This window comes from Melopsittacus undulatus, chromosome 3, assembly GCF_012275295.1.
Source record: "Melopsittacus undulatus isolate bMelUnd1 chromosome 3, bMelUnd1.mat.Z, whole genome shotgun sequence".
Lineage (NCBI taxonomy): Eukaryota > Metazoa > Chordata > Aves > Psittaciformes > Psittaculidae > Melopsittacus > Melopsittacus undulatus.
This window is the reverse complement of record NC_047529.1, coordinates 11,966,803-12,038,590: the sequence shown is the minus strand read 5'-3', so window position 1 is coordinate 12,038,590 and position 71,788 is coordinate 11,966,803. Positions and strand designations below refer to the sequence as shown.

The following is a 71,788-nucleotide window of genomic DNA, read 5'->3' as shown; positions in this document are numbered from 1 at the left end:
CTCTGCAGCTGCCAGTGCCCACCTCTGCGGAGACTTGAGGTTTCTCTCCCACAGATGCCAAACAAATCATTCCAAATGTGAGAGCTGTCTCTTTGGTGTTGTCAGAAGAGGAACTTCTCCCCAGGGACTAACAGGCAAAGATGGTGGAGAGAATGTGGAGCAACTCAGGGTGAGACTGTGTAGAAGTGGAAGATGAAGCTCACTTTAAGTACGACACATTTCAGTTGCTCACCCATTCTTCGACGCTGCAAGCACCAAGACATGTCTGTTCAGGATTCCTTATGGTGATATCAGCAGAGGATTAGGAACAACACATTCTGAGTCCTCACCTTGTCTCCTGTTACCTCCCATGATACTGTGTGACTGTTATTTTCGCAGCTCAACCCAGCCCTGAGCCTGCTTCAGCAACAGAGGGAGAAGTCACACCAGTGGTGTTCCCGCTCCAGTGTGCACCCAGCATTCCTCCCAATACCAACTCCTGCCAGTTCCCAAGCATTATCTATCTTCCTTCCTGGATTTCACAGTTGCTTTCAGTTTCATGACTTGCTGCATATCTGCTTTATTGACTTCCTGCTCTGCTGTTTTGTCTGGTGCTTCCACAAATTCACTCTCCTACAAACAAGTATCAAGTTTCCTTTGCAAATCTCTATAGGGCTGGAAAGGTTACTTATTGTCACTGAAAAAGGCAGCTCTTCAATAAATACAAGAGGGTCAGAGACAGTAAAATTAGTGCATGAACCCAGCTGACCTGCAGAAACCTGTATAAAATTATGACCCTAAAGACTGCTCCTCTCTGCCCTGTGTTTCATGCCTGGAGGAAAATGTCTGTGAGCCATAGGCAGAGCAGAAGAAACAAGACCTCTACATTGGGCCTGAGGGACGAGAACAACTTGTCGCTTTGTGAAGCTCTGTGCTCTTTGTCAGTCCATGAGTGTCATGGAAATCCAAGCCTTGAGCTTGTATGGCTGGAAGGATTAAGGTTGGTGGACTGGGGGCAGTCCATGCTTCTCTTGTTTTTATTCTGTGTTTATTGCAGGAGGCTGTTGTCTGCTGTAGTAACAGAATTGGAAGAAAGCAGAAAAGTCAGATGAAGAGGTCCAGTTTGCCCCAGCATCACTCTGAGGGATGCCAGAGATTGCCCATGACACTGTACTGCATTCAGAACAGCCACTTCAGCCTTTTTGCTCTCCCTTGTGGAAGACATCTGATGGTTAAGTTGGGTTATATCGCTCCACTGATGGAATGGTTTGTCAATAGAAAGGTAGTTTGCTCTGCTCAAAGCTTTGGTGATCCCATAACAGTACTCCTACTGTACTGAGGTGAGATTCCTCACCTAGTATCATGACTTACCTTTTTATAAGGGGCACAGTGCAATGCCCGAAGGTGTTCCTTTCCAAGGCAGCCAAGTACCTTATCCCCTTGCTTGGCAGTTTTCTTGCCTTGATGTTGCTGCTTCTTTTTCCTCTAGTTCCACTTTAAGCAGTTTCTCCCACCTCTCAGGGTTGCACTGGATTTACTCTGCACTAACTGCACGGTAAAAAAACAAAGAAGCAGCTCACAGGAACCTGACTGGTACCCCAGTGTATTTTGCAATGCCTTAAAATATCCAATCCCATATGTACAAAATAAACATTTAAAAACAATGTCCAGTGTCTGACTTGACACAGCTTAAACACGAGCCTAAGTGGCCTTGGAAAAGAGGACCTCAGTATTGCCTGGCTGTCGTGGTTTAAACCAAGTCCCCCAACTCCCGGAGAGTTAGGAAGGAGAATCCAAAGAATGTAGCCCCCACGGGTTGAGATAAGAACGGTTTAATAGCTAAGGCATAACACAGAATCACTACCGCCATTTATTACTAGAAATAATAATGATACAGCCAATAACAAGCGAAAAGAATACAACACCCCACCAGCCACCGACTCATAACTCACTCCACCCTGCCCAGCCGAGCACCACATGCTCCCTCCTCCATTTTCCTCCAGAGCTCTACCCCTCCAGCCCTCTCTTTTCCAGTATGCATTCTGGGCATCACATGCTATGGTATGGAATACCTCACTGGCTAGCCTGGGTCAGGTGTCCTGTCTCTCCTTCCTCCCGGACTCCCCTCTTCCACCTGGCTGGAAAAAACCTTGAACAAAAACACCCTCAAAACATGCTCAAACCATGACACTGGCTTATTTATGCCAAGAGAAGACCTCTTATTTACAACCACTATAGTATTTATTGCTAGGCAGGCAAAAGCAGCATGGAGCAGGCTACAGATAAACAGAAGGTATGAACCGTGATGGTGCCACATGCAGAAATTCAGTGCTGCCCCTGCTTGGGGCACCAACAAGAACACCAACAAGAGTTTGTCTTATAACAGCAAAATAAGCTTTGCAGAAAAGTCCACCTTTGTGACCGTGCTAACACACAACTTAGTGTAATACATGTATTGAAGGTGGACACGCTGAGCACGTCTGACAGCTTTTTTGGCACTGTATGTGTTGTGTCCCCAGTTGGGGTGTCTGTTGTGAGCTTAGGAGCCTTGTGTTTTGCATGTCGCTGCTGGCTTACACTGCCCTGTAAGGTGCACGGCAACTCTGTCTGTCCCTGTCCCTGGCTCTTCTCCTATCCATGTGGCTAATGAGGGACACATTCTCATCCTTTATGTCCTTCCAGGTTAGTTCTACTCTGACAAAGACTTGGATGGCCTCAGTTTTTGGTGTTTTGGTTTTGGGTTTTTTTTTTATTCTCCAGTTTGTATCTCCTTTTTTTTTTTTTAAGACAAGTAAAATATGGCTGTTATGGGGATAAGCTGTGCCCAGAAGGCTACATGCTTCAATAGAGAAAAATGGGAGAGAAAAATACTGCTCTCTTTTGCCTGGCAGTAGCCAGGAAGAGCTGCAATTCTCCTGGGAAGTCTTGTTACTAAAGATCAAAGAGGCTCAGAGAAGCCTTGCCTGCTTTGGAAATATTCTCCAAAAAGCTCTTAGCTCCATCCACAAGCTGTTTTCCATCCCCTAACGCAGCCAGCAAAATATTTTGTGAGCCTTCACTAAAGCAGTGAACTAAAAAGTGCAGACTGTGAAGTGGGATTTTATGGCCCCACATATATTTCCAAAATATGTTTATACTCCTTATGGAGGCTCAGCATGGAATTTTAATGCAGAGAGTGGATGATAGGAAAGGCAAGGTGGGGACACTTGTGGCTTGGATGGGAACCGCTGAACTCACTCTGTACTCCCTGCTTTTGAGAAGAAAGCTGGTGCTGAGCAGGTTGCAATTCTGGGGCCAGGGCTCTTGCAGGGCAGAGGAAAAGGCATTCAGTGAAGAAATGTGTCTGGCTGCAAGCATCGACATTCAGAGCATTTACTCATAGATGAACTATAGAAACCTGAGCAGACAGTCATAAACCAGAACTATCTCATAACAGGAATGTTTATCACGAGATGGAGCCAATAGGCCTGGCCACTGTTGCTGAGCAAGTCAGGATTTCGCTAGCACACAGGTGCTTTATTTCTTTTTCAGCAAAATTCTTGCAATAAAAGCTCTTTTCCCTCTAGGCATTAGTGGCAGATGGCAGGCCATAAGTGTAATTGCATAGCGAAGACATGGCTTTTGCTGCAGCTAATGGTTTCTTTCAATAAATGATATAGGCAAGAATGTTTGTACTTGGTCCTTCTCAAGGATCCTGAAAATCAGAAAAGACTACAACATTTACTGAGCTCAAAATAGAATAATGAATTCACGATTTGTATTCAAAGCATTGGTACTTTATTCTGAATAGGTAACAAACAGCAGGCAGACCAAGCATCCATCAGCCTGATCATGTGCTCAGCACAAAGTGTTTTTGACTGCATTTGTAATGCATGGCAATCACTACATCGCCCCAGACAAAATATTTGGCTTTGTTTATAGATGTGGAAAACGTCTCTGAAACCTCTCTTCCCAAGTGACTGCCTTTCTTCTAAGCAAAGATAAACAAATGCTTCTCAAGGTATTCTCAAATCTCTAAGCATTTCAGGTTGTCTCAACTTATGATACAGAAAGTCACTCTGATGCAGCAGGAGACTCCTGGGGCAAGATCTCAGAGAAATACTGTCAGTATGTTGCCCTTCTGACTACTGGGCCCAAAAATCAAGACAGTCTCAACCATAAGGAGGTACAGGACTGAGACTTGAGACCGTCTCTAGGACTTAAGTCACCCAACTCATGCTCTGGTGGCTGAGGATTGTCTGAACATCTGTGTAGGTATATCATAGGTGTGCCAGTGCAACACTTGGGGCACTCCAAATCTGTACAGGGGTGAAGCTATGCATACAGCATGATGAGAGAGGCTCTTGTACTTTCCCTGTTAAATCAGCACCGGGTGTCTGTCTCAAGTGCCTGAATGTGAATATAACATGGGGAGCCAACAGGAAGCACTTAGGAAGTAATATTGTGTCTAATAATCAAAAGGAGTGTGACCAGCAGGCCGAAGGAGGTGATCCTGCCCCTCTACTCTGCTCTCGTGAGACCTCACTTGGAGTATTGTGTGCAGTTCTGGTGTCCTCAACATAAAAATGACATGGTACTGTTAGAACAAGTCCAGAGGAGGCCACAAGGACAACTGGGGGACTGGAGCACCTCCTGTATGAAGATAGGTTGAGAAAATTGGGGCTGTTCAGCCTGGAGAAGAGAAGGCTGCGTGGAGACCTCATAGCAGCCTTCCAGTATCTGAAGGGGGCCTACAGGGATGCTGGTGAGGGACTCTTCATTAGGGACTGTAGTGACAGGACAAGGGGTAATTGGTTGAAACTTAAACAGGGGAAGTTTAGATTGGATATAAGGAAGTTCTCTACTGTTAGGGTGGTGAGGCACCAGAATGGGTTGCCCAGGGAGGTTGTGAATGCTCCATCCCTGGCAGTGTTCAAGGCCAGGTTGGATGAAGCCTTGGGTGACACGGTTTAGTGTGAGGTGTCTCTGCCCATGGCAGGGGGGTTGTAACTTTATGACCTTAAGGTCCTTTCCAACCCTAACTGTTCTATGATTCTATAATAAGAATATGTTCTTGCCACAGCAGAGGAGCATGGCCCAGAAGGACCAGCACACGAGAGATACTGGGGTGCCTATGGTCAGCAGGTGCCACTTTAAAGGAAGCAGCAATAATCTCTTTTGTGAGCATTTTGAGGTTAATAGCCTGCCTCTGCACTGCTCATTTCCCCATTTCCTGAGACTATATAGAAGGTGCAGATTGGTTAGGGAACAACACTGAAGCTAGGATGAGATAATCATCATATGACCAGTTCATACAAAGCTGGTATGACCTTCTATACTGCAAAGAATATTCGTTGGGTCTACTAGACTAGTTTAACATCCAGCCTGATGGATCCTGGCTTATGGTAGGACTTCTGAGAAGCCAGCCTGGGTTTTATTCTGAAATAAGTAGATTTTTCTGGTTCATAACTTTCATTTGTGTCTAATTCTTTTTCCTCAAACTGTAAGAGCAGAAGTACAAGGCAGCAGCTCCAGAAGCATACTCTTGACTCCTAAGTGAAGGGCAGTACTTGGGTAGAGTTATAGGCAAGCCTGACCTTGGCTGAAGAGAGCTACTGAAGTGACCTGAGCCACAGTCGATCACAAGTAACTGCTGTCATGGAGAAGGCATGCCTCATATTGGAATGTACCACAGGCAGATGTCCTTACATGTGCATATTCAACTGGGTTTTCCTATTTGCTATGGCTTAGCCATGGCAGGAAGAGCTGTGTCTGAGCTGGAGCACTCATCATGGAAGGGATGTAGGATGCTGAAGAGAATCACAGGGAAAGTGTCAGGTGGTTTTGAGGTCTGAGCCCTAGGAAATGGGCACTATGACAGAAAGTAAAAGGAAGCAGGAGTTGGCTTTATTTAACCTATCCTGGAATTGCCTTCTCTGTCACCAGCATGACTGGCCTTGCAGTCTGCTGTGGAGGCTGCACAGTAGTGATAAGCATAAATGTTTTAACACTTCATATTAATGAAATTGACTGTCATGTGCCCTAAAGATAATAGGCGTCGAGCTGTCACTCAGAATATTTTAGGTGCAAACAGATGCATTTTCCCCTGCAGCAGTTTTCCTCTGTGAGAATAGTGATATTATTAAAGTTTGCCAAGAAAGCATTTCACTAGCTCATTAAACACAGCTGTGTATTTTGTGTAGCATTAAAGCAATTCACTTAGTAATTAACTAAATGTATGATAAGACTTTTTAACTAATATTGATTTTCTCATGTGAGTGGCTTTCATTCATCTCAATCTAATGTCCTCCTAGCTGACAGCATGGCAGGGGAGGATCAACTGCCATTCAGGGTGGAGGAAGTCTATGAAACAATGCATGGCCCTGACAGGCTTTTCATCTGAGCATGTCAGGTCCTCCTCCAAAGCAACCATCCACCTCTGCACTGGACTTGCCAGCCTTATACCTCTTGTCTCCATCCGATTCCTTCCAAATAGTAACCTTGATATTTCTCCAGATTTTGCTGTCCTCTTTTGGACTTGTGTTTCTCCTCCTGTGTCCATAGGTACATGCAGTTTCTCTCTTCCTGCTGCTGCTGCTTGTGTCTTCATCAAGGGCTGTTTGGGTAGTTTTACAGCCCTACGGGTTGACCCATGTCCCACAGTGGCTCTTCCAGGTGCCTCTGCTCCTTGGGGCTGTTGGGTGGCAGAACCAGAGCTGCTTTCTGCTGTGCAGTGGCCTCAGGCCCAAAGGAGTTTTGCTGAGCCAGATCCCCTGCATAGTGGCAGCCTGGGACATGTTGGTCCTCTTAGCTTAAAGGGATGTATTTGTCATTCCTTGCCCTGCTCCACTGCTGTGCTCAGCAACTTGAATCTCCAGCATTGCAACTGCAGTTGTAACAGCCCAGCCATCACATACATGCACATGCATGGCATAGCAATGCATCTTCAGTTTCCAGCTTACTGTGCCTGCTGCAGGTGATCACCAAGATCTCCATCAAGAAAAGAAATAGTCAAAAAGTCTCCTGCTACATAGTCTTGTGTTTTCTGCCCTTATGATTGAGCAGGTCTGTTCTGAAGTGTTTCTAGGGCTGGCATGGGGTCAGAGAGTCCCAGTTTGGGTCCATCATTGGAATCTTTGCAGGTCTTGCTTAGCTCTTGTAAGGTTTTTGTGAAGCTTGGATCCTGTCATCCAGGGCCAGGAAGGAGGTCCTGTGTGCTGAGGGAATGCTCTTGTGCCACCCTTCCTCTCTGAGCCAGCATCTGTCCAGATGAGCATTGTAGTGGCTTCTTCTTCTGGGGCAGCTATGGCTGCTTCCGAGGCAGGGTGATCCTAGAGACACTTCAGGCAGATCCTGGTGGAGGGCAGCAATGTGGTGCTGCAGTTCTTACGGCAATGGGGAGCAGCAGGTCTGCTGCAAGGAGGAATCTCTGGGATAGTCCAATGCTAGGTCAGCAACTTGCTGACCCATCAGGACGCAAAGCCATTCCTGCAGTTAGGTTTTTGCTATGCAGCCAAATCTCAGCTGACCTCTTTGCTCAGCACATGGGAAAATGTGTGACAGATCCAGGGAAATGTTTTATATGCAGAGTTTGCATCCTTGACCTAGATGAAAAAAAAAAGTATTCAGAATTATCTGCAGAGAAGCCACCATGTATCAAAGTCATAATTCAATCTCTTCTATTCATAATGGTGACAGGATTTTGGTTTTCCTAACAAGTAATATGACAAAAGGTATCCACTGAAAAAAATGGAGTACTTTGTTACACCACAATGTCCAACATTCCTAAAGATAGCTGGGATACTCTCCAAATTTAAAATGAACACTCCCAACCTCAAGACAGAACTGAGTATAAAAATATGAGTATTGCTTTTAGCAGCTTCCCTGTATGTTGAATTGTAACCAGAGAATGAAAATTAATTGGTGTAAATCTTATTTTGGAATATTTTGGCCTCATCCCAGAGTCATTCAGAAAGGTTTCTTTTGTTCACTTCCACCAATATAGAGCATGTGTGACGTTTCTAGGGGAGATGGAAAACTCCTGGATCATCCCACTTTTCCTCACAAGGTAGGATGTAGTAAGTAAGCTAGTAAGTTTTCTTACTATCTTGCCATAGACTGGCATCCCTTTCCCGTGTTAGTACAATGTAGCCTGCAAAGATCTGTGATACAAAGAAAACAGCAAGTTGAGGAGCTTGCCTCACATCCTGACCATTTAATGTAACTTGGCTGCTAAACTTCTCTCACTGGACTGTGAAATGGTGTTTTGTGTGTTGGTGATAGGCTGTAATGGAATCCCACAAAATGTTCCCATGTCACTGCTTAATGCGCTGCCGAGCAGAAATCCGGGAAAATGCTGACTGTTATCTTTTTAGGCACTTGCAGCACCAGACCAACATTGAAGCACTGTTGATAAAAACATCTCTGAAATACCTCGAGTCAAAGTCTGACACACACAAATGAACACGGCATTGAAGGGATTATTACTAGTAGCCTTCATCTGCTGCACAGCTTACTGAATTTCAATATTGTAATATGAATATCAGTAAACTTCCCCCACACCCCCTCCAGTCCCCAAGGTATTATTTTTCTTTCTAGTTTAATGTAAGGAAGGTGTTGTGTACCTATGAAAACCTTCAAACTCACTTCACCCAAGTTCGGGAAGAAGGAGGCAGGGGCAGAGGAAATGAAGAGGTGCTTTTTTCTTTGGCAGATTTCTCACAACTCCCAGATCCCACAAAACAAAATATGGGTTATTTAAGAGGAAGGCAATTTAATAATAATTTGAACACAGTCAAATTCTCTGCTTTAGTCTTTATGTCCTGGATCCTTCCACCCATCTGGCTGAGCCTGGGGTTTTGGTGCCTGGATGCTGCACAACTTACCACCCATGCAGGAAGGAAACAGTGGGAAAATCATCAGGAGAATCAGAAGCATGGGGAAATGTAGAGGCTTCTACAGCTTCGCTGCTGGACTCACAGCAGGAGCAGAAACAGGAATTGGTTCATTACTCTCTCAGCCAATACATCCATTTATTCATTCTTGCTTTCATTTCAAGGATAGAGATTTTGGTCTTGCCCTTCCCTGTGAGAGTGTGAGTAGTGGAGACTGTCCAGCCCTTGCCTGCTCTTCAGGCAAAGGGGATGGTGGGAGAAGATGAAGACACTGACAGCTAGGCAGGGTAAGCAGCACTTCAGCCCAAAGGCAGGATAAATTTGCCCTGCAGCACTATACATGAGAAAAAGCTTCCTTTGGTTCAGGAGACAAATACAGACAGTGTTGGTGAGATCAGAAGTAGAATATCCTGAAAGTACAACTGCAGAAACTGAAAGTGAGTAAAGGCAAAGGCGATGCTGTTTTGTACTTCCTTTCTCAGCTGTATCAGCAATTGGGGTGGAAGTTAGTGCAGGCCCAGGACCCTCATATTAACCCCTGGTTATGATCCTAAGATCATAAGAGCAAAGATTATTACAGCCAGGTTATGATCAAATAGTAGCTCTCACACAGGCAATTGCACAGTATACTATTTGGCACACTGGTACCCCAGCTGTGGCTTTGAAAACTTTAGCTCAAACTCTCCTGCTTAGGTGGAATATGAAGGCATAAATAAAATAAAATCATAAACTGCATAAAAATTTGGTCAGCTTTCTAGGCTGGGAGCACACACTGCTGCCACATGTCCAGCTTTTCATCCACCAGTACCCTCATGTCTGTCTCCTCAGGGCTGCTATTAATCCCTTCATTCCCCAGCCTGTATTAATACTGGTGGTTGCCTTGACCCAGCTGCAGGACTTTGCACTTGGCCTTCCTGAACCTCATAAGGTTCATATGGGCCTTATATGAACCTCATATGGGCCCACTTCTAAAGCTTGTCCAGTACCTTCTGGATGGCATCCCTCCCCTCACGTTTGTCAGCTGCACCACACAGCTCTGTGTCATCTGCAAACTTACTGAAGGTGCACTTGACCCCACTGCCTATATCATAAAGACATTATATAATAAATAATACAGGGCTTATTAAGTCCCTAAAAGTGTGGGCACTTGACTGGTGTGGGTGGCCAAGTCCCAAAGCCACACAGAGAGCTGCTGTTCCTGTTAGCACTTTCCCTGAGTGCTCCCAGGAGCAGGGGACAGAAAACGTTTTTGCCTGTTCTGCACAGAGTGGAAGTGCTGAAGTTGGCACTGGCAGGGTAGCTTTCCACATCCTCTTTTACAGCACGATCATGCTTACTTAGAATGCACAAGAGAAAGACATCTGAGATTGCCTTCCAGATGCTGGGATGCCTGAGAGAGACAGTATAGACTATTCTTACATCTATCCTGCCTGTGTTTGTTCTGTATGACAGACCCTGGCACAGCACAGCCCAGATCACCTCCACCAGTTCACAGGACCTGCAGACAGGGGAAGGCTGGGGGTTTCTTTTTAATTTTTTGAGTGTTGCATTAATTTAAAGTGTCCTCACTCTGTGACACGTCAGGGAGGGAATAACGAAAATCTCATCACCTCTTTTCTCTAGAAAAGTAGTTCAAAGAGGAGATGACAATATGTTTGAATTTCTTAAAAGTCACCTCAGGCAAAAGGAGTATTTATTTTGTGCCTGAAAGCATCTGTTTTCTGAGCCATAACTTCTAGTCTCTGCCATTCATAATAGGTTATTTGGCTTATTGACATTCCTTAGAGATGTTCCAGTTCCTGGCAACATGTCTAGTAGGACTGATTTCTATACACCCTGAATGGGTTCTGGGAGGAGCTCTTAGCACTCCAGCCTTTTAATTTTGTGCTACTACTGGCGGTAGCTGACATGAGAGTTGACTTGTTGCTTGGTTCTTCACTACATATCTCATGAACGAGCCTTTGGTGAATAAATTGAGCTGGGTGTTGCTCAGCTGAGTCATGTAGAGAGGAAGCAACTGAATGTAAGATGTTTGGCTACCAGATAGCAGGACAACCCTGGACAGCAGCCCAAAAGATTTTTGTGTCAGTCAGCTCCCCAGCTCATAATGCTTCCTTGCCACCAGCACAGGAAAAAGGTAAAACCTGCTGGTCATCATTAAACCATATTAATAAAAGTTGTATATAGGGTAACTCAACCACAGACACTTCAGTTCTTGCTCTTACTCCTTTACAGTGCGCTTAAAGAAAGAAAACACCCCAAACAGTCAAAAGAGCAATACTAATTTGGACCCTGTAGATTTAGTGCTGGTATTGAATGCCTTTGTCCTGTACAGAATTTCTGCCTTCCTTTGGGGTAACTGCTATCTTTCAGGATAACCAGTTGCCTATTCTGTTCTTTATTTATACACATGTGCCAGATAGAGTCATGGACTTGAGCGTGCAAAGAAGAACTTCGCACTTCATTTCATTTCCTGCTGCCATGCAATTATGGCCCTAGCAAGACAGTCTTTGCAAGAGGTCTGCAGATGCGAGTGTCCAGCTTAAATGTAGCTTCTCTTCCTTATACAATTTCTCACTGCACCTTCTATATCATGTCAGGTCTCGAGGAAGACAAGTGCTGAACACCTGTAGTGAAGCCTGGCGTGACAAACCCCCTGCAAGCTCGAGCTTTTGGATGGTGTTCCTGCCAGCACAATAGTGACAATGGATTTGTGCTAAGCCCCTGGATTGGTCTGTCACTGCACAAACCCTGCCAGAGCAAATGTCCATGTCCCCCAACCATGCTGCTAGTACAGAGTCCAGCAGCAGCTCTTCACAGCCAGAGTCCTCTATGCACCTGAGCACTAGAGCTGGGTTTTGGAAACAATAGCCTTCTGCTTTTTAAATGATCCATATGAGACAGGTGGAGCCTGGTTTGTTACTGCCAGTGACAAGAAGGAGAATACATAAACAATGTGGAGAGTTGAAGAGTTGTTTTGTTTACTGCTCCTTTATCTCCAGCTACTGCCATACAGAAATCAGCCATAATGCCTGTGATGCCAGGTGGCAATAATACTTAGATCTCAGTGGAAATGTGAACATCTTTAAAAGCCTGAGCACCATAGTCAGATAAATGCTGCTTTAGATGATGGTCTTAAGAGCAGCCTTCTGGGCCTGCCAGATCCTCCTTTTCATGTTTATTTCCCTGTATAACTGTTAGGCTACTTTTCCAATTGCACAGCCTTCAAAGCAGGTGTCTGGCAGTAGCCATCTATTTAAAGAAGCATGTAAATTACTTTCTGTCCTGCCAGGAATTCAGAATACCTTAATGGAGCTGGCCACAGGAAAGCTTCAATCTATTTCCAGCTTTCACTTTGGGAGGTTATTGATAGCTTGCAACACTGTACCTCAGTAACACAAGAGAAATGATGGCAGCAGTCACATTAAACTTTCCGATCAGCTACATGCTGGTTTCATATTGCTCTGCTAAAAGCCTGGCAGTGGCTTTTGGCTCACAGATGCCATCTCAAAACAATTAAATATCAAGGAATGTCATTGCTGTCTGACTCATAACAGCAATGGCAGAAATACTGAGGCACCTTCAGAACTGGAGGTCTGTTCATGACCTTTCTTTTGTCTTCATTAGCAATATTGCTGTGCAATTGCATATTAATTGTTCTGAATGGCCAGTGCACCTGCTCACTTCTCTGCCTGACTATGAGCCCAACCAGCAGTTGCAAGGCCCATACTGAACACCTATGTATCAAAAGTGGAAGAGCAACCGAGGCAGAGCAAGCCTAGATACATATGCTCTAGATACATGTGTTGGTATAATTTTGCATTGGGAAGAAAAGAGGTTTTCACCTGGTGCCACATCACACAGTGTTGTTAGATGCAACATCACTACAGCTGCTATAGCTCTGTCACGCATACTCCTGCTGATGTGGACACCTGGAATTCACATTGCCTCCTCCATAAAACTGATGCTTATGCACAAATAACAAATCAAGTCCCAGAACTGTTGAAGAAAACAAGTGATCAGCCAAGTGTGAAACTTATGGACTAAAAAAAAGAAGGGTAGAGTAGAGAGACAGAGAGAGAATACTGGCCAGGACAGGAATGTTTCTGTCTACAGTTCAGTGAGCAGGTGTATTAAACCCCCATTGAAGATCTCAAATTACTGCAAGCTCTCTGATTTCAGCAGCTCTGCAGCATCTCTAGGTTATCCAAGACCTGTATTCTTGGCCACTCTCCTTGGCAGCTGATCTTTTGTCCCAGAGATACACTTCTGTAGCAATACTGGAGTTTTACAGCATGGGAGTCTCCACAGACTGGCACAGCAGAGGAAATGAAACACCATGCAAACTGCAGAGAGGGGCAGAAGGGGAGCAATTGTGAAAGGAAGAGCTGATTTTGCTGGCACAGAGCAAAGGAGTGACCATTTGGAAGATGCTATGCCACGGTTACTCCTGACTGGCTGAGGAGAAACACGACATTTGGCAGGAACCCTAAAAACACTCTGATACTAAAAGACAACAGCAATGTGGCAGGTAAGCCCTCATGTCCTCATGGATACTGCTGATGGCCTTGTTCTGGAATCTTTAACGACACCTTCCTGAAACAGGTGCCTTGATGGTACTTGTCAGTCCCCAGCATGTACGGAAGCAAACTGTTCAAGTGCAGGTTTCCATGGAGAATTTATTATGCTTTCTCCTGACAACCCTTTAGGCAACACTGGCAAGTGGATATTGTGTTTGCAAAGTGGGGCTGATTTGGCCCTTAAAAGAAGCTGGGACTGAGGCCTCTTCTATGTGTCACCAAGGCCTGGGATCAAGGTGGGCATCTAGCTAAAAGCTCCTTGGTTCCTCATTATCTAGTGGCCCAGGCAGGTAAAAACGTTGCAGAATCTTGTATCTCCTCTACCAGGGGAAGGAGTTCCTAGCAGGCACACATTCCTGTTCTCTGGCATGTAGCTGTTTCTACCACACCTGAAGGATCTTCCTACTCCTTCAAAATGCCTTGCTTAGCATTAGTTGCTAAACAGCTATGTACTCCTGAGGCTTACACATTATAAGGCCACCCACAATTGCCTGTGGTGTCTCACCTCAACTTCACCCCTCGGAGAAAATTCTGGCTGATTTTCTCTGGGACAGCATCATGCCCAATGCCAAACAGCCAGTTCTGTTGTTTTGGAAACTTGCTTATCAGAAACTGTTCAAGACACCAGCCTGTTCCCTGCTGAAGCTGACCCGAAGTGCAAGAAATCCTTCTAACTCCACTAGGTCTCAGAGCTCCTCATTAAAGATGTTTCTTCTTGCATGTCTGAAGTTCCTACCAAGGAAGAGCCAAAACAGTGTAATGCATATAACTGACATTGCTTTTACAATGGGAAGGCATACATGCTGAGGAGCTTTAATCAACAGAGATTTACAGGCAATGAGCCAGTCAAAAAACCACAGTGTTAAGCCATTGTTAAAAATTAGCAGTCTTGCTGAAACAGATGAGCTAGATTGAGACTTTGCTATTATTAAGAGATAGGAAAACCTAATAAAAATCACATATCTGAAATTTTTGTCTGCTGGCATTGGAGTCCACTATTCATCCTTCATTGGAGCAGTCAGCCTGCCTTTGCATGGCCCATTATCAGTCTGTATTGCTGTCCCTCCCAGTGGCAGCACTTCACACATCAATGACTAATACTGTATCAAATCTATTTTACTGCCAAGCAAAACAGTTATCACTGGTGAAAAAATCCAAGCATGTAAGGTTTGCTCCAAAATGTAAATGACAGCATGCCCAGATAGCACCCTTATTGTAATTGTTTTCAGTTCTGGTAGGTTATCAGATACAATGGGATTTTCCTCTACTCTGAAAGAGCAAAGAAGTAGCTGATAACATCACTTTGCTGAAAGTATTCCAGTGCTGGACAGACAAGGTATGTGTTTCAAGGAACTGCAGTGGGATACTGAAAGCACCAGACTGGCCTGTGGAGTGAAGATTTTCCCTCCTTAGCTTCTCACCACAGGGAGAATGGTGGCTGCACGATGGTGTATTAATAATCAGTTGTTCCCCCTTCAGGACAGATCACCCCTCTGGGTCCTTTTCCCCACCATGCATACACCCTTTCCTGCCTGCCACAACAGCAACATGCTGGCACTAACTAGGTGCTATTTTGTCATCTGTTTTCTCTCTAGCTTCTCATGGCATCACCCACACCAGCTTCTTGCACAGCAATCAACCACTAGCACTAGGTGCTTTACTGAAGCCTCAGCCCTAACATGAAGACTTTTGCAGTCTATTTCCAGTTATATGGAGAAAACCTGGGACTCAATCAGGTAAAGTAACAGTTCAGAGCTCTTGGAACTCAATTTTTAAAGAGAGTCTAAGTGAAAGCCCCAAACCATTCTGAGTCAATTCAGAACTCTGTTAACTTTTCAGACTTGGAAGATTTTGCTCCAAGATGATATAAATTTTTGAAAGACTTTTCTTAAAATGTAAGTTCAGTTTTAGAGGGAACAGGAGCAAAAGAATTATAGTAACTCTCATGAAGGAAGATACTTGCCCACTCCTAGTTGGATCTTGAAGCTGAATGACCAGTATTGAACTCTGGGAACCGGCTTTTAGGGAGTATGACTTTTTTCTTCATCTTTTGTAGTCTGTATAGCATAGAGACTGGCATAAACCAGTTAACATGAAACATTGACACCTTTACATTGCTGGTATTAACCAGCTGTAGGAGTGTGACAAGGTACAATTGCTGAACAGCTATTTCACTGGCTGCTTTTTATTTTTTCTATGTAACAAATCTGCACAAGGCAAATTCATTCTCTCCAGTAAATGATGTGCAGAAAGTGGCATTTCCATTAGAACATCCAGTGCATAAATAAGAGAGCTTAATTCTCTATGTGGCACAATTACTTCCAAAAGAAAAAACTGGAAATAAATACTGCAGTGAACTTATCTGCAGGAATTTATGAGACACTAATTGGTTTTATCCTTAGTGACACTGCTAGGGTTACATCCTGAAATACATGGTATCGCAGTGCTGTGAGAATGGGCATATTAAAAGTGCCTGAAGATAAGATAAAAATCCTGTTTAAAAGATTATGTCTAGCATCAATTTTCTGCCAGCAGCTGGTCTGTCAGCACACTACAGGAAATTCTGCTCTACAGTTTCTCAGTGCATTTTTGTTCCATCAGATACACAGCCATCATTGTGTTATACATTGAATGTATGACAAATACTGAACACATTGCAGGTTTCGTGCGTCTGCTCACTAATGCAAATTAAACTATTACTGTAGTCTTCACTACTGGAACTAGTACATCAGGAGGAAGAATGCAGTATATCAAAATACTTGTACTGCAGATGAAGGCAATCAGACTAAAACTCCACTGGCCTTGCTGCACAGGAAAGAGAAAATTGGGGGCAGGGGGAAGGGAAACTGCTTTGAATCGTTTGCAGCAAATTTTTTCCAAGAAGTGTTCTGAAAAAGCACGAATTCACCCCCTAGCATTCTGCTGCCTTTTCCTTCTTGGTATAACAATTCCTCATAGATACAGCAGCAGGCACCGTGCAGAACAGATGATTCCTGCCCAAGAGCACCGCACCGAAGGGTACTTAACTGCCAGGTTTTCTTGTTCATTTGCTGTGAGATTAGGGTATTGAGCAATTCCTAAAGCACATCTGATGCTGCTGCAGGTCAAGGGAGAAACGAAGCTGCGGGGACACTGCAAGCAGTGTTTGACAGCATTATTGTCAGGCACAGGGAAGGTTTGTCACAGGCAGCGTCCACCTTTGTTACCACAGCTTTTACTGGAGCCCACCTGCCATGGAATACCAGGCACCCCTCGGTGCTAATGTGGCAACGCGGAGCCACAATACGGCTGCCTGCGAGGGTACACCAAATTAACGGAGCACTAAACAGCCCATTGCACCTCGGGTGCGTGAAAACGGACTGGAACCAGCGGGACAGACACCGTGACTCCCAGGAAAGCCGTACGAGCTCCACACAGCAGCTGCCGCCCTGGCGTTCATGCGAACTTCGGGTTTGGGCAGAGCCCGGCACCGGTGACTCTCCCAACGCCGCTGCATCCATAGCCCTGTCCCGCAGCTGCTGGCGGTGGCAAGGGCAGCGAACGCGGCAGCAGCAGCTGACGACGGCTCCGGCAGCTCCGAGCCACGGGCAGCAATGACAACCCCACCCCTACGTGAGAGCAAACCCCCACCAACGCCGCGCAGCGGCACGGGGAGCGTCAGGTCCTGTGAAGGGCCTCTGCTGTGGGGCTGTTCACCAGCTTGCCTGCTGACCGTTAGGTACGCAGATACCCTTTGAGAAGCGGCCGGGACAGCTGGAGCTTTTCAGTAATGCTGTAGCTGAGCCTCAGAAGTTGTTTTTCTGCACTCCGCCTTAGTTTTCACTCATCTGGCCTGTCGCTTTTCCATCAGGCACTGCTTGGGCAGCAAAGGACGGTGGCCGAGAGCCGGGGAAGGGACTAGTATGGCGGCAGCGGTTGGCCGGGCGTGCGCTTTTAGCGCCTTGCGAGCGGCGTGGCGAGGTGATGGGGAGTGCATGGTACCGGGGGCACCTCCTGCGGGAGGCGGCAGTCGCTTGGAGGCTTGTGTCCCGTGGGAACGGCTCGGTTCAGGCGGCCTCCGCCAGACCCAGGCCCCGTGCGGTGCCCCGCAGTCTGGGGTCGGGGGGTGGTGTGTCCACATACGTGTACACATGTGTATGTGCCTGAGCCTAGAGGGTCAGTTTGTTGCGTCCCCGAAGGCTCAGGGGAGACCTTATCACTCTGCAACTACCCGAAAGGAGGTTGTAGTGAGGTGGGGGTCGGTCTCTGCTCCCAAGTAACAAATAGGACAAGAGGTAGCGACCTCAAGCTGCACCAGGGAAGGTTTAGATTGGATATTAGGAGAAATGTCTTCTCTGAAAGGACAGTTGGGCATTGGAACAGGCTGCCTAGGGCAGTGGTGGAATCACTGCCCAGTAAGTGTTCAGAAAACGTGTTGATGAGGCCCTCAGCGATGAAGTTTAGTGGTGGTCTTGGCAGTCTTGGGGTGGTTTTGGGCTTTATGATCCTAAAGGCCTTTTCCAACCTAGGTGATTCTGTGATCTGGAGCATGACCTGTTAAGGGCAACCCCCTGCAGCCTGCTGCCTGCCTGCACTTGATAAGACATCGGCAGCGCTACTAGGGGATAGAGGTAGATAGAGTGTGTGCTTCAGAGATCCCTGTCATACTAAGGTGTCTATGTATATGCTTATCTGTGTTTTGTAAGCTCTGGCAATGTTTTTTCCTCTATTTCATTAATTCCAGCACGGAAGAAGTACTTTGATGTTTGTTGGAGTCAGCTCTATTTGTGAGACTTTACAGTGATTACTGTATTAAATATCTAGTAATAAGATACTGTATTAAATATCTAGTGATAAGAACAACACATAGAGAACAACACATAGAGAAGTGGGAGCTAATCCCTGCGTGTGTGGATCAGAACACACCACAGTTGCATACATTCCCTTGTCTGTCCAGTCACTCCTGGTCCTGCAGGAGTTACACATGAATCTTCTTTTATATCTAAGTAATGCTAATGGGAATTTCAAAACTTTTAAAAAGACTGTATTTTGCTAGGTAGTATCAGCCTAGTTGCTCTTGCATGTGTTATTCTTCTCCAGTACAGGAAGCATAATAAATACCTCATGAAAGAAGTAGCTTGACACTTGTATTGTCATCAGTGGACAAGTTTGCTATTGTCACTACTTAGCAATTTCCATATTTTTTTTTGTTCGTATGCAGTAAACATGTACTTCATGAATGGGCATTAGGCATGCTGATCTTGTTCATCATTACAGGGTTTGGGACAGGCCAGCTGTGCCTTTGGAAACCTCTGTCAGTCATCTGTTATCCCATCAGCTATGCACCCTGATAATAAATCTAGGTGAACCTGGCTCAGAATCCTTTATATAGCCTAGGCAGCTTGTATGCACTTATGTTCTCTGCAAAAGCGATAATGAACTACATGAATGCCTGTGTGTTTTCCATGGAAAGCTGGCAACTGAGGTGGGAAGAAAGACGAGATTACATTGGTAAAAGTATATTCAAGCTTGGTATTAGAACACCTGGGAGCTGAGCGTGTTTTTGGCTTTCAGCAGAGTACATCCCTTTTTACTCCACCACCTTCAAAGGCAAAATAAAGTTCTTAGCTTTTTTTTTTTTTAGCTTCTGCAGTCTCCTGAAAACTTCCTCCACTCCTAAAAAATAAATATAAAAAAAAAAAAAAACCCAAACCTAAGCAGTTAATGAATTTCTGGTCTCTTTCCTTTCTTAGGGCAATTGTTAATGAAGTGATGCCCATTCTGTAGCCAAACTGCAGTTAAAGCCTTAGCATTCAGGGCCTTTTAAAGCAGGCAAGTGCTGTTTCCTTGGTGGAGGGAAACATCTTCCCTGTCTAGTTACAGAGTATGTCCTAAAAAAGAAATAATACTTCTTGCAAATAGATGAGGAAAACTAAAAAAGCTGCATCTGCTCCTAAATAATTTATTAAAATAATCTTGTGTCTTCAGGTGTGACACTCTTTAAGTCTTTCTGGTTTGATTACTTTGGTGTTCCATGCTTAGCCCAGGTAGATAATGACCCTTTCCATATGCTGTGATTTTAAATGTGTGGGTTTTAGCTTGAGAAATTAAATTCTTTACACGCAAAATTTTCCAAGGCAGCTGGAGGGTTTTTAAAAAGCAGATTGTGTTTTATAGTGGTTTTATTAAGTTATTTTCTTTTTTTTTTCTTTTTTTAGTGCTGAATGTATATATACTTGTGTACAATTCTGTATTTAGCCATCAAAAGTCAGTGCAGGGTGTTAATTGTAATGTTTATAGCAGGGATGTAAATGTCACTGAGAAGTTAATTTTATGTTAGTGCAGAGCATGTCTAAGAGAGACATGTCTTTTGCTGGTGGCAAGGCATCAGTCCAGCATTCATGACCTGTCTTGGTTTTATGTATGATTCAGGTTTTAGATAAGAATCTCATCATATGTTTGGAGGATGCATAGGGAATGGAGAATATGATGCATTAACTGTACATATTTACATGTCAAAAACACTATTTTATTGAGATGTGACATTTCAGATGTTTACATTTCATAAATTTATTTTTTGCTCTCCTTTCAAAGTGCCTCTTCCCTTGGTAGCAATATGTGTACAGAAGTGTGTGAGTATATTTTATTAAATACCAGTACTCAGTGTTTCAGACTTTGAGAATCATATATATTTGGTTACGTTAGGTTTTGGATTGGTTTTTTTTTTCCCTGTCTTCCTTCTTTTGTCCTACTGCAATTCAGAGACCAAGTATCTCATCTCCTGGTGTTCAGAATATGGTCAGCAAAGCCCATAGGCTTTATTTTGATTGCCAGCCCAAAGCTGGTATTCTCTCACTGTGAGTCTTATAAGTGTAAATTGTTCTCATTTTAAAGAAGATCGAATCTTAAAAGAAAACAGGAGATTTGTCACTGGTTTCAGTTGAAGCCAGGATCTCACAATGGTCTTTAGCAAGTTCTGTTATGAGTTGTAATAGTTGGATGTTGTAGTGCTTTTTAAAAATAACTTTGGATCACCAGACTTCTTGAGATCAACTGAAAGTCTTCTGACCTTTTTCTGTTACATCAGTGATTATTTGGCTGTTTCTTTTTCTGATATTTGACTTTTTCCTTTTCTTCTGTTCACCAGCCATAAAATAATAACCTAGCTCACGATGTGGTGAGCAGTGGATTTGTGTGACTTCTTATAAAGGAGTGTTGTGGATGCAAGACATCTACATGGTTCTTGAGGAAATCACCTGTACTGAAAGTAGTCAGAGACTGGGAAAACATAAAGGAGGACAGTATTGTACATATTTGCTCACTTTCTACTCTTCCTAAGCCAGCTGTTTATAGTACTTATTGGAGACAAAATGTTGGGCTACTTAGGCCACTAGCCTGAACCACTGCATCTCTCCATAAACCTCCAGATTGTTTCTTTTCATTTTTTCTCAAAAAGATGTTAAAACTAAGAATTACTATGACTTTGTATTAAAAGAAGCTTGTTCAAAGAAATTATCAGGAGATATGTTCATTTATAGGCCAACAGGAAATATGTGAAGTAGGCAAAAGTGTGCCACTTAAAGTCACATTTGAGGTATGAAATATGCAAGTGTGTGAAGAAGACAGGATTAGACTTTGCCAGTTATTTTGAGGCAGTTTCCAGCTGTAGGCAACTAAAGGATGCACCAGAAAATTATAAATACTGCCAAGCAGTGTGAATTTGAATTTGTTGTAGATGCATTTTTTTAAAAAAAAAATAAGCTGTTTAATTGCACACCAGTCCAAAAAAAAAGATTAATACCTCATGTAATTTGGGGGAAGATTATTCTCAGATGAGCTGTTAATTTAATCCTGTAGGTGAACAGTTTGTCATTAAATGTGTATTGAAAAGAAACCCCACAAAACAGCTCAATAATTGTGTGTGCTTATAGTTATCATTAACATTGTCTATGTAGTTTGTACTAGGAGTGACAGCTAGTTCAGTAGCAGTTCAAACTGAAGGGAAGTGTTTGAGTAGTGACTGTAACATATTGCTTGTATGCGTCTCATACTATGACTCAGTGATATGTTCTGCATTCTCTGTGAATTTAACCAGATATTTAAGAACCTTCTATTCCTGTTTTTGCTTTTTTGTTTCTATGCCACTTTTTATTTTGTGAAAATTGATAGTTTTTCACAAGTTGTTCATGATGGTGTTTTACTTTCAACTTTAACTTTTTATAGGAATAAATGATTACTCTGAATTTTTTTAGAGCTTCATGCTACAGGAATTGATGTGCCTAGAAGGAGCTATTATTCTGACTTCAAAAAATGGTGGTGGTTTTATTGATACTGGATGGTAACAGAACATGACAAAAGTCATGCTTATTTTCTGCTTTTAAAAACCATCTGAAAAGATTTAATTTAAATGTACTTTGGGAAGAAGTAGGGTTTTTCTATTATAATTTTCTGAATAGCATGTTGAAAACTTTATTTCAAGACAGTATAGCCCTTTTTAATTTCTTGAATATGCACACTGCGGTTGCTGTCAACCCATTTCTCCAACCTGTTAAGGTCCATTTGTATGGCAGCATGACCCTCTGGTGCATTAGCCAATCCTCCCAGTTCTGTATAACCAGTAAACTCGCTGAGGGTATGCTCTGCCCCACCATCCACATCCTTAATGATGATACTGAGCAGGATTATTGGCCTGATTTCAGATTTGGTTTTCACAGCACATACAGTATTTTGTAGGATATTTATCACTTTCAGTTGTGTACAGAATGTTATTGCACATTTTGCTGCGAGGACAATATTTCTACTTTTTGAGGGTGCATTCTCACTTTATCACCAATATGTCAGAAGCCTTCTAGATATCTTCTCTTTGTGACAATTTCTATAGCAATATTTCACCACCATCACCTCCTGCAACTTGCTTTGCGCTTCAGGACAGAAGGTTCAAGTTCAATTCCCTTTGGAATTTAAGCTGTATGAGTCACACAGGATCAGAGTTCCAGGTTGGAAGGGACCTCAAGGATCATCTGGTCCAACCTTCCTTGGCGAAGCATGACCTAGACTGGATGTGCCCAGCACCCTGCCCAGCTGGATCTTAACAGTGTCCAACACTTAGGAATCCACCACTTCCCTGTGTAGATTATTCCAATAGATGGTTGTTCTCACTGGGAAAAATTTTCCTCTTGTGACACTGCTGTTTTTTCTTTCTGGTGTGTATATTTGCACAAAATGCTGTTTTGCAGAAGAAAATGTCCCTTATATAAACACCTTTCTGTCTTTATTCTTAGGGTTTGCTTCTGTGCCAGTGAAAGGAAATTGTTGTTCATATTCTAGCCTGGCATGGGCTTTCCAGGCACGATGTTCCATCTCTGCCCCCTGGACCGTGACAGTAGAGCAACGCAGACAAAGCAGTTTCTTCAATACGTGTAAGTCTTGAGTTGGAGTAAAATTATTATCTGTAATAAACAGAAGAAGAAAACATTTTGCTTTGGAGAGATACAGTCATGAAAATCTATGTATAGTAACTTTTTTATCTATTCTAGCTACCTGTCTCCTAAGATTATAGTTGCAACTACACCTATTTGACAGAAGTGCATTTGTGAGGTCAGTTTATTATCTTTTAACAGCAAGCAAGCATTTGCTTCATGTCACAGTGAATCAATCCATCTAATATCCATCATTGGGTGGAGGGGGGATGTACCTTCCCCTCTGTTTTATACTCCTTTATTAAGAATAAATTGTGTGTTTATTTTCTAAATTAATTTTGAGGCACAGGCAGGACGTACTGTTCCAGCTGTGCCATCTCAAAAAAGAAATAACTAAAATGCAGTAATGTTTTAAACAAAAACCTGTTGACAGTGTCCTAATTGTCTGGCCAGCTGCAGTTCTTTCTTCCACACATACTTAACATAATTGAGAAATGGCTGTTTAAATTCACACGTGTGACTGTGAACTGAGATAGCTGAAGGGGCCATTCCACCTGTTTTGTGGCTCCTTATCCTATCCCAAAGGGGATAAAAAGGAATAGTAAGAACATAATCTCTGCAGGAGATAACTGCAGCAGTTTGCAGTTCCTTGACTGTTTATAATCCATAATTTACAACACCTCTGCAGAATCAGGCTGTCAGAACTGGTGGTCTCTTCCTATTTCTCTCAACATCTAAGTGGCAGAATACTGTGTTCTCTACATGTTTAATGCAGAAAAATACACGTTTTACTACATTTGCTAAAGAAATGGTTTAATCAGTTGTGTTGGCAAGCTGTTCATCTTACTCAGTAAATTTTGAATGTTGACTGATTTCAAACAATGGAGGGTAGGGAGGTCTCAAAAGAACTGCAAAAGGCTACAGTGTGTGAACCAGAGGCTCTGCACGGTAAAAGTTTTCTAAGGATGCTAACTGCAGAAAAAAATAATAATGTAGAACTTTTTCTTAGGCACCCAAGCAATCACAAGATAAGAATATGTAAGAAGCTAAGCACTGTTATTATTTTGTTTATCTTAAATTTATAATTTAGCATTGCAGGTGATTGCAGTGTGATTACAATTTGTAGGTTAGATTGTTTCCTTAGTTATGCTTGTGTTCATATTCATGAAGTCTAGATGAGCTCTGTGTTAGCAGAAAGTTTGCCAGCTGCCTTGTTAGATGTCTGAATTAAAATGTTTGTTGTGATGGCATCTGCATTGTCTGATTTACCAATATTTTGAACAAGTTATATTTAGGCAATCTACCTGTAACTATTGGCTTAATAAGATGTAACAACTTGGAAGAATATAAGTGTGCCTCCTTTACGTATTCATCAGATTCAGAAGATTGAAGGTTTCTATTTCAAAGCACAGTTTCTAAGAATGTTTTACAGAATTAAAAAAATTAAATCTTCAAAATTCAGATGGAGTAGATAGTAACAGTATAAATCATTCATATCCTCCAGCAGTGTAGTTGCTTCAGAAGTGGTAACATTAAAAATGTAGATATGACCATTTTATGTGAAACAATACTCAAGTGAAATGTCAACCAAATGACAGGTTCTTTGTGACTGAGAAAGGTGACCATTCCTTTCTTTCTCATTAGTCAAGGTTTATTTCTCTTCCATCATACCTATATGAATATTGAACATGGTTTTGTTAGTCGGCACATCTCTAGCTGCAGTGTAACTATTAAAACAGTTTAACTCATTCAAATTGACAAAATTAATGTAAATAAGAGGAATGGCAACTACCCTAGGCACTCTGCGATCATTACCTACATAGTTGTCTCCTGCAGCTCTGACACAGAAATGTACATGAGTTTATTCTTGTCCTATGACATATTTAAGTGAGTTTGTAATGAAATAATTTTGAATGATCTTGTTATCCCAGGCTTAGCTTCTGTTCCTCCTTTTCACTTTCCATTGTCCCCACTACGGGAAACAGTTTGGTTTCCATTTACATGAGAATTTCACATGCTTATTTAGAGATGTGAAAGGGCCTGAAGTTTTTCAGGTCATGCTTAAAAAATATGTAACTTCCTCCAAAAAGTCTTGCCTCCTTTTTCAGTGTGTCTCAATAGACCCGGTATTTGCAGAAAATGTCTTTATTGTGCCTGTTTCAGTCCAACTTTTGTCTGAGAGGATAGGGCATATCGATTTTCCTTAACTGTCAGTACGTTCCTGGGCTGTCATTCCTGAAGGCAGCAGAGGTACACACAGATGTGTTTGCCTCCCAGCTATAGGAGTTATCTTTCATCCCAGTCATTCAAATCAGCTAGCATAATTTTCTCAATATCTGTTATGTATCCAAGTGTGTATGAAAATAAAGAACTTTTCTTTGATACCATGACTATATAAAAGCCATGCTTTCCAAATCAGAGTATTAATTCCATTAGTGTACCCTTGGGAAGAAATGAAAAGACAAACTTAATTTCTCTGTTGCTAGGTGATGCATCCTCTTAGTTAGAATACAGAGTAAGGAATAGGATGATTTTTTTCAGAGGTTATAGAACTAGATTGTAATGATCAAGGGAGAATCATTCAGGCCAACAATATATTATCATACACAGAGTAACATGTTTTGTCTCTAGAGGCTTTGCACACTGGAGGCAATTGGACTTGGTATAAATCCGTGTTCTTTCTTGGAAATATTAGCTCCTGGAAGCCTGCTCCTTTAAATTACATTTTATGTTAAATTTTTGTAGGGCTGTGTGAATTTTCTTTGTATTATATTGTTCATTTTTTTTTTTCTGCTGTGCTTAAGTTGATCAGCATGATTTTATTTTTTTTATTCTTTAAGCATGAACACTCCAGATAAGTAATTACTGAGTTACCATTTGTTACTGTCAGTGGTATAATATGAAGAGTTCTGATGTTTCAGCATTAATGTTATAAAGAGATCCAAATATACAACTGCCTTTTTTTCCTTTTTTTTTTACTTTTACAAGGGAGGTGTCTGTGTGTCAAAGAATAGTTGGTTACTTGTAGGCAGAAAAAGGGGAGTGAATATTAAATGCCTTACAGTTAGTTGTACTTAATGGAGAGGGCTATTTTACTGGGTTTTGCTATGTTGGTGTGCAATGTAACTTTTGTGAAGGTGCTTGGCCTCTGGTTTTTATTTAGTTTTGAGGCCAGTGATGTTTTGTTTACAGACCTCACCAAAATCTTTTCTTCATATCCATCTGGTGACACTAAGGCCAGCTTTAGTAATTAAAGCAGCCTTCAAAACGTAGTAGCATTTACAACAGCATCCATTAGCTAAGTTAAGGTCTTGTTTTTAGTTGCTACGAAGAAAAGCCCTATAATTTCTCAGATGTTTGTCCAGGTAGTTTAGAGCCATTTTGGTTCCTCCTTTAAGCTAACAAGTTTTAGTCTGTCAACCACTAGGTTTGTAGATGGATTTATTCAGCATTTGAATTGCGGCTAACTGAAAACTCCCATGTCTACAGCTTCCTGATGACATTGTGATAAAGTGTCAGTTTTTAAAAATGTGAAATTCTAATTCCAAGTACACTGTGAAAGCATGCTTAGGGTTTGCAGTTAAGTGGAGAAATCCACTAAGTCTGCAGAGCAGTATGGATGCATCTTTCAGAATAGCATTTTCTAGCTCCAGAGGTTTTGTTGTACTACCATAATATGTAATACAGACATCTCTTGGCAACAAATGTGCAGACATACCTAAATTGATTTTTTACTGCAATCCACATAATGAGAACTTTAACATTTTTTAATTATATTCTTCAATTTCTATGAATAAGAAGGTAGCCCCTAAAGCTTCAGCCTTTTATTAGCAAAATCAAACAGAAGACAGAAAATTTGTTTCTAGATTAGTTTTTTTTTCTGTTTCAGTCCTGTGGAAATCCATCTAGTTATGAGAAGTAGAAATGAGCTTAAGTTTTCAGTAGAAATATTACAGATATGTGCAGTTCTAATTTTCAGTCTGTGAAGATTACCTAAAACCATCTTAAATCTGTCCCATGATTTTTATCTCTTACATGGCCAAATGTTCCTCTTTGTGGTATTGCAGTGGTCCTTGTCTTTCTTGGGACATTTTCAATGTCCATATTCTTGCAGTGCATGAGATGCCACCTGCTATCCAAATTAATTTTGAGGTACTCAGTAGAAGGCTGTCTAGACTGAATGCTTTATAGTCTTCACTATTTCTAGGTTTGTATAAAGGCCCTGTAGAACTAACAGATAATATCTGCAGAAGATGACATCTTAAGAGGCTGGAGTCAGAGTTGTAAAGAAGAACATGTGTTTTGTTAAAGTAGCTGCCCATCACTTGCAGGGGTGGGAGGAGTTTTTTCTTTTCATTATCTTTCAGCAGAATTTGTATCAAATGTACATCATGCGCATCCATTTAGAATGTAAGACGTGCCTTGCAGTAGAAGGAAACAATGTTTTGAGTGTGTCACTGGGGAAATTCAAGAGTAATCCAGCATTATATATAATTTATTATGGACCTACACCTTTCTGCTTGCAGACTGGGGTTAGACAGGGAGTCAAGAAACTATGATGTCACATGATGGCAGGCAGTTGGGAGATAACGAAAGTAGCAAGGGCGGTTCTCATTCAGGATGAACACACTGATTTTGACAAAACTACTTACGAATCTTTGGGGGATATTGTGTAGGCTGATGTGATTTAAACACTGGTTCCTAAAAAGATTTTAATTGTAAATTTTGATTTCCCATAATGGATATATACATCGCCTGCAATGACAGTAGTAGAATGATTGATTTTCTTAGATCAGCAGCATGCAGCTTTAACAAAATACAGCATTTTAAATTTTACAGTGATACAGCACCTTGGCGTGTGACTGAGGATTCCTTTCATGTACTTCACCAGAACTAGCAGGTTTAAGCATCAGTAACTTCTACTGAAAGGTAGAACTGGATGTGTAGCTTTACAAGAGGTTTGAAAGTTTTGGTAAGATTTCTGAACAGCATTTTAGTCATTGCTGTCTTCCGTTTTTTAAATTGAGGAAGCACCTGACCATAGTTCCTTTTGGCCTTGATAGTTAGTTTTGGTTAAATTGCTGAAAGAATGACAAAATATTGTTGTGATCTGTTATCAAAACTAACGGAAGTATAGGTTAAAAGCCAATGTTTTCTAAAACCCCTCATCACTGGGCTTTGTAGCTTTCTGAAGAAAGCTGTCATTTTACAAGGAAAGCCTAATGTTTAGAACTCCTGTAGTCTATTTCAGTTAGCTCTGATACAGGGTTGCTGTTGTCTCATCTTAAGAGATCATAAGATCCAATGTAATTGAAATAATCCAGCTCTGCTTGTTCTTCAGTGATGAGCCTGCTTAATAAATTAGTTTCATCATGTCAGTGCCATGATAAAAACTCTTATTTGATGGGATATCAATTTATTGGCAGTGAAGTTGTCACTAAGAACTTGTTTAATTTAAAAGTGAGTGGATTTCTCTGTTCACTGTAATTCCAATAGTAGATAATAGCTACATAGTAAAAGTTTTATGAAGATTAACTTCATTATCTTTCTGAACTCTCAGCACATCCTCCTTTAGAAGCATGACTTAATATTAATTGTTCATGAATGCTGTCAGAATGACCTTTCTCTTGAGGCTTTGCCTGCTCAGAACAAATACTGAAATGCAGTTCTTAGTGAAGAATTTGTTTCTAAGCTGTCTGGGACATGAACAGACTTTTCACTGTCTACTATACAGTTGCATAGTTCTTAACAGAGATGCACATCCTTAAAATGTTAGCCAGAATGGTAGACTTTTGAAAGTACAACTATGGCAGAGAGTAAGAGTGGGTATGGGTTTGTTTTTAACATCTTATACAATGATGTCTTGTTCTACAGTGAACCTCGAAGGCAGAGTTGAACAAATAAGTAATATACTGTTTTCCCTATTCTCATCCAATTTCAGCTATACCTGGAGAACAGCTCTGAGGACAGGCCTATAATTTGCTTTTCATACCTGTTTAATGCTTGGCCTGTTCTTATCAGTCCTCAGTGATCCCAGTTGTGGTAAGGTGATAGAAATGTGTGTGTTTTGTAAGAACTTACGGAGTCCATACTGTTCTTTCAGAAATGTGTTTCAAAATTGACAGATACTGAGTATGAAAATTATTCTTTACAGTAATGTCTTAGAGGAGTAAGGTAAAAATGAACCTCCAGAGTGTGAGAAAAACCTCGCCTCATCAGACCAAATGTTCGTTTGACTGAGCATCCTGTCTCCAACAGCAGTTCATGCTATTGAAAGAAAGTAAGAATTGGATGAGCATGTAGGGATGCTTCCTTAGGAAAACCCCACAACCTTCAGTGATTTGCGAACGGATTTTCTTTTTTTCCCTTCATTTATTTAATTTCTCAGTGACTTTTTCTTCTATGAAATTGGCTGCTTTTGAGTCCATGTAAATGTTCTGACTAGAGTGTCTTCTCTTTCCTATAGATGGGTAAGCATGTGTTCAGGGAAAACAAGGTTAATGAAATGCCCTCTGCACCTGAGTATAGTGAGGCTTCTGTGGTTTGGTTCCTAGAGGAGTTGATTTTTAAGCCTTTAACCTCCTTCTGAGAAAAAATGTCTCCTTGTGGTCATTAAGCAGCTGAATCTAGACTGCGTAATTTATCATGCAATTTGTAATAGATTATGTAAGCAGCAGATTCCCTTTACAGATGCTCTTCCATATTTCTTGCGTGTGAAGTATTTTTTCCACATCTTTTTGTTTGGAGATGGCAAACCCACTATCTGAAGAAGGAAAGGTGTTGAAATACCATACCTTTTTAGAATTCATCTGCTAATAAAAGTATGTGTTCCAAGGTGAAACCTGAGAGAGAATGTTAGTGATTGAAAAGAACTTAGTGAGTTACTTAAGGTAATACCAGATAGGTAGATGTAACAGCACTAGTGGGCACAGCACATTGAAAGATGCATGTTTATTGTAATGTGTTCATTAGTCTTTTTATTATACGCTTAATATTAATGTCTTTGGATTTCCACTGCTCTGATGCTACAAGACCATTTGTCATTAAAAAGCTTAAGGAAAAATTGCTTGTAAGTATAAGTGATACTTATAAAATTGATTGTTTCTTCTACTTTTATTCCCTTTAGTTTTCCTATTTACTGCTACTTGTCTTTCTCTGTAGTTCATATTCTAAGCAAGCTGGGAACTCATCTTGCAGAAGGCAAAGAAATGTGCTGTTAATCTTCATTCATCATGATCTAGGATACTGTTTTCTGATACAGTTTAAAGCAAGTGTTTTCAGTAATACTTGTGAGTTACTGAGGTGTGATCTAATACTCATCTTCCTCTGAAGTGTGCCCAGGGACTGTCAGGTTCCTGAAATTCAGGGACAGTATAAAAAGACATAAAATCAAATCCTTTTCAGAATATTACAAACATCTTTTATGTGGGTTAAGAATGGAATGGTATCATGCAGACTTACTATTCGCAGTTGTTAGCAATCAGCTTGCATAAAGAATGCTCTCAGCAAAATTAAGTAGTGGATCTTTTCCTAACCTATAAAATGAATTTTTATATATGACACATTTTCATGTATTTCTTTTTTCAGTTAGTAGCTATGGGCCTTTTAGTAACTGAGTAGAAATGTGGGGGCTTTTATGACAGGATCTATTTTAGTTCTGGAGGAACACATGTGAAAATCAAAGTTTAAAAAGGCAAAATACAGGAAAGGCCATAAGTCACTAAGAGACTGCATACCTTCAGAGCATTTCTGAGCATTTACAGATGCAAAAAGGAGTACAGCAATCCCCAATTCTGTTTTGGGTTTTATCCACTGCAGTTCATTTCTCCTGCCCTATGTATGTACTCTTGAATCATTTTGGCACTTTGCTGCCAAGTCAGATTGATCTTTCTTATGGTCAGGTTTTTTTCATTGTTGCTGTGTTGTCTGTCTATTGTAAGCAGTATCCCCACCATTGTAATCTTCTTGACTGCACCCTATCCTTTCCATATTCCGTTCTTGCCACTTTATCTTAAAATCAGTGTGATATCTGCCATCTTAACAAAGAACTCTCAGCTCTGTAGCCTGCAGGCTCCTGATGTTTCATTAAATGCAGCTGCTTTCCAAGCACATGATGGTATTATTATAGACTGATTAGATGAACTGCACTTTGCTACCGAATGTGATGTTTTCATCTGGTTTTAATTTTGTCAGAAGTTGTGCAGTGCTTGAGGCCAAAACTTGACTCAGTCTGACCTCATCTCGCGGGATCTGTTGGCATTGACTGATCTCCTTTGGTACAAAACAATCTCCTTTTGCTTCTTTCCTCTATTGGGATTAAGTGATCTTATCATACAGATATTTAGAATACAGCTCAAAGTGCTTAGGGTTTTTTGAGTGTATAACCAGCTCAGGAGCTCCCTGTTTATGTGTCTCAATTGCTTGTTGCTACCCCTCTGCAGCCTCCTTTGTAGCTGTTACAGCCCTTCATGAGGCCACACGAACTGCAGGAGACTGGGGAACTGTTCCAGCTTAAAAATAACCTGGCAAAGAAAATGTAAATACCTTTATTGTAATTTCAAGTTTCCAGGCTAGCAGGATTATCATGAAGAAAAATTAATTGCTAGTTACACAGTGTTTTCTGAATAAGCTAAGAAGCTTAACATGATTGACCGTCAAACTTCCAACTCATGCGAGAATCCTATAGTCCACTTTAGAACATCAAAAGCTGCATCATGCATTACCTGCTTACCACTAGTCTTTTTTTGACTCAGCTTTAATGCAGTGTCATCTTAGGGTAATATTCACTAGCTGTAGACAGCCTAGTACCTATCACCATTTGACCTTTATTGTGAAAGTAACATGTTGAATCAGCAATTAGGTTTTTCTGTTTGGTGAGTTCTGTGCAGCAGAAGATTTTTTTAATTACTATGATTTATTTAGCCCATAGATACAGGCATCAGTTTGTAATCAGCTGGAAACTTTAGTGCTGACAGTTTAGATGCTGTTTTCAAGCCATTTGATACATATACTCTTGGTGGGATTTTTTAACCATAAAGTTCTGGACATTAGGACTCACTTGAATGTTTAGAAAAGATAAAAATTTCTTTTATGAAGGGATTAAAGCCTACCCAGGAGCAAATACAATTCTTGCCTCACGGCACATGGGAACTGTGATAAACTGTTATCCATGGGCATTTCTGCTTGTATATAGTACACATTTTACACTTATCTGTAATACAGATGAAATCTGTATTATATTTTTATAATATATTATGTTATCTGTGTATGTAGTACTTTCTAGGCTGTTCTGCTGTTGTCCATCTCGAGGGAATGCTGGTTTGTAGCTTTCTGGACTTGTGTGTCCTTCCTTGTGCGCTTGCTTTCCTAATGTACTGAGCTTCGGTTACTTGGTTCAGGATTGAACTTCCCAAAAAAGAATCACAGTTAGAACCACAGAATAGCTTGGGTTGGAAGGGACCTTCAGAGCTCATCTAATCCAACCCCCTTGTAATGAACAGGTACATCTTCATCTAGATCAGGTTGCCCAGAACCACATCAGCCCGGCCTTAAAGTCTCCAGGGATAGCACATATACCATACAGTCCTGTATCCCACTTTGAAAAGGATTTTTGGCTGAAAAGATGGGTGTCATATCTTTGTATCTTAATACAAACTTACTCAATAAAAAAATAAACTTGGGCATTTAGTGATACCTGTGTAAATCTTGAATAGCGCCTGGTCTTCACCATGTTGTCAGCGTAGCAGAGCTTACCCAGTTCCAATGTGTTTGCCAGTCTGTGATCAGGACTCTCATGTTCATTAATCTAGCAAGCATGAAATGCTGATGGGAAACTGCAGCTATTTGAGCATAGTTATTTTAATTCCCCTGGTTAAAAGCATTTACTGATTTTTTTTTCCTATTCCAAATAAACGAAATCAGTTTCTAATTAGAGAAGACGAGATTTAAACTGCCATAGTAACATTGCCCCTGGGTGAAACACAGCAGCAGATTTATGTTGTTGGTTAACTTCTTGTGTTTTGGGGCTTTTTAAAGCAGGCTAATCCTTGGATAATTTTAGGAGTGATTCAAGTTGGCTGTCATTGATATTTGTCCTTGGATAAGTGCTTACAGGTGTTGTTGCAGAGTTCTAATGAATTATTTTCTTTCAATGACTTGGGAATTAATAACCTTACTGATTACTGGTTAGGAATGTTTGCCTTCAAAGGATTTTCAAAATCGATTTAAAAACCCATGCACCTGGCTGTGTGTCTACCCAATTTCAGTCATGAGGAGTGGCACTTCTCTGCACCAGATGCATGTACATAGAGAATCACTTAGTAAGGCAGTAATCCTACAGTTTAAATCCCAGTGAAGGTCAAACAAGGGTTAACTTTTCAAGTTTGGGTTGGGTTTTTTATGTTCAGCTTCAGTTTCCTATGTAAGCTGTACTTGTACAATGCTTATGAAAGCTTTTTTATTTCAGTGACAGCTGATGAGCTGTGGAAAGGAGCTTTGGCAGAGACTGGTGTGGGAGTAAGGAAAGGAAGAGGAAAGAGAACGAAGAAAAAGCTAAGGAAGGATCTGAATAAAGGCCAGGCGATTGGTGAAGGTAGATTCATAAATAAGGGGCTGAAGGCATGACTTGATCTTTTCATGTATAATGTTTCTTGATTTAATAAATTGACAAATTACTGTTACTTTCTTTGGTGTCAGAACTGCTTGATATATTTCTGTCTTTTTTACAAAAATCCTCATTTTTAATGTGTCCTTGGTTTTGAAATATAAATTCTGTATCATAAAACACACTTGAAATATGTGAGAACCTTCCATTTTATCACATTTTTCCAGTGTGCAGCGTTTCACTCTTAATCTGGTATAAACCGTATTCTTTCTGTTATTTTTAAGGACGTTCTGGATTCCTCTGGCCTGGTCTTAATGCTCCTGTGATACAGGGTGGGAAAGTCCAGGCAATTAGCCAAAGAAAAAAAGAAGAACGAGAGAGAATTCAGTCTGAACTTATTCAGCAGAGGGATACATATGAGAAGAGAAGAAAAATGAAAATTAAGAGGCAGGGAGGTTGGAGTGGAAGGTGTTGGGGAGGTGTCATTCTGGATCCTCCTGACCCAGGTCCTAATGGAGGTAAGGAAACTGATTATCTGTCTTAGTCTTACTTTTGTCTTTCTGGTAAGGGGCTTAGAGCAAGTGAGATCAAGGCTTTTTCTACAAATGAAAATTGATTTTTTATTCCTCTTTTACATGCCCATACGTGAAGCAAGGCAGCTAAATCAAGGAACAAGTGTTAACACAAGTGGAACTTGCTAAATCACTGCTTAGTCTAATATAGCTGTTAGACTGTACGTTACAGACTGTATGATGTTATATTGTATTGCATTACAGTGTAATGTACTACGCTGTAGACTGTTACAGGAGTCTTGAAGTATGGAAATAATTTTCTGTTTTCAACAATTGGCTTGAGTATGAAATATAGCCATGTTGTGGGTTGTTTGTTTTTTTTTTTTTTTGTAGCTTCTTAAAGGATCCTGTGGGATTAATCAAGCTTTTTGCCCTAGTTCAGATAATGAAATGTGGTTAAAGATGATGTAGTTTGAATGTAGCTAGTAGAATATATTTATTTGCTGCTGGTTAAATACAGTGAAACTAGAAGTCCTATACCTAGAGTGATGACCTTAACTTTTTACAATGCTGATTCAAACCACTAGGAATTCTATAGTAGCTTTGTTTAACATTTAGAAACCTAATCCTTTTCAACTGATTAAATATGGAAATGAGTTGTTACTCAGCTGAGTTCTTCTTGTAATGCAGTTAATGATGCTTTTATGTTTATTGTTGTCTTTCTTTAGGCTTTTCTAGTAAGATGACCCAAGACAGTTGATTTTTATTTTTTTTCCTACGCTATTGTTTCAGGGTTGTTGCAGTCATTATAAGTGTTAAGCTTGTTCATGTTTTTGGAGGTATTTTTGTCCAGGAATATGTTCTCCCAGTGTAAGCTTGGATCTTGGAACATATGTTGCAACAAGTCAACATAAATGGGAAATTACATGCATATAATCAGAATTATATTGTTCTCTCATTTTGCAGTCACCTTTGCTCCTCACTCTGCCTGATGCTTTGTGTTAATCAATTTCTTTTCTGTCTGTGAATATTATCTGGTTGCATTCTATTGGACGTTAACTAGAAGTTCAGCCATGCTTTGAACTGAGCCATAAGGTAGTGAGAGCATTGTCCTTCCTGTGTGATCTGTTGCCTTTGTCCATTTAGATTGAAGTTTTTGTGGCTTTATGCTTTAGAAGCTAATGCCTTTATTATTATCTACTACTTCTCTGTTCCCTCCTCAGGTTTTCCATTCCAGTAGCTGGTACAGATGAATTTGTGGCTTGTGTCACTGTAGCATCTGAGATATATGGTTTCCCTCAGATTTACTTCGTGCATTTAAGGAGAGTTTGCCTGCCAATCTGTTCAAATTTTTTTTTTAATTTTCTTTAGTTTTAAGAGCAATTAATTTTATTTTAATATCAACATAATGCTTTAGTATACAAAAGAATATTTACTTCCCTGTGTTTCATTTTATTACCTTGACAGCAAATATTCCACGGAAGGCAATGACGTAGCAATGGACTTGACAACTGTCACAGAAACAACTGAAAAACAGATGATTTGAGAAATTAATGAATTGTTCCAAATTCCCCATAATTCAGTGGAGGAATATATAGGAAGTTGAGAAAATTTCATAGTTCTAGTTTCGTACTTCGAACACAAGACTGTGTTGTTTTTAAATTTAAATCTATTCTCAAGTATTTTGTTCTACTGAAAGAAGTGGCAGCTGTTTCAAACAACATTTATGCACTTAGGAATTTTATCTTCCAGTGTTTTCATTGATTTTGCTTTTGGCTGATACTGTTGGTGTTGATTACTTGCATTAAAGTTGGCTGTGTGAAGGCTGTATTAAAGTTGTGCCAAAAAGAGGAAAGGGTAGTACAGTCAAAATAGGCAAATCAAGCTGTCAATTTGTATTATAAATTTGCTTGAGAAAAAGCAGTTTCTGATCAGTATGCACTGATTTCCTTTTAATCTGCTCAAAATTTTGAGGATTTTCAGCTCTCTGTAGTTCTTTCTGCATCTTTTTATTCAGATAATTAATGATTTTGCAGGGGATCTGGGACATTGACCCTGTGAAGCTGTTAGGAGGAATAAACCAAATGAATCCATTTGACCTGAGACTATGGCATAGATTCCCTGTTGTCTAAGCAAGAATGAGCTCCGAAATTCTGCAGTTCAGCCCTTCCTAGTATTCTGATATTGGAATCTCTAGTAACAATCGGAGGTTGAGCATGAGCTGCAGCTTCCCTTCAGCAGCATTCGTATTTTCCAGTGAAAACAGGTCCAACAAGCTTGTAGAAACCTCAGTGTTGTTAGCCTTCAACATCTGACAAATTTGGTTAAAATTGACCAGTATGTTAAAAAGAAACAGATAACTGGGATGCATACTGTGATTATATATGCTTCATTCTTTCAGAGGGATCTTCCTCCACTGCACCTCTAATTATTGTGCTAACTTGGAGCAGAGAAAGAACAGTATTGTTCCGTTGGAAATAAAATTAATTCTCTTCCAAGTTTACAGTATTTCTTTGCAACTGAAGAGGCTTCAAAGAGGGAACAGGGTACCTGCTGATATTCATATACTGCGAGCTAGAAGTCTACTTTTTGTAGATTAACAGATCTCTAAATTGTGCAGGAACAATTGTGTTTATAATTGTCTTGGATGTTATGCGTAAATGATAAAGCAGTTTTGGTTGGTGAAGGAGTGAGTCCCCAGTTCTTTATCATTCTTCACTGTTTTACTGTTTTCAGCTTTTATCCAGAATCTCATTGTAGCTACACCAAATAAAATAAGTATTAACTGCTTTCATTAACGCTGGTCTTCTATGTTCCATTGAAATGCTTTTGTTCACGAGGTAAATTGGAAAAGCAGGAGATTGGAAGGATCTCTTATCTGTTCTCCTTCTTATACTAAGATGTTGTGTTTTACTTTGTTGGTTTCAAAGTCACTTATTTTTCCGACAACCAAGCTGATAATAGCATACTCCTTTTGGAAAATGCATCTGTATTAAAATACAGATCAAGTATAAGTATGCTCTCAATTGCATGAAAGGAAACAAATATATTTGCAATTTATATTCAGGTGTTTGTGTGGTCATCATGTTTTGAAACAGAAACTCAGAGAAAACGGGATCTTTTTGGCACTATCCGTAATATGCAGCCTTTTTGCCTGCTTCTCTAAAATGGAGTTTGAGAAATGCTGATGGAACTGCTGAAATCCAAGCCTAAGGGATTTGCTTGCTGACAGTTCTTACAGTATGTGTCAGGGTGAAGGCCTATGGAGAGGATCTGAGTGGATCGCAGTTTGCATGGTTTTGTGCTCTCCTGTTTGACTTACTGCCTTGGCAGTACATGTCATGCCCAGAGCTCTCCAGTATTCTTGCTCTTCTCCCATTCTCCCTGCAAGGTTGTAAGACATTTTGAAACCATCTTATTTTCACAGAGCAGAAACTTACTAACTTTCAGTCCAGTAGAAAGGATATGTTTACCACTTAGGGCTGAATATGTAATGTACACCTGAACTCTCTGGCATTGCATTACCACTGTGATGAAAAGATTTGAACGCAGATGTGACTCAGAAGTGATCTTTATTTTACAGTACAAAATACCTTATCTATTACTAGACAAAATAAATGGTGCTGTAATTGTCTGTGATTACAAAGACTTTTTTTTCAGGCAGAATTTGAAATTGAAAGGGGGGAAAAAAGGTCTGGCTATGTGATACATGATTATTTGAAGTGGCTGTATATTGTTTTATCCTCGTCTTCTTGGTATGTCACAGAAATATGTACTAAGAAATACTTGCAATTTCTTTTAATCCCTGCTGATTGCTGATACAAGTTTCAGAATATTCTGAGTAATATTGGATAATACTTAGGTCATTATGGAAGTGATCCATTTGGTGATTTACCTTTTTCTTTTTAACAATTTACAGCCTTTGCTCAGTGGATATGAAATTTGGGGTTCATTTGCTGTTTTAGAGCAGTGTTTAGGGAAGGAAGGCAGTTTACTCTGCCAGCCAGTGAAAATCAAAAACATTGTTTTCATAACATGCTGTGGATGGTTATTTTTCAAAGCATTTCTGCAGCTGTAAAGAATGAGGAAGAATATCGGATATAACAAAAATGCTTCTGTGTAAGTGGTGAGTTGCAGTGATTTACAAAAGGAGGATATATAGCTTAGCTTCTGAGCAAAATACTCAACAGATTCTGAGGATGTCTCAGTTTTTCTGTCAGCTTTGCTTTCTTTGTGATGTTCAGAGCAAGCAGTTAAATTCGTATGTCTTGCTGTACCATTTAAAAAGTGATTATTTTTTCTTCCTGTGTGCTTCTCTGGTTATTCAGATTGGACAGTCCTTGGAGACTGTTTCCATCTTAATTCTCTGCATGTGTGGTACTTAAAAACATCAGATACTGATTGCAGGTGGAGATTGGGGTCCCTAATGGAGCACAATGAATGCATTTAACAATTGTTATGTCTTAATTATAACAAGCTGTATTGTAATAACAAGCAGTATTAAACTTTCTGAGAAATTACCATTTTAACTGGACTTTTTTAAACTAGTTTTCTTCACATAAGTGGATTTTACTGAAGAAATTAATAAAACCCAAACCTATACTTTATAAATAAGAGCTATATGCTGTTTTTCACTGGCCCTTTTCTAAAAGATTGAATGATTGAGTGAATGGTGTCAAGTAAAAAACCGTATTTGAGGTCTTTTGAAAAGGAAGCAACTAATAAAGCTCACTTCAGATACATTTGTTCAAATTATTCTTACCTTTTCTACTTAACTGCTGAGATTAATTTATAAATTACAGTTACGTAAAAATTGTGTCCTTTTTAAATTATACCACCTGCAGAGAGCTGTGCTGTTAGATAAGTAATACAAGGAAATGTAATGCCCTATTTTTCTCCCAACAGAAACTTATGAAGATTTTGAAACAAGAGTCATTGAGGTATGCATTACAAATCTTTTTAAGGACTTCACATAATTGTCACTATTTATATTGAGCTTGCAGTTATTTAAGTAGCCTTTGCCAAGTCGATCTTACGGCAATAGGAATTAGTGTGGTATTTTGTATCAACGGTCATTTTTTTCACTGGGGCCTTATCTTCTCTGTTGAGCAAATGATATATAATTAAAAGGTGGTTTTGAGTGTCTCTGAAATGGCAAATGCCTGCAAATAAAGCTTTAATAGTTCACAACCAACCATAAGAGGGAAAACATTACCATAGTAAAGAGGTAGGGTTATTTCTCAGACAAAACTACAGATAAGAAGTTATATAACTGCCTGTAAAACAAAGAATTAAAGAGGGGGGAGCAGTTACATAGGGCAGAGAGTGAGTAGAATGGAAATCCCATTTTGTGTGCCTCTCAAGTAATAAGATACTTGTTCTTGATGGTTTAACTTATCCTATCTTCTGGGAAAAAATACTGTTAAATTTCATACAATGAATGATGGTCCAGCTATCTATCCAGATCTCACTGTAAGGTCACTCTACCCGTGAGGAAGTCCAGAGTTCCTCCTAATTTAACATCATCGGCAAATTTTCTTAATGTGCATTCCAGTCCTGCGTCCAAGTGCTGGCTCTAAAATTGAACCCACTAGTGATAGGCCAGCAGCCTGATGTAACCCCAGTTACTATAACCCTTTGAGCCAGACTTATCAGCTAATTGTTAACCCAGTTTATAGACATGTCTAGCTGTATGCTGGACATCTTGTCCATAAGGACAAATAAGGGAGAGACAATTTCAGAAGCTTTGCTAAAATCAAACAAAACCCCACATCTATTGGCTTCCGTTGGTCAACTAGATGGGTGGCCTTATCATAAAAGGATATTAAGTTAGTTAAAGATGACTTTTCCCCTTGTGAACCCATGTTGGCTATGACTAATTGTGTAAACTTGTCACTTTAGAACATTCTCCTGTTGTTTCCTTACCTGCAGCTGAAATGGCTTATTAAATTTATTTTCCTTTCAGGATTGTAATCAGAACCTTCATTTGCAATTAATATTTAACTGCTTTATTATTGGAAAACTATACTAGTCTAGCTGCTGCTTGGAGAAAGAGACACTTCTCATTTCTAATTATCATCTGAGAGCCTAGGTCTTAACCTGAATCAATATACATTTTGTGATTGATGCACATAGTGTGTCTTTGCTTAATATGAACATTGACAGGCTTTTATCACTATGAAATTGTCTATTGAGTTGTTACACAGTTTTATGTGCATAGAGATGACTGTTCATCACTTTACTCATTACTACAGCTTCATTTAACCAAACACATCTTTGAAACCTTACCTGTACTTTTAGCCAATATTATGTTGTGCCTGTGTTCATATGAGGTGTTTGTTCCAAATAATCTATCTGTGTTTTGAGTTTCTAGTTAGTTTCACTCACAGTGTATATCACTTTGTGTTCTACTGCCAAAGTGATGCCTTTTTTGGAGAGGATCACGCTCTCTCTGTCCTCTATCATGCACTGTCATATACTGTTACAAGAACTGATTTCCGTCATGCAAATCCTTCTTAAATCCTTTGTTTGACAAAACTGGGGTTTAATTAGTAAGACGTGCTTGAAAACAGTTACTCAGTATCAAGATCTTGCATTGTGGTCATACTAAAATCTCATATTCAGACTTCAGTCTCTTTGAGACAATAGCTTTGTCCTACCCTGCATATCTCTAAATAAGCTATAAATGGCAAGCACTGATTTCATTGCCAGACCTCAATTGTCTTTTTTTTTCATCAAAATTTTTTAATTATTAAGTTTTTAGCATTCCAGCACCTGGACTAAGATGAGTAGTTGTAGGGTCCCTTCTGTTACCTTGACAATGATCATTCTCTATGTTAAAACCAAATGGCTGTTTCAGATCAGCTTTGACTTTTCAGAATCTTCTACAGAATGTGTAAAGTGGTGCTGCTATGCACAAGAACAAATCAAAGGTACTTTAGTGGATTATATCTTTACCATTACCCAGTGCATTCAGTCTAAATCTTAACATTTATCAAAGGATCTGACCTTTACTGGCAGTTCATATATGACATGTATATCTAAACAGACATGAATATAAACTATACAAATGAGTTCGGTATCAAGATTTTTCCTGTTTTCTCAAGTATCTCTAATATATTATTGTCGGATTTGTCATGGGTGCCTAGAGATGACAGGATATAAAATGAGTAGCAAAATTTCACTTCATGCCATGGGTGGTTTCTTTCAATAGTAAATGGGTAGCATGCTTCTGTTCTTTATTGCATATGCTGATGGGCATATATGTTCAGGCTTCTCTGAAACAGCCCTTATAGAATGACATTATTGGAAAAAAAAATTGTGATCTTCTGATCATAATCCAAGTGGATTAGGTGATCCCTTTTATATACCAAATTCCCATTGAGTAGCATTTTAGGGATTATATTGGGAATGATAAATGCAATAAAAATGAACATTTATGTGAGCATTAATGAGATCTCCTGAAGTGCACCATACACTTTTCATGCATTCTTATTTTAACACACAAAACTGGTGTATTATTCTCAGGTTTAAAACCACACAGGTGGATTTAGTTCCTCTTAGATCAGGAGTACCGGTACACACAGTAGATTCTTGTGGGGTTTGGAAAACCCACACATATTGTTAAAGCTCCTTTAAGTGAATAAGGTTTGGACTGGACACTATGGACTTTAATGGAACAGAGGCTGTTTGGACCACTTAGCCTTTAGCTGTCTGTGGAAAGCAACTTGTGATATTGAGTTGCATGGGTATGCTCATAGAAGAAGTGATTTTTGTTCATGAACCATGCAGTTGGAAGTGCATCCAGTTAATTGAAAGGGTGCCTTGCAGAAAAGTGTCTGTTGTTTTGTTGCTGTGACATGTCACAACTGACTGTCCGTTGGATACTATTGGTAGGTATTTAGTAAGGGTGGCCATTTTGTGCTGGCATAATTATTTGCAGTCAAATCCATTAAACAACAAAAAGTATGCAGTACTTCCTTGTGCTATAAAAATTGTTTCAATGCTTTATTGTGTATCTGAGTAATAAAATAGCTTTTACAAGCAGGCGGAGACTCTACTGTTATATGAGGTTCTCAAATGTGAGCTGAGAAAGAGGAATGGGTTATTGTTTTTTGGTTTGTTTTCTTGGTTTTTTTTTTCAGAATAGCAGCAGCAGCAAAAAGTTGTATATTCAAAGCCAGTAGTGAGCCCAAGATTACTGAGTCCTGTAATTTTCTGATAAGTATGAGTTTTAAAATAAATAGATCTTTTTTAGCATTCTTATTTTAAATAGATGGCATTCGTGATGCTGTTTCTGTATGTCTTTTCCATTATCTTTATCTTTACAACACTACAGGAGATTAAAATAATGTTTGTTGGGGAATTGTACTTTGCAGCAAGAAACTGAAAGACACTCTTAAATTACTGTTTTATGGACAAAGATACAAAAGCCCCTTTCTGACGTGGTTGTGCTACTAAAAAGACTGTGCTCCCTTGCTATAAGTGAGAATTGTTTAATAAAGTGTTTTCTAATAGAGTAGAAACAGAAAAGCAAACTTGATTTTCCCCTGCTTGTAGAATAGAGTAAAAACAAGGTCATATTTTCATGTAAATTAGAGCTGAAAGTTGTCAGAGAGATAAAGCTAGCTTGAGAGAGTGTTAAGCAACAACAGCAGGGATTGTATATTGGGTTTGTTTCTGGCTTTCCTACAGACTGTTATGTTACTTAGAGTAGATGACTTGGGCTACCTGCTTGTTTCTTTCCCTGCCAACCTGAAGGCACATTTCCTGTTTGTTCATACATTACACATAAGAATTTCTGTGAATAGAACTGAAGGTAGTATTTACTACCTTGTTTACATTTAACACAATGTAATAATAGTGGCAGTTAACATTTACAGCTGTAATTGATATATGCCATTCTTACACAAAATAATGCTTTCCAGTCAAAGTATCTTCCATCCTTAGATACATTTTTATTCTATTTTTCTCCAAAGTCAACATGGTAATGTAGGGAAAAAAGTAGCTTCATGAGACCCTGAGTTATAAAACTGCTTGCCTTGTAGTGCAGTCAGAGTTAGAAAGTGAGACCTAATAATCAGTAAGTGCTGAAAGTGGTCCTTTTGGATGTTTCATGAAGGGGAGCATCCTCTGGAAATTAAATTTTATTTTATGAGCTTACTAGGAAGGAGAACAAACACATCATACAAGTGCTTAATCCCCTTTGTACTGACTAGTCTAACATGTGAATTCACTAGTTCACCACTTCATTCATGAGGTTTCTAAGTCAAAAGTTCTCTAATTCATCACTTGTAACTTGTGTAGCTGTGAGTGAAATAGTTGCCAAACAGTAAGAGTTCTCATCCCCGCTCCTTTGTCACAGTGCTTCCCTGTATCACAGGGGAAGCATGAAAACCTCAGCAGCCCACTGCTCTCAGATCCATTTCAAAATCTTTTTGGGTAAGCCAACATATTTGTACCATCCAGCTTGGTAGGTTGGTCTGTACAACTGCCATGAGCTAGGGGATTCTGAATTTGGCTGCCTGACAATCAGTGTGCAGGGATAATCACTGCAGGGGATGGTAAGCTGCAGGTGGCAGTGGCTGCATAATGACCTTTAGCCCTTCTTGGACATGATGTTTGTCTGTGTGTTGCTTTCCCTTTGACCTCATGAAGCTGCTCCCAGCAGACATCAGGCCTTAGCATGAGCTGCGTGTTAGCCAAAATCTGAGCAGAAGCATTAACATGCCTTAGAAACAGTAGCTCTATGTTGGCATGTGGAAAGCAGAGATTGGGTCAAAATGATATGAAGAACCTCTCTTAAGTATTCCTGTATGTCTTGCCACAGAAGTGCATGCAACTGTAGGGAATATGAACACAGAAGAGTTACAAACTATCACTCTGTAGTCGTTTGTTCTGCATCCACTAGACAAAAATAAACTGTCTAGCTGCAGCAGGGGATTGTTCATAGGGAGTGTAAGACCGTAGTTTCGATTTTCCATGAAGCAGTAAAAACCCCACAAGAACATATTTGTTTTAAGACCACAAAATTAATCTTGGTACGTTTGTTACTTGTAAGAATATTCCTTAATATGTAGTCTAAACCCTTTGTTTCTTTTTGTGAGTCATTGGAAATAGTTTTCTAGCTGTTGTTTTTGCAAAGTGTGCATTAAAAAAGGATTGTGAAAAGGAAATGATGCATGAAATTACAGTGTCTGAGATACATTGTTTGACATCTTTGACTGAAAAATTATGTGGTAGACAGGATACTGTCTGAGTAATAATTTATTTCAAGTGAGATATTGGCTCAAAAGTACCTTTGGGGTATTGGAGCTTTAGCTTTTGCTTTTAAAACTACAGGGAAGTTTTCTGTTCCCTGTCTTCAGACTGACAATGAAAATTTCAGACAGTTTCTAAGATAGCATCTGCAGCAACCTCTCAGAGGTCAGAGCTGTGTACGAGAATTCATTTCTGATATTCTTGGACTTCTCAGATATTTTGGCCTGCCTCTGAAGTAGGGTTTGGGGATGCCACCTTCCACTGGATCTGTTGATTAAATAATTAAATCTTTTATCTCTTTTTACCTCTCAGCCTGTATGGATGAAATAATTGACATTTGGAACATTCAGAAGCTTTTAAGTGAGTTATAATTTGGAGTGATGATGGATCATCCTTTGAAAAGGAAACAAAGCCATTTCTGATGTAGTGTGGCTTTGAGCATGCATTATTGTGGCATTTATCCAGAGGATCTGTACTCAGATGTGAGCTGCAGTATGAAGCCACATAAGACAGCACGCAGTGTCAGTAGGGCATATGAGCTATCATATTTTTCCTAATGAGTTATAAAAGAGAGAGTTTCACACATGTGACAGGAAAACTATCAGCACTAACTGTAGTTTAGTCAGTAGTTTCTCTGCAGATTGAGCTCATTAATTTGGATGAGAACTGCACTTGGGGTTTATCCCAGAGATGTGATGACTCAACCTGTATGAAAAACACTTCAAGTGCCTGGTCAAAAACTTTCATCTGTTCTGATGAGTGAGGGAGAGGTACAGTTCAGATTATTTTCTGTATTGCAGTTTCTCCACTGCCTTGAGTACTTGGAGGTGGACATACTGTGAGCAGGATGGCTCGTTCTAATCTTTCTGCTTCTCAAAGGTTATAGCTACTGGATCAAATTCCTCAAGAGAAAATCATTCTACTTATGACCAAGATGGAGAGAGTATTGACTGTTTGGTTATGTTATAAAAGACCTCTCTGCCCGCACACAGAGGAGTGCAGTGGGAATAGCAGGTAGAGGAACCCAAGTAACACACTGCCAGCACTCCTTCCAAGACCATCACAGAAGAGCTGTAACTGCATTGGTGGCTCATCTCCACAGACCAGAGGAGCGCAGAGGCAGACAGGGGAACCAAAATTACAGACTGAGAGAAACAAACACCCTGTTTGGCTTCTCCTGAGGCTGCACTGGCATAGCCTTAACCCCGTGGTCCAATGGTAACATCTATTAAGATGAGGCTTTCCAGACTATAGGGGGGTTACTGCTGAGGAGTAGTGGACACATTTTGGGATGCAGGGGAAGAGCATTTCAGTATTACACAAGATGTATGGGATGTCTGGGGCAGGAACCAAAGGGAGAACAAGGGAGAGATCTAGGTGAATTTGCATTCTGACCACTGGATAATGGATGCAGGGCGACAGTCAGTTTGATGTACGCTGTGATTAAGCTTGAGCATGCATCTGTTTTCAAATTTAAAGAATTGTTAAATCCAGCTTGAGTGGCAATCTAGTAAATAGGGGTAATTGTGTCTTAGTTTCAGTCACTTTTCAGAGGCCATGCTGTTTTAAAAGTGTCACGCTGTTTCATTGTATATTAATTAATTCCAGTGCAGTTTAATGATAGGCTTTCAGCTGCATGCTTTATTTTCAAGATGGAAGGGAAGCATTGCTGAGCATCCAGAAGAACACTGCTGATTTGATGTGAGGAGGCATGGGGCTGTGGCAGGGAGAATCTAAGGACAATGTTGTTCAGTAGTCATAGCTGCTGTGTACATGATCAAGCTTGAAAGGCCTTCACAGTGTTTCAGGAGAGATGCAGTAGCACTGATTATGATGGGTGGCTGAACACATTTTCCTTCTGAGCTGCTCAGAAACAGCTGACAAGTGCAGTTTTAGGAAGCCTTCTGGAGAAATCATTGCATGTGTCTTTATTGCCACCTTCTGGAAAGGGAGAAAATAATTCTTGAGTGTATTTCTGCAAACATCACATCCTTTAATTTTGACAATATGCATGCCAACTTTTGGGTTTTTACAAGTGCTTGCTCAGATTGGCAGTGGAAGACAAAAAATATGTGCAAAGCAAAAGGAGTATGCTCTTGATGCTCCTGAGGAGATCACTCTGCTTCACTCTCTTCATTCTTTCATAATCATTTTGCATTTTCTGTAAATAGCCTATTTCCTCAGGCACTTTCATCTTAGGGGGCTTGTTTTTTTAGCTTGTGCTTGTAAGTAGTAAAATTGCAGAAATAAAAATAGCTTGAAATAGGCCATTAGCAAAGATGATCTTTCTTCAAAGTGCTCTCCAGAATATGTGTGCACCTTGAATTTAACAGCATCTTTATTTTAATGAAAGCAGGGTGGATTTTTTCAGAAGTACTCATTCCTAATCTGTACCTTGTGGTGTCAGTGGAATTTTTTGGGGTGGGAGGGGGTGTTTGGGTGGGGGGTGGTGTATGAGTTTCAGGAAGCATGTTTAAGCCATTATCATGTATTGTATAATAACCTGCATTCAGATATAACAGTACAACTAGTCTGCCTTACTGAGGAATTACATATAGGGCAAAAGGGGGCACACCGCTTAACTCATGTATCAGTAATGCATGTTTAATTTAGCTGTTGTGATAAATTATGGAAATCATATTGATGCTTCAAGAAAGTAGGCCCTGATGCATCTGAGAGAAAGAAATGAACAAGCAGGTTGTATCTTGTGACTGGTAATTCTGAGACACAGTCAATCAATATCCCATATATTATTTTAGATGTGTATGTATTTTTTGTATACTATGTATATTATATCGCTTTATATGTGATAAATGTATATAGTTTATTATATACAGTATATAGTGTACATATGAAAGTATGTATCTATATTTAAGTAAAAAATATATTTAAATATGTAAACAAAGCCAAGGACAACTAGAACAAGAGCCAGTTGGACAGGATCATGGGTGACATGTTAGGTCATTCAAGGTGGGAGACTATAATGCAGTGTCTTGCCTCTAGTCACATATGGGAAGTCTGTAGCAGAGGCAGAAGCAAATTCAGATTTCCAGAATGCTAACCATAAGGCCATCTATCTCCCCAGTTTTTGAGTCCCTCCGCTCCAAACTAAATAGCTTTCTTGCATCTCTGCTTGAATTTCTTGCAGAGTTTCTGAAAACATTTCTAGTTCCAGGCATGGAATACCATTTTCTTCTTCCACTTTCTTAAATGAAGTCTTCTTAGCAGTTGTCATTTCAGTAATGAGACTGCCTTCTGCAGTCTGCAAGTAGATTTCAGTGCAAAGTTACAACTCATGTTAAGCAACAACGTGCCCTGAATAATTCCTCTGAGTGCTTCTAAAATATGTTAAAACGTGAGGGGGGCAATGAGATGTTAATATCACTTCCACGTTTTTACCATGTTTTTTCATCACAGTTGAAATCACATGTGAAGCTGACAACAGTAGAGCATTATCTGTTGTGCAGCTAAATACAAAAGAGGGTATTTTAATGAAACCTTATTGAGCTAACTTCTTTGTCTGAGTATAGACTTGTAGCAGCCTTTGCATATGTAATTCCTTGAAGACAGCGTTCCACTTGCAGATGAAAAAGTTTATATTGTATGGTTTCATCACAGACCACTAACTACTTTTTGGTAAACTGAATCTCTTTGAAAACAAACAAACAGAAAGAGTTGGACTGTGCCATCACAAAATGCTTTGTGGTTTGGTTTTTCTTCAGGTGAGAAACGTGTTTTGTATGAATGCAAAGGAAGGCAGAAAAAAATCAATACGTGCCTTGGTGGCTATTGGAAATGGTAAAGGAGCTGCAGGTATGTGCATTTACTGTATGTAAAAGATGCCAAGTTAATAATTGTTTGTAGTAGGAGTTTGGGAGCCAAGGTGGTTTTAAGGGACGTCTAATACTTAACAAAAGAGAACAAAAAAAACACACATTTTTTCCACTGGGAAATATTGAAATATCTGTAAGAATTTTGAGTTTCATCTGTAAAAGTAAGATTTATAATCAAACCATGTATGTATTCGTTTGGACACTGTTTTGTATCAAAAGACCAAAGAAGCTAGATCTGTAGATTTGAAGTGAAAGGATTTTCATTCAATCTACCTTGACATTGTTGGACTACAGGGTTAGTGAAAATGGTTTTCACATCCTCTTATTGATTCCATGCAGTCAGTTGATGCTCTGCTCTGAGCTGACTGCAGATACTCTGAGACTGCTGTGAAATCTCTTTGTCACTACCACAGCTGACCTGGTAAATAGGAGTAGGTCTGAGGGTTCAGAGAGATTAGGTAGCAGTTTGTAAACTGACAGTCAAAACAGACCCTGTTCTCTGTTCTACAGACATGCATTTTTTTTACAGAGGCACTATTCTGTACAACCTGGTTTTGGTACTCTCTGTTTCACTACTAGAAACCCAGTCTGCATTGGTTTTAGGGTCTTGGAGCTCTTGACTGCATCAGATTCCTTTTGGTTTTATTCATTCCCTTATTTTTAAGCAGAAGGCTGGACTGTTTTTGACTGAAACAGTCACCATTATTCAGTCATTTGGTACAAGTTTGGACAAATATACAAAAGAAAAAATAAGCTGTATTTGTTCCGCTTGACAGCAATTGGCATACAATTATTAGCTATTGATAACTCCTAAACTGTTACTTTCTATGGTTTCTGTGGTTTTCTCAGGACCATTTTCTGAGTATGACTTGTGCAGTGGAAATAACAGATACTAAGCGTGGTTGTGAAATTCTGTTTTTTCCTCTTTGCTTAATGAAGGTCCTGCCTCAGCTATTTCTCAGTAATAAAGTGACTCTTTTCTTTCTTTCAGGTTTTGCACTGGGGAAAGCAGGTGACAGGATGAATGCTTTACGGAAAGTATGTTGATCTGATTACTTGTTGCTTGATGACAAGCACATATAATTCATACCTACGGGTTTTTTTTTTATGGTCAATATCTTTTGTAGTATATGCAAAGAAGAAAGTCTGTGTACATTGTCTGTCAGCCTTGATACACATATTCATAGAATCATTAGGTTGTAAAAGATCTTTAAGGTTCTGGAGTCCAACCATAAACCTAACATTGCCAAGTCCACCACTAAACAGTGTCCCTAAGCACCATGCCTTTGAATACCTTCAGGGTTGGTGACTCCACCACTGCCTCGGGCAGCCTGTTCAAATACTTGATAACTTTTTCAGTGAAGAAATTTTTCCCAGTATCCAATCTAAATCTACCCTGTGTGAGGCTGTTTCTTCTCATCCTATCACTTGCTACTTGGGAAGAGAGACCGACACCCACCTCGTTACAATCTCAGTAGTTGTAGAGGGTGATAAGTTCTCCCCTGAGTCTCCTTTTCTCCAGCCTAAACAACCCCAGTTCCCTTAGCTGTTCCTTATAAGTTTTGTGCTCCAGACCCTTCGCCAGTTTCATTGCTCTTGGGCCAGACATAATGAGGTTGCTTTGCAATGAGATTTTCCTAATGCACTCTTTATTTTATTTCTGCTCCCTTTTCTATGGCATATACCTATACCCCCATGGTCACTTGTTTCCAATACTGTATGACATACAATCTGTTTATACAGTTAGTGTGCGGAAAATTTCTCTTACACATGTATAATGACCATATTAAAGGCTCCTTTAGACTTCTAAATGTTACTTGTCCATTGCTCAAATGTAGTATTGCTAAAATACACAAAGTTTGATAAAGTTGTTACTGTATTGAGAATTTTCAAAAAATATGAAATCTGGTTGGAGAAAGCAGTTCTTTGTAGAGAACATTTTAATTTCCATAAAATAAATGTATTAGATGCAGCCATCCTGTTTCTAAAGGTTTCTTCCTTGCTTTTTTTTTTTTATTGTCTAGTTAAGTGAACAGTGGTAAATTTCCAATCCTTTGCATTAAAAAATCAAGAAAAAAATGTTTTCTGCTTTTATTCCCTAGGCAAAAAATAAAGCAATACGCGGGTTACATTTTATAGAGCGGTATCAGGACCACACTAGTAAGTATTATGATTTTCTTAGACTCTAAATAAGTACTGAATATGCCAACAAGAACTGACTGCAACTTGTTACAAAGCATAAAATGATGTTAACTAAAACCTGTCTGATCTGATGCATTGTGTTAGTGTTATTCATGCATTATTTTGCTTCTTAGCATGCTGTGTGAAATCTCAGCTCCACACTCTGTTAGCTAGATGGTGGTCATGTCAGAATACATAGTCTGTCAATCCCTGTATAAAATAAATTGCCATTAACTGGAATGAATATGTGGTTTATCTCTTCTCTATGGTGAACTCCTTTGTGCTTTTCCCCTTTGTATGTCAGAGATGATTCCCTGTTGAGTCAATCCATGTCAATGGGCTTTGCTGACAAAGCCCAGCACAAAGCCAGGGAGAATGTGGGATGGAGAAGTCAGTCTGATGTTTCATGGTTGCTTTTTGTTAATTCAGTTTAATATCACACAAGTCCTTTCTGATATCAGACATGGCACCAGAATACCAAATATTCAGTTATCAAAAAAATTGAAAGGTAGTACCTTACAGAGTATATGAGTAACCAAGTCATTGCACAGTAAATATTCAATATAATAAAACCAGCTTACAAATACAAAACTGCAGTTACCATCACACATTTAATCCTTGATCATTATTATTGCACACTGTTTAGGGATTTGATTAAAAACTGGTGGCATTTTCACCATGCTTTACATTTTGCTTAACATAGAGGTCCTCTAGGAGCCATCTGCAGTGCTAGAATCCACTGTGCAAAGACTGAACCACTGAACCAGCTGTATATAACAGCCACCCACCAGAAGATACGAGTTTAGGGTTCATTTTGAAGCATAGAGAAGCAGGAAGACTAGGATGGTAAATATTCTGTATGGAAAAGCCAAGAATGCTGAAGCCTCTGGTGAAATCTTAGATTAAAAGCTGAATTATTAGAAAAATCTGAGTATGTGGAAGAAGACTAAATTATATCACATGAGCTCACTTCAGAGCTAGAGAAGGATGACTGGAGATAAACACACTTCACATTTTTCAAGTGAAGTTTGGTTTTGTATATGGTAGTAACAGTATTCACAGATGTGTAAACATTCCTAATCTATGCCAGAAATTTACCTCCATCAGTCATTATTATTAAAGAACTCTGAGGAGAGTAAAACCAACTTCCCATTCACAGTTCTGAAAAAGAAGGGTCCTCCTTAAATGTGCTGAGCTAAAGCTTTTCTAAATGAAGGAAGAATTTAGCTGTAATGCCTGTTGTTTGGTTTTTTCCTCCCTTCCAGTTTACCATGACATCACAGTGAAATTTAAAAGAACAACCATCCGCATGAAGAAGCAAAACAAAGGTAATTAAAGCTGCCTGGAAATTTTGAAGGTTTATCGATTACTGACTAGTATGTATTTGATGAAGTTAATTTGTGCAATGCCTGTTCACTTCAGAAATGGATCTGTTTCCTTCAGAAATTATCCATTCAGGAATATAACGTTTGGTGCTAGTTTACCATGTGTTAAATGCTAGAGATGATCAGTTGTTTTTCATTAGAAGTACCTACTGTTGATGCCATGGTTTTGTTATTGTAAATCAGGGTTTGTGCCTCTGACACTGGTGGGAGCAATATTGATGGTTTTCTCTCATGCTTCCTAAACGTAGTTCATCCTGACCACTTTCTCACACATCATATGCCTGGAAATGGTTCCTAAGGATTAGTTGTTGCATCAGCTTCCCACAGATCAGGTGAGGCTGATTAGCCTGTAGTATCCTGGGTCCTCCAGTACCTCAGCTTTTTCTGTGTTCTGTGTCACCAGGTCCCTTGCCCCGTTTGGTTCTTGGCCTGACAGCAGACTGCTGGAAATGGGGGATGCAAATGATGATTTTACCTGGTTCTATTTCCCTAGCTTATCTGTGAGAGTATCACACTGACCTGTGTCAGAATACAGTCTGGTGCTTTCACATTACCACCTTAGCCTTGGTAGCTTGTTGCTGCCGGTTTTGGCTAAGTTCTTTGCTTTACCTGAGTATTTGGCCAACCTTTTCAGGTATACAACACATAGACAACACATTCATATATAACAAAGTATCCTCCAAAAATTGGGAAACACTTTTTCATGTAATATTTTCCCTGTTTTATAACTGATAGAACTGGATTGTACTTTTCCTGAAACATGTTTGATGTTGTCAGGAAAAAATTGTGCTTATTTCTAATGTGCTCTGGACAGCAGGCATCATTGGCCTTATTAAGAAGGGTAATGGTAGATTAGTGTGCAAAGTTTTGTAGATAAATTGTATGTGTGTGAGGGAGGTCTCATTATGTGATCATGACTTGAGAACAAGCTGTAACCTTATATATCTATGCAAAATTGGGTTTTAAGGGGTGTTATAGGTAGAGCTCTTGCTGATTTTACCTTAATCTCTGACAGGCTTTTGTGCTGTACTCTAAGGGGAGGATCTGTAGCGGCAGCAGGAGCTGGCTGTAATTTTAGATCAATTAAATGACTTGTAAACTTACTACAAAAAAAAGATTTAACATGAGGCAGGCCCTGGGCTTCGTGACTCCCACTATCCCAGATCACTCCTGTTTATAACACGTCAGCTGGATGGAGTCTACCAGGGGTATTGCACATCTGTGCTGTAGAATATGCTACCTTTTAGAGTGTGGACAGAGCTTAATCTTTATCTCTGATTTGACTTCAGAATTGCAGTAGTCATGAGACTACTCTGCTAACCACATCGATGCACTCTTAAGTACTATAAATTAGTTCCTAATGTGAATTAATAAGGGGAAACGCAGAGCAGTGTCAAATACACTTATGTGGCTGTGAAGCCCAGCACTGATACTCTGTAGCTCTAATTAATAGGTATAAGCAATTGCAATTATTCATAGTTTTCACATGAGGCATATGTAGACTTAAGGCATACCCTCTGTTCACTGCTGGCATTACAGCTTGTATGGCTATGTATGCTGCAGCCTCTCACTTTGCATAATTACAGCTGGCAGTTTATTTCCAGTTCCTGTACATAGGACTCAGGCAGCTATCTCAGCAAATGATCACAACAAAGCCTAATGTTTCAGTAGAAAAGGTGGAGTCACTGTTAAACATTCCTTTCTTAAATTTATTCCTAGTCCCTGCAAAGTGGAGAAAAACCCTATCATATAGTCAGGATTACATATTAGACAAGTGAAAATCCAAGCTAAAAAATGTAATGTCAAGTGAGCATGTGAATGTGAACTACTAGTCCCTTAATATAGATATAAAGTGGGTGTTTTACTTCCAAAGTCTTCTTACTGACTACCCAGAAGATCTAATGTAGTTTTCCTTAACTGTTTGTGTTAGATTATAGGAGGGATAAGTTTTTAATACTACTTTTGGATACCTTTGTATCTTTTTCAGTGTAAGAAAATGTCTTACATTTAAATGAGCCTTTTTCTCTTACATAGCTCTCACTGAATTAAACCGCAGTAAGGCAGCATGCCTGACACAGACAAGTTAAAAATGCCTGACCCCAACTTTTTCTCCACATCTGGAGTTTGCAGTTGCAATCCTCTGCTTTTGTGTTCAGAATAAATTTTGTTCAGTGACTGATGACTGGCTTCTGTTTTATGTATTAACAATCTGCAAAAGCCTGGCTGAGATCAGATGGGAGAAAAGCACAATAAAAATGCCAGAAATTAAGCACTTTAAAAGGCACTGAAAATGAATCTTTGACAAACAGCCTTTCAGTAGTCATTCACTGTAATTGTGTCTAAAACTTGACCTTGTCTTGTAGCATAGAAAAGGGTATCTTCTGAAATCACAGAATCACAGAATGGTTTGGGTTGGAAGGGACCATCCAGTTCCAGCTCCTCTGCCATGGGCAGCGGCACCTTCCACAACACCTGGTTGCTTATTACCAAAACAATTCTGCATTCACCATGTATAAATCATTGTGGCCCCAGCACTGTTAATGCTCTAGCCATTGTGGTTTCCCTTCACCATTATAGTAACTAAAAAGAAAGGCTGTTGTTCTGTATGCTGGAGAAGGAAATTTTCCTTTTAGAATTGCTTCAGGTGGGACATCACCTCTAGTGGTGAGGACAGACATAAGGCGAAAATTAAATGGCACATGTGAGGGATAGGCAGAACAAATGACAGAACAAATTGCTTTGGATGGTTATAGTTTCTTTTCTAATTATAGGTTAAAAGAAAAAGAGACATATTGGCACAATAAAACATGCAGCACTGGAATAGACTTTTTTTCCTTACTTACTCAGCAGCAAGACTGTCCCCCAGAGTGGACTAATCAATAACCTCCTTTTCACCTTTCAAGTAAGATACATTAGAACTATCACAAACCAATTTTTAAAGACTAATAGAACTAGGCCATGTGAAACAAAACTCTCTGGGGTACAAGAGAGAAAAAATAGGCTCCTCAAAAAATAACTCCATTAAAATCTGAGAAGTCTAAGAAACCATTTGCTAATGTATTACAATTATGCATTGGAGCTAATATAACACTCTATGGTGGAGATGGATGCAGATTATATGTAAACCTCTGTTGTGTTTGTGGATTTTGAACTATGTCTCTCCACTCACGTACAAATTTCAAGTTGTTATAGTTAGAGGCTTGTAATTTGTAATTTGGCTTTTTTTTATGATCTTACTACTTTGACCAATTAAATTGAAAGCAAATGAGTATCGCAACGATTGTTCTTTAAGCTTGATTAAAAGAATTGTTTTTCCTAGAAATGTGTTTTGCTGTGTTTTCAGTAATTTTAGCTCCAAGGAGACTGTTACCTTCTTTATTTCCATTCCATCCTTCATGCTGTGCCACTGATGTAATAGCAGATTTAATTCATGCCAGTTGCTGGGCCAGGAGAAAGGAAGTGATGTCTCAGCACAGTACCTTGATAATCTGTGCCATCTTACTTTCTTGGCAGTGCATAGTATCCTACTGGCTTTTGTGAGCTGAAGGGGAAAAGCATGACTTTTTCTTGGCTGGTGGCTAGAGGCTATATTTTGCATAGACTGTGGAGCTGGTGAATTGCTGTTACTTAGTCAGAAGGCAAGGAACAGGTTCACATTTTGGAGAGATCAACTGCCAAGTGTGAATTTGGTCTGAGTCAGTGCCATGATGCCTTCCTGAATTTGCAGGCAGCCTCATCCCACTTTCACTGCTCAAAGCTTTGCTTACAAAGAGCTGCATAAAATGAAAATGTGGTAGGTTTTATTTGACTACTCAAAGGCCTGTGAGCAGCAAGAGACACCAGTGCCAGTGGGCACTCTGCCTCTTTCCCAGCAGCTCTATGTTTAGATTGGACTTTTCTATTGGAACATTATTGCCCATGGACTTCGATTTCCATTTTCCTTTCCTCTCTAGTTTTCTCTGCCTTCTTTGTGTCTGATAGAGGTCTTAAGCACAATCTCAGCCTTTAGGAAGGCACTGTAGTCCTCTCATGCAGCAGCAGTCTCCATGGGAATGAGAGACACCGACATTGCTTCTACTGCTGGGTCCTTCTGAAAGGATGCCCAAAGGACAGAAGTCCTTGAGCACACCAGCTGTTTTGAATAGTAACTTCACCATAGGAGACCAGTTTAAATCCCTCCATCATGTATATGAATCAGGACTTTAAGGTCAGATTTACCATGCTTAGGAGATACTGAAGCAGTTATTCAGCATCTGATCACCTGAAATTGCAGGGGAAGTGGTTTTGAAGCTGTGTAGGTATTGATTTTTAGAAGAGACAGTCTTGGTTGAAATTCAATTACATTTGGATCCTCTACCCTTCTAGTGGCTTTCTTTAATACTCTTCTAAGTAAACTTGTTGAATTGCTTCTCTGGTAATATGTTATTACTGTTGTTGTTATCATTATCATTAGGAAGTACTACTGTTATTTTTCTGCTGAGTAGGAAAAGGGAACATTCAGCAAATAAGAAAGCCTCCCAGGATGGGAGGGTATGTTTTTGGAAGATTCTTCTCAAGTTGCCAGTGGTACTTCTAAGGAATCCTACCCAAACTTGCCATACTAAACAATTCTTCAGGTTGCATTATTTATGGTTTTACTTTGCGTTAGATGGTGACATTTTCATTTGGTTTTGCATTATGTTAAGTAAGGTATATTTAGTACAAAAAACCCCATGATCTTTATGTTGACATTGCAGTAAAGCCTGGAAAGAATGGTCTTACCAGAATGGTTTTGCCATTTTTAAGATAGAATGTGTTCTAATGTGCTAGGAGACAAAAATAACTAAGAGGTCTTAGTTCTGTCTTCTTCCTTGGCTAAGTCAAATGCTTACAAATAATCATATAATGCTAATTTATATTTTCCCCCCAGGGTATGGTCTTCATTGCCACCGCGCTATCATCACCATCTGCAAACTAATTGGCATTAAAGACATGTACGCCAAGGTTTCTGGATCCAAAAACTTGATTAACCTTACCAAAACTCTCTTCAAAGGCTTGACACAACAGGTAGAGTGCACTCTCTGTGATTCTATACATCAGATCAGGGGACAGGACAGGACTGATGTAATAGTTCGTGGTCAGTCACACAGTTTATATTGTAGATTTTAAATTAAGTAATTTTGCAGGGAGCAAACAAAATCAGAATGTGAGTTGCCTCAGTTTGAAGCTGTCCACTCAGAAACAGCTGTATGAAATGCTGCCTTTTCCACAACCAAGTGTCTCCAGGGGACATCCAAATTTCTGGGCTTTCACTTGTAGTATTTTTGGTGACATTTGAAAAGTCATGGGTAGAGGAAGTTGTGGCCCAGCTTTGCTTGCAGCTGCTTGTTTGTCTGCAGTATAAGTTTTCATTGCCTAAGGACTGAACATTGCAGCTGCTTCTATTGCTAGTATAATTAAGAGCCCTAAAATAAGTCAGGGAGGTGGTATCATTTCCTCTAACTCATAGTGATCACAATGGAGATGTCTCTCTCTGAGCCAGCTGCCTGTAGTTGATGGAAAGATCCAACATGCAGCATTTCATCATTCCTTTGAATACGAGCCTTAGGATGAGTCAGTCCTTTGGAAATTCCTGGTTATCTCATTTGGATGTAGGGCCTCGGTAGCTGCCCGGCTTTAGCTGCTTACACTCACGATATAGCCCTACAAAGCTATAGTTATCAAATCTGTCACCCTGTCCTAGCCAACTCTTTCAGTTTAGCCTCAGGAGGGGAGGGGTTTTGATCTTCTTTGCCTAATGAGATAGTTGCAGGTTCTCATCAGTATCTGAGGTAAGTATGACTTGAAGAAGTTTGGCATATAATATTGTCAGTGTGTTGTTTCTGAGAAGTCTTTCACAGAATTAATAGAAAAATAGAAAGAAGGGCCTGCTGTATAGATTATTCTTCTCCAAGAGGGTAATCAGGCATTGGGACAGGATCCCCAGGACAGTGGTGGAATCACCATCCCTGGAAGTGTTCAGAAAATGTGCAGATGAGGCCCTTAGAGACATGGTTTAGTGGTGACTTTGGCAAACCTGGGTTAACAGTTGGACTTGATAATTTTAAAGGTCTTTTCCAACCTGGTTGATTCTGTGATTGCTTTGAGATAAGCACTTGATGTATCTTCTTTATTTCTCCAGATAGGAAAAGTTTCTTGTTCCCTGTAGATATTTATTGTGTGAACTGTTGTTCTGAGTTTTAACAAAACTTGTGTGTGAGGAAGAGGTTTAGTTGAAAATAATGTTTAATTCATATCATTATATTAGCTAATATTACCTATCAGGGCAGTAATAAGCACTTTACTGTTGTCAAAGCAAAATTTATATCCATATAAAGCCATAATAACATTCCTGCACATTCCTAACATGCCAACATGTATCCATATTAGCAGGATGTTCCTTTTCTGGCCACACCCTTGCCAGAAGCATCCTCTAGGATGGCATTGTCATGCTAGTATATCTGCAGTGTAGCTCTCTGAATTCGTGCTGCTTATGCAGTTAGCTCATCTGAAACCCATGAGGATGAGCTTGACAAGTAATTTAATGTACACACCATTTAAACTGTGGTTAGTAAATTAACGTTTCTTTCCTTACCCCTTATACCATGTAGAGTTTGACCTGAAGTAAATTATTGTGTATCATTGCTTTGATTGTCTGTTCTCTCTCCTGCTCCAGGAGACTCACCAGCAGTTAGCAAACCAGAAGAATCTCTGTGTAGTAGAGTTCCGGGAGGAGCAGGGCCCTCTGCCCATCGTTGTGGCACTGCCTGAGGGGACTGTCCGTGAGGATCCTGAGCCTGAAGATGAAGTTCCAGACATAAAGCTGGAGTGGAGTGATGTGAAAGCAGCTCAGGGAATGAAGAAATCTCCGTGGGTGAATGTCAAACGGACAATATGGTGAAAGCTTCAGTCCCTCTGTCTCTTCTGCAGCAGGGAAAGCCCAACCCAAATGGACAAGTTAGCTGGGCTTACATTTCAGAGGAGGGCATCATAATTGTGCCATTTAAATTGCTGCTCCCATTGCTACCATTCGTTTTGCTTTCCCACAATTCTTCTGACCACTGTTCAACTAGGGACATTCAGATGGAAGCAGCAGTGAACATGATTTTGTCTTCAAGCATGCATTTACTTGATTCCTGAAGATGATGTGTAATCAACAGATTGTATGTGTCTTTCACGAGCTTTTGGGAAACTACGGGAAAGATGAGCTTGTGAAAGCAATAAAGAATCCTCAGAACGAGCTCAGTGTGAGTTTGTTGGTGTCTTTCTCTTTTGGAAAATTCCAGTGTCTGAGAGATGTGATGCAGGCAGTAATAGTGGGAGCTGTGTGTGCTCTCCATCTCACTCCCTAGGTTCACTCATGGTAGGGGAGCTGTGGAATCAGTAAGTAGAAGTTCTGGGTCTTCTGGTGGGGAGGAAGAGGAACAAGGTTGTGGCAGGCTGGAGTTGTGCAAAAATTATTCATGCAAGTGGGGAGAGTTCCCCAAATGAAGCAGATCCCAAATATCTGAGGACAGACACCCCACAGCCTGTGAAATACTGCTGTATCTTGACTGGCTTTGGAAGTCCAGTCCAGAGCCCTCAGTCCAGCCTCTGCTCTGCACATGTGCTGGGAGAAGACCTAACTTCATTTTCTGCCAATTTCTGTTCTCAGTGCTAGTGCAGGGTAAAACAGTGCATTATTCTGATGGATCTTTTCTCCATCAGTCAAAGCACAGGGAAGTGTCTGACTGATTTATAGCTGGTGCCTCCAGGAGAACTCACACAAGCCTTGCAAGTCCACCTTGTGTGCTATATAAATGAGGAGCTGCAAGGTAAGGAAGTGGTTGGGTAAATGTCATTTGCTTTTACAGAACTTTAGTAATTTAACAACCACAAATCTTCCTCTTTCCCCAAGGTCTGCACATCAGTGACACTTGCATCTGCTCCCATGAGAGTCTTCAGGTCTCCTCTGCCTTCCCTCTGCTCTCTGGAGGAGGTTTAGGGCTCTTCTCAGACCCACAGGACAGTAACTCATGTTTGAGCCCTTTCAAGAGTAAGACATTTCCATCCCTCAAAGCAAATGGGTTTTCAGTGCTTGATTCTGTTAGTATAAAGGAGACAGGAGCAGGCCGTGGTTGCTGTACAAAGATCAGAGGTAGGGAATGGACTGTAGTTGGGTCAGGAAAAGGGGAGGCAGACTGACCTGTCTGTAAATGAGGTTCTGCCACAAACCCACATGGAGTTTTGATTCCTCCATAGAAGTCATCTTTTGTGGGTTTCCTGTCTTCACAGATTTGTTCATAGCAATACAGATGCTTGTATAGATGCTGTATCCAGCATACAGTTCACTCATCACTGACAGATAAAGCTGACTGTAAAATGAGAAACATCAGAAACTTTTCCTACATTTTCCATGGAGCTGGCTGTGCATTTCTATTAAGTTTCTTTGCTTTCAGACAGCATATTCTCCTGTCATTCAGAAGATGGAAGTGACTAACTCACTGCCTCACTGGAGGCAAGGTATCCAATATACAAATATTTGGGCAACAGTTAACATTGTGGTTAAACTATTCAGTTGAGTAAGAGTAACCAAGATTGCAATCTGGGCATAGTTAATGAATGATATGTCTGTAATCTTGTTTTTATCACAGGAGCTGAGGTTTTGCCTGCTTTCAAGTGGTTTGTTTTAACTGAAGTCTAATTGCCTGCTCTGTAGAGTAGATGCCTGCAGACCTCGTTTTGGTGAGGAAGCTGGAGAAGGAGAACAGCAGAGATGGAAGCTCCAGTTGAGATGTGGTGGCTGTGAGGATGCAGTAGGCCACTGTTTTTACCCCCAGACAGGTACCTGGATGGGAGAAGGATCAAGCCTCGAGTGTTCATCATGCCAAACCTTTCCAGTGGGTCGACAGCGAATTCTGAGGCTGATGCTGTCCTCAGGACTCTGTGCGGATGAGACCTGATGCACGTATGGGAGGTGGTTTGTAGTTCCTCAGAGATTATCTGAGCCCTGGGCAGCATCTTCCACTTCAGAAGCAATGGGGTGCACAATTTTCCAGGCATCACCCCAGCACTGCCAAGGCCACCACTAAACCACATCACTGAGGGCCCCATCTACACAGTTTCTGAACACTTCAGGGATGGCGATTCCACCACTGCCCTGGGCAGCCTGTTCCAATGCCTCATTGCCCTCTCTGTGAAGAAATTATTCCTAATATCCAATCTAAACCTCCCCTAGCACAGCTTGAGGCTGTTTGCTCTTGTTCTATCACTTGTTTCTTGGGAGAAGAAATTGACTCCACCTCACTACAACCTCCTGTCAGGCAGTTGTAGAGAGCAATAACGTCCCCCCTGAGCCTTCTCCAGACTAAAACTCACCAGGTCCCTCAGCCGTTCCCCATCACACTTGTGCTCCAGACACTTCACCAGCTCCATTGCCCTCCTCTGGCTCCGCTCCAGCACCTCAATGTCTCTGTTGTAGTGAGGGGCTCAGAACTGAACACAGGATTCAAGGTGCAGCCTCACCAGTGCCCAGTACAGGGGATGATCACTGCCCTGGCCCTGCTGCCACACTATTGCTGATACAGGCCAGGATGGCGTTGGCCTTCTTGGCTGCCCAGGCACAAGCTGCTCATGTTCAGGTCCATCAGTCAGCACCCAAACACGGCTGTGTTAACAGGAAAGCTGGGTGTGATGGGGAACGGCAACTTCAGGGTGCTTTTTTTATTTTCTCCTTTCACCACCATGCAGGGACTATGCCTATTGCTGCAACCCAGCACCTGACAGGTTCAATCCAGCAGCTTGATGCAAGAGTCACCCCTCACTGCACCACTATCCTGTGCTGGGGCCCAGCAGCCCTGTGCAAATAAGGCCACTTTATTCATCATCAAGCTGTTCAGCTACATGGGATTGAAGTTTGGGCCACAGTGGGAGGGTTTGAAAGTGGCAGCACTGCTTTGTAGCAGCTCGTTTGGATGCTCCTGTATCTGTGGTGGCCCTTCTCTCCATTCAGCCCTCCTCAGGCAAAGACTTGGTGCAATTTACAGTGCAGCTTCAAGGTTTCCTTCTCAATGCCGTGTCCATAACATTGCCTGAGCCAGCTCTCAGCTGCCCTGGGCTCATGCGCCAGCAGCACCTCCAGTGCTGGTTTACAGCAAGGTTACTTTGGTGGGGCATGAAGGAAAGGGACAAGCAGGTGAACTGGTGCAATCTGGTGTAAACTGGTGTGTGGCAGGGAAGGGATACGCAAAGGAAGAAGCCAGGCAGAAAGAACTGGGGAGAAGAGATGGGAGCCCTGCCAAGACACGGGCTGCAAATGCAATGCCAGCAAGGCATGGGGACATGGATGTGAGGGGACAGACAACACTGCTTGGTGCAGAGGTGCTGACCACACCTGAGTGCAGGAGGTGGACAGAGACACTGCACGCCAGGATCCAGGGTATGACTGCAAATGTCTGCCTTTGCAAACAGACCCAAGCAGAAAGGTGTAGTTGAGTGTTAATGCTAAGTTCAGGGGTGTTAATAGAAGCAGGGCAAATCCGGGCTCATGCACACCCACACTCGCCCACGATGACAAGATGTTGAAACCAGTTTCAACAGGAGGATGCTAAACTTTGGAACAAGTGCCATTGTCTCAAGTGTCTGTGAGTTCCCTCCCTGCTCTGAAAAGGGGTTTCTTTTCCTGTCTATCTCTGTTGCAATCAACTTTCTGTTGTCACACTAACACGAGCAGAACAGGTCAGGCTGGTTTGCAGCAAGAAAAAATGCAAGGAAAAAAAAGAATTTAAAGTGTTTCCCTCCTATTGCAATTAAAAAGCTTCAACCCCAGCCCTTGGTCACAGCTCAAAATTCCCCCCTGGATCTAAAGCAACAGAGGTGCCTTAAAGTCAACTTTCATTTCTGTTCTGTTCTCCAGTTCTTGTTACTACCAGGAGCTTCAGACTGAAAACAGAAGCACATTTTGCCCCACAGGCTGGAAGGGCTAATTTGGTACTACTGTTTATTGCACACCTCTAACATGTGAAAACACCCTTCTTGGGTCTAAACCCATATAAATTAACAGTCATGGTTTAACCCTAGCTGGTAGCTAAGCACAACACAGCCACCACACTCCCCCTGGTGGGATGGGGGAGAGAATCAGAAGAGTAAAAATGAGAAAATGTGGATTGAGATAAAGGCAGTTTAATAGGTAAAGCAAAAGCCATGCACACAACCAGAGCAACATAAGGAATTCATTCACCACTTCCCATCTCGAGGACAGCAGGGCTCCATCACATGTAATGGTTACTTGGGAAGACAAACGCCATCACTCCAAATGTTCCCCCATTCCATCTTCCCCCAGCTTTATATGCTGAGCATGACCCCATATGGTCTGGAATATCCCTAGGGTCAGTTGGGGTCAGCTGTCCTGCCTGTGTCCACTCCCAGCTTCTTCTGTACCTCCAAGCCTCCTCACTGGTGCATGATATGAGGAGCAGAACAACTCTTGAGTCTGTGCAAGCACTGCTCAGCAATAACAAAAACATCCCCGTGTTATCAACAGTTTCCAGCACAAATCCTAGAGACAGACCTGTACCAGCTGCTGTGAAGAAAATTAACTCTATCCCAGCCAAACCCAGCACACTCATTCAACAGGAGTCATTTAGGCATTCAGATGAACCTATTGTCACTGAGCTGATTTAGCCCCTGGCCCCATAGGCTCCCCTTGCCAGAAGAACCCTTTTGTGCTGACATCTATGCCTCCTCCCTTGGCATTGCCCTGTTATAGTGCAGTGCTCCTGAGGCTGTACAGGGCTGTGTGCAGCAAAGGGAGAATAGCAGAAGACTTTCCTATCTGCAAAACCTCTGCCAAACTCATTTTCATTACAGCAACACAGCACTGGTGTATGTGAGAGCAGCCATGCACCAAAAACAAGTGGATTGCCTCTGCTTATTCAAGATGTTATTCTAATAATCCATACAATTCTCCTGCAGTCTACTGAGCACCTTCTAAGCTGTATTTTGTAGGAGAGTGAAAGCGGTAATTCCTGGCATTATGGTTGTGCCTCGTGATTCAGCAATACCGTTCCAGGGGTTGCAATAGCTTGTATTGCCCTGAGGCAAGTTAAATATTGCCCCCATTTCTCATTCTAGGTCAGAGATTGCAATTCCAGAAACTCTAGGAAAATGTTCCTTTGGCACAGCAGGTTTAGGAAGGGAAACAGGCTTAGATGGACGGGTGACAATTACATATAAGGTGTCATACTCATGCTCCTCAGTGCTGGCTGTGCAGGCTTCCCCTGAAATAGCAACCCTGGAGTCATAAAGGTATGATTCAGGGAGATTTTAGCGCTTTGAACCCAACTATATTATTCTTTTTAAAATTGGGTGTTTTCTATTTGGATCCCAGTTACCAGCATCAAACTGTACCAACCCAGAAGAGAGTGAAGGGAAACGGATTGTGCGGCATATAGCTTACTCTGGTAGGCTTTTTGTCCTCATTGCCATGGTCCCACATGGAAAGCTTCTTGTTTTATAGTATTTACATTAGAAAACAAAACCCAAACCCAGCCTGGAAACTGCAGCCATTGAACAACTTCCATGTTCATGGAGTGACTACAAGACATTTGCAAGGGGAGGCTCTTAGGATGATTTCCATCGCAGGAGCGAGAACACCTTATGGATCACGTACACCAGGGTAGCTAAGAATGCAAATACCTATAATGGAAAAACACATCAGCCAGTTAACTTTTTATTATATGGTATGACTTCCTCCTCTAAGCAAACACACCTCATGTTGCATGATATTTCTATTGACTCTCACATGTCTGGAGGCATTCATACATAGTAGAATCATAGAATCATAGAACAGTTAGGGTTGGAAAGGACCTTAAGATCATCCAGTTCCAACCCCCCTGCCATGGGCAGGGACACCTCACACTAAACCATGTCACCCAAGGCTCTGTCCAACCTGGCCTTGAACACTGCCAGGGATGGAGCATTCACAACCTCCCTGGACAACCCATTCCAGTACCTCACCACCCTAACAGTAAAGAACTTCTTCCTTATATCCAATCTAAACCTCTGCTGTTTAAGTTTTAACCCATTACCCCAGTAGGACTGGGACTAGTTTCTCTGCCCCATGATTGGTGCAAGTAAAGACTTGCCCTTGAGGCTGCTCCACAGCCACCTCCTTGCCTCCCTTCCCCTGCTTGCCAGGCACTCACCACTGCAGCAATGTTCTCCCGGTAGATGAGGCCTAGTTCTGTAATACGAAAGGCATAGGTGGAGTAGGCCTCCAACACAGCAGCACTGAGGTAGAACAGAGCTGCTGTCGACTGGCAGATGGCATCCTAAGAAACAAGGATCCCACAGTCATTTCAAAAAGGGAGCACACTGATAAGAGGGTAAAAAGGAACCCCAGCCTATGCAGTAGCAGGAAAGGAGACAGCCATCCACCAGTGATACCAGGGAGAAGAGAGGCCCTGAGGCCTGTCACATCCACTTACCAAGGTGACCCAGAAGCTGCTGCCCCCATGCACACTGCAGATGTAGAGGCACAGGAGGATGATGGACATGACGAAGCAGAACACAGAGACAAACATCACCCAGCCTTGCACTATGGGGAACGGGACCTTCGAGGATGCCACCAGGATCCAGACAAGGCCCCCAAAGATCTGAAAATGAAAGGACAGAGGGTGAGCATGGGATAAACTGGCTTATGCAGGGCAGAACCAAAAGCCATGCATACCTCTAGCATTAGCACTGTACATGGCAATATCCCAGGGATGCTTTTATGCAATTGAGTTCAGTTGCAATTGCCTTCATTTGCAACTGGGAATTTAGCTTGGAGCACCTGTCTCCCATGGTGACCTGAAAGAAGTCTCTCTGTAACCCTGCCTCTTGGTGTCACTGCCCATATTAGTGTGCTCAGGACGCTGGTTTCAACGAACAGGCTTGTTTCAGAAGGGCACATTTGGTTCACACGCAGTGTGGCAGATCCTTGAAAGGAGTGGTGTCAAACCCAGCCCACCTGCACAAACAGCATGGCCTTAGTGAAGGCCACGTGCAAACCTTACCCTGAGAGGACAGAGAACAGGTTGAAAGCAGGTAATATGGCCAGTTTTACTCTCTAGGGTTTTTTATTGCTGCTTTCATAGCACGATGTCCCATGCTAAGAATGTGTGAGCTGCAAGTGGTGCCTTTGCACCAGAACGTACTCAGCAGCTTTTTTCTCCTATAAATCAGTTATTCCCAGAACCTGTGCAAATTTTAGTCTATGCAGTATTTTATGACGAGGAGCTCCTCAGCTGAACCCACACTGCAGAGAAAGGGGACCTATCCCTCATCACTGACTGGTCTTGCATTTGCAGGCAAATCTCCAGAGGTAAGAGAGCCTCACTGACTGTAAAATCATTCTGATCACACTGTGTCCCAGGCCAGCTTTTTCCAGCATCCAAGTGCCTACCCATACAAATCACACAGCTCAATACAAATGCATTGGAGGCATTCTAAAGTGGGAAAAAAGTTTCAGATCTCTGATACTCAAAAAATGCAACATCATTTGTGGCAGCCCACACTTGTGGGAAAGTTCATTGATTCCATTACACACATCAATACACTATGTGGTTGAGATCTTGCAGATATCTGAGTGAAAACAAGTCCAAAGCGCTGCTGTTTCAATGTCTCTTGTAACAACCAAAGACTGACACTTGAACAGTAATGTAGTCTCTGTAATAACTCATGTGGGACACCATGACAGCATTGCAGCTAAAGGTCCTGCAGAAAGCCTTACAGTTGCTCCCTTAAAATCCAACACAATTGGGGTGAGATGCAAGGCTGGGGGGAGAAGCATCACTTCTCATTTCTTACCACTCCTCATTTCTTACCACTCGCTTGCCTGAGTGAGAAATCACATCCTGCAGAAAGGGGAGATGGCATGTTTGACATGGTTTCATTAGTACACTTTGATTTTATGGTGCTGTTCAGCAGACTCATAAAACTGAGGGAAGGGTCAAGAGGCTTTCAGTAACAAACCATAGCAAGTTGGGGACCAGTCTAAGAAAAACTTATCTTTTCAATCACCTTCTACAAAGCAAACGTATCTGTTTTCAGCTTCCTTCAGCTTTTCCATGTAAGCCTGGCTGTTCATATATGCAGAAAGCTCTTCAAATAAAATAGATTACAAGAATTAAACTCAGACTCAGAGAATAAAAAGGGTAGTTTTAATCAGCACATCCATATGTGGCAATTGCCTGAGCTGCAGGTAGGACCTTCTGGTGCTTCTAAGACTATCTTGGTATTTTAAAACCTGATTTTTATGTTTATTCTGTAGTTACCCTATTAACCCACTGCAGTCAATCTCAGATTCCGCTAGAGGCTGGGAAACTCTTCATCCTTCCAAATGCTGTGATTCAAGGCAGCCGCCACCTTTGTACACACCAGAGATAATACAGCTGCACAACCTAGAGTCATACACCTCCAGAGATGGGGAAATCTGGTTATGCAGCATTCTTCTTTCCTGGGTGGATCCTGAGCCTTCAGGATGCACATTTCCAGACCTTACCCAAACCAAGGGTTAGGGTGCTTTTACTTCTCAGTCTCATTAAGCAAGCTGCCTTGCCAGATCCCTTGGAGACAGGAATTTCAAACAGTTCAAGGCACAGCCAGTACCTTGGTTAACAGCATGGTGAGCACCAGGACTAACACAACCCAGCAGCAGGGCTGGCTGGTGAGTGTCTGCCCTGCCAGAACCTCAACAGGGTCTTTTCACCCTTTTTCATGCAGCTGCAGAAAACCTGGAGCTTATTCTTAGGTACCAGGCACAGAGGCCAAGTCCCCAGGCATACTTGGAGCAGCTGAAGGAAAGCCTTTCTCCACAGGTCAATAACACCTGCTTTAAGCTAATTCCTCTTTGTCTTACTGCTGTCACTAGCAGAATGAAGTCAACGTTGTCAGTCCCAGGAGTGTGGATGGAGTTGGGTGACGGGAAAGGATTTGGTCCCAGATTGCAAAGTTGAAGTTTCCAGCATGAAATAATCTGAATGCCATCCTACAACCCCCAGCCAAAATCCTCAGTGCTGGATGAAAGTACTCAGGCTTCAGAAAAAGCCTCTTAAACTATTTGTAAGAGAGGAGGTTTCATGGCAAGGGCAGAGAACTCATGTTAAAGATTATAGTTATATTTTATATCTCTGCTCACAGCAGCTACTTTGAATCACCTATGCCAATTCTAGTAAGATTATGATCTTCACCTGCCCAATAACATTACAACCTCCGGACAAGTTCTAAGGTGTTTGCTCACCCTTTGCTCTCCCACTGTTGCACACATACCAGATACAGCCCTCTGCACCTCCAGCTCAGGAGTGCTGCAGTAGCAGCCTGGGCTCTTTGCTGCTGCAAACAACTAACCTCAGACAACCTTAAGCCCCCTGCTTAAGCAAGCAGTTTATCCACTGCCTGTTTCAGGTATTAAACTCATCTTCCAGCTCATTTATAGGCTCAGTTTGCAACCTAATTTAAACCCACCAGTAACCCCTTTAACTTTGTTAGGCAGGAAACTACAAAAGGTTTCAAGGCTACAACATGCCCCTGCAAACTAAAGGAGAGATTCAAAGCCCCTGCTTAGGGCTTGTGGTTCTCTTTGAGGTGGCTGCCCCCGGACCCTTGTGGCTCCTGAGCCACACACTTAGTGCCAAGTCTGACCCCTCAGACGCCTGCAGCATGAAGTGTGCTGGATGCCCACAAGCAGCATCTGTGCTCCCCCAGGGAAAAGCCAGCACTCACAATTTCAGGAATGAAGAGCACATCCGGGAAAGTCGTCAGGACAGACAGGCCGCTGGGCAAAGAGGTGGTGGAGCCTGGCGAGGACATCGTGAGGATCTCCTGCAGTGACTATCAGCTGCTGTGGCTTGAGCTGCTGGAGGTAAATGCTGAATGCAACCTCCTTCCTTCCTTCCTTCCTTTTCTCCCTCCCTCTCTCTCTCTTCCTCCTTCCTGCTGACAGGCGAAGAAGGTGTGAATGGCACAGGTGTGGCCAAATGCTTTGACCAAGGGTTACTTGGCTGATAGGAGCCACACAGGAGGTTTTCAGATGTGGTCAGCCCTGAGGCATTCTCAGCAGAGCTGTCACAGGTTGAGCACACAGGGCAAGTCCCCAGGTGGTTGTGAGGGTCATAGGGAGGACCTGTACCCATCCAGCTGGGCAGCCTCTCATCCCCTCTATTTGCACAGTAAGTCAGCCTGTCCCCCACCCCTATGAGCTGGTCACAGTGGCACCCACAAAGGACAACCAGCAGCCAGGGCAAGACATGGCATGCCAGCTATGGGCAAACAACGGGGCTGAGAAACATCTCATGGGTGAAGGTTTACCTCGAGACAAGGGCAGTCAAATTGCAGGGTGAATCAATTCCATCATCTCAGAAGGAGATTACATATGCCAAGGTAACAAAAATTACCTATGAGATTTCCAAACATTTTGCTTTATGTTGTTGTTTGTTTGTTTCTTTTTCAAGCCTGGAGTCCACGGGAGTGACTCATTCCTCTCTCCATAATATGTAGTGTTTGCTTCTTTCTAACATGTCACTTGGATACCCACCAAAACCACACAACTATTTTGGGTAAGGCCAAAGTCATGAAACACCAGGAACAGAAAAGGAGCAATGTGACAATGCACATCTCTGTGGACCAGCAACCTATGGAAGAAGTGCCATTGAGCCAGGCCTATCTGTGATGCTTGCCCTTTGCAGCTGCTCCCATGCACAAGGTTTTCGTTCAGGGTCTGGAGCTGGGGAAAGTTTCCTGCAGCCTTAGCAGTTGCCTACCACCAAAGTGTTAAAAGGGCTGCTGTCCCTTTGACTGAATCCTAATTCTCTCTGGGTTTGTTTACAGTGATTGTTCAGGGGATAGGCAAAAATGAGGCCGGGCTCATGGTTGCATTGTGGACAAGGATGAGAAAGAAGGAGCCAAGTGCATTAGCACTTAGCTGCTCTCAGCTTCCCAGGCTTTAAAGAAAAACCAACACGGCATCCTTTGAAGGTGTAGGAGGCCTTCACCAAAGAGCTGTTCCATTGTGCTATTTGTCATTAACATGCCTGTGGTATGGTCAAGTGTTCAAGGCTGGGCTGAACAGTGCTTTGAGCAACCCGGTCTAGTGGAAGGTGCCCCTGCCTGTGGCAGGAGGTTGGAACTGCATGGGCTTTAAGGTCCTTTGTAACCCAAAACGTTCTGTGATTCTATGAATGTGGTAGTGAGGCCACATGAGCCAGCTACATTAGAATGGTGGCATCTGCACTGTTGGTGCATATCCTTCTGGCTGGAAGCGTGGTGGGCTCATTTTGCAGCAGGCTGGCAGGAAGAAGGAAATGGAAAGAGCTCTGCAGGGCAGAAAGGAATAGACATCTACCTTGAATCCAAGAGACAAGAGAGACTGGGGGCATCAAGTGTGAGAAAGGAATTCAGTGCAACAGTATTCCTTTACAGCTGAAGGGACAGATGACCAGAGGACTCTTCAGAATCAGAAAAACTGTGCAAATGCTTTTCCTGAGCAGGTTAAGTGAGGGGGCCAGGCTCCATTTTAGGGACCTTCCCACCTATGTTATACAACATGCACATCAATGTGACCAGAACGGTTATCCTCAGAAACAGACACTGTGTCACTGGGGAAATAACTGGCATGACTCTGGGAGCAGTTTTCCATCAGCCATTGTCATTTGCTAGAGACCAACTTCTGTTACCCTGCTAATGGGAACTTCAGGTGTGGAGGCTTTCTGGAGACCACATTCAGGTACCTGCCCCTCACAAGGTGTTATGCTGTCAGAGAAGGAAACTGATTCTTTGGTCCCCTCACACTCTTCCCTCTTTGTTGTCATTTTTGTTGTGGTTGCCTGAATACACCTGAACCACTGGATAATTTCTTCCTGTAGGTATTTTTCTGGGAAGGGACAGGAATTTAACTCACTACTTAAAACAATTTCCTTTCTAAATTAAATTAATGAGTTTTCAGTTCAATTTCATTTTGCTTTGCTCCTCCTCCCCTTTAGTATCAATTCATCTCCACCCTGCAGTAACAAATCAAGTTGCTTTGGGGCACGGTTGAACTGTGTGGGGCTGGTGCACATCCTGGATGACAGACACAATTCCCTTTTTAGAACCCAGCCTGACTGTGTTCAGCATGACCATCTGTTTTCATGGTTCCTGCAGCTTGTGGTGTGCCTGTTCTCATCTGTGTATAGCCAGAGCCAGTCACCAAACCTGGGCCCCGCTCCATAAGCAGTGGCCAGGCAAGACACGCAGGCCTGAAACCAGAGGCATTCATACATCAGATGACCTCACAGTGGATGCCCTGCCACTGCCATCCTGATAAAGCACCACCAGCAGCTGGGAAGACAGAGAGGTGGCTGTATCCTTCCTGGGATGCTGATCCCCTAAAGCCACCATGGAGCCAGACCTGCCTGACTCTCACAGGAGGCTAGAAGCTTTACCCACCCACAACCAGCTCTTGCAGGTACAATAGCCTTGATTATGGCAAGGTTCAACACCAGTTACGGTTGTGCCCTCAAAAGATGAGTGCACATCAGTATTTGGATCTTTGGGAGCCATCCACCCTTTGTTGTTTTTGGAACTCTGCACCTGATGGCATTTTGGGAGCTCTCATCCCAAGGCTTTGGGGGAGTGCTTCACCATTTGTGTTTTAGGGACACTTTTTGGGGATTTGTGGGTGGTCCCTACCTTGTGGCTCTTTGGGAGCTCTTCACCCTGGGCTTTTTTAGGAGATCTCCACCCTGAGGAGCCATTTTTGGGTTTGGGAGTCCTTCAAGGGCTGATCCTTTTCTGGAATTTATCATGACCGGCAACTTTGGGATATTTTCAGGTTTGTTTTCTTTTTACTAGAACTTACCATACCTGGCATTTTTGAAGTGCTTTGTGATGTGGCCTTGAGGTGATGCATCAGCACGTGCCCTCAAGGAGTTCATCAGAGTTTGGGTTTTGGGAGCTATCCACTCTTTGGGATTTTTCGCAACTCTCGACCCACCAGATTTTTGGGAGCTCTCTACCCTAGGGATTTCTGGAGTGCTTCAGCATTTGGGGGTTTTGGGAGCACTGCAAACTTTGGGGTTTTGTCAGTAGAATTCTACATTTCTTGGCAACCTTGGACTGCTTCACCATATAGACATGGAGGAGAACACCACTGCAGGAATGCTTCACGCC

At 41.3% G+C, this 71,788-nt stretch overlaps 2 protein-coding genes across 2 annotated transcripts; one reads left to right on the top strand and one right to left on the bottom strand.

The window, feature by feature from the left end:
• The first annotated feature begins 17,288 nt into the window (after window positions 1–17,288).
• MRPS5 (mitochondrial ribosomal protein S5) lies at window positions 17,289–58,867 on the top strand. The gene is made up of 11 exons (XM_005147421.3): window positions 17,289–17,392; window positions 22,693–22,830; window positions 33,296–33,421; window positions 33,718–33,951; window positions 38,851–38,885; window positions 47,928–48,018; window positions 49,030–49,076; window positions 50,141–50,198; window positions 51,485–51,547; window positions 56,514–56,650; window positions 58,299–58,867. Exons 1-11 carry the CDS (start codon window positions 17,335–17,337, stop codon window positions 58,521–58,523), a joined length of 1,212 nt encoding a protein of 403 aa, XP_005147478.2. The 5' UTR covers window positions 17,289–17,334; the 3' UTR covers window positions 58,524–58,867.
• Window positions 58,868–63,955: 5,088 nt separating this feature from the next.
• MAL (mal, T cell differentiation protein) lies at window positions 63,956–68,452 on the bottom strand. Its single transcript, XM_005147422.3, has 4 exons — window positions 68,366–68,452; window positions 65,089–65,256; window positions 64,807–64,932; window positions 63,956–64,297 (listed from the first exon to the last, which is right to left on the bottom strand). The coding sequence occupies exons 1-4, from the start codon at window positions 68,450–68,452 to the stop codon at window positions 64,223–64,225; spliced, it is 456 nt and encodes a 151-aa protein (XP_005147479.2). The 3' UTR covers window positions 63,956–64,222.
• Window positions 68,453–71,788: the final 3,336 nt, after the last annotated feature.

What these genes read in the sequence shown, in the direction of transcription:
- MRPS5 (XM_005147421.3), top strand. Translation starts at nt 17,335, where the DNA reads ATGGCGGCAGCGGTTGGCCGGGCGTGCGCTTTTAGCGCCTTGCGAGCG. An exon ending in AAGCAGTTTCTTCAATACGT is followed by an intron (nt 22,831 to 33,295) that starts GTAAGTCTTGAG and finishes TTTTTATTTCAG; the next exon opens with TGACAGCTGATGAGCTGTGG. An exon ending in AGGCCAGGCGATTGGTGAAG is followed by an intron (nt 33,422 to 33,717) that starts GTAGATTCATAA and finishes GTTATTTTTAAG; the next exon opens with GACGTTCTGGATTCCTCTGG.
- MAL (XM_005147422.3), bottom strand. Translation starts at nt 68,452, where the DNA reads ATGTCCTCGCCAGGCTCCACCACCTCTTTGCCCAGCGGCCTGTCTGTC. An exon ending in GCAGCTTCTGGGTCACCTTG is followed by an intron (nt 64,933 to 65,088) that starts GTAAGTGGATGT and finishes CTTGTTTCTTAG; the next exon opens with GATGCCATCTGCCAGTCGAC. An exon ending in GGGAGAACATTGCTGCAGTG is followed by an intron (nt 64,298 to 64,806) that starts GTGAGTGCCTGG and finishes TTTCCATTATAG; the next exon opens with GTATTTGCATTCTTAGCTAC.